General features: G+C 49.3%; 1 protein-coding gene across 5 annotated transcripts; it reads right to left on the reverse strand.

The window, feature by feature from the left end:
• Window positions 1–4,369: 4,369 nt before the first annotated feature.
• LOC120390917 lies at window positions 4,370–51,730 on the reverse strand. Of its 5 annotated transcripts, XM_039513978.1 has the most exons (24): window positions 51,646–51,730; window positions 51,387–51,462; window positions 49,447–49,512; window positions 44,611–45,840; window positions 43,078–43,154; window positions 42,457–42,546; window positions 41,739–41,922; window positions 40,647–40,766; window positions 35,991–36,190; window positions 24,714–24,909; window positions 24,292–24,368; window positions 22,259–22,348; window positions 21,564–21,750; window positions 20,515–20,631; window positions 19,426–19,625; window positions 18,041–18,211; window positions 16,767–16,961; window positions 15,857–16,092; window positions 14,005–14,071; window positions 12,459–12,550; window positions 10,247–10,415; window positions 10,032–10,136; window positions 6,393–6,453; window positions 4,370–5,904 (listed from the first exon to the last, which is right to left on the reverse strand). In XM_039513978.1, the coding sequence occupies exons 2-24, from the start codon at window positions 51,415–51,417 to the stop codon at window positions 5,870–5,872; spliced, it is 3,996 nt and encodes a 1,331-aa protein (XP_039369912.1). In that variant the 5' UTR covers window positions 51,418–51,462; window positions 51,646–51,730; the 3' UTR covers window positions 4,370–5,869. The 5 variants fall into 5 exon arrangements, with proteins under 5 accessions (XP_039369912.1, XP_039369911.1, XP_039369915.1 ...); XM_039513977.1 differs by lacking the exon at window positions 51,646–51,730 and having other exon boundaries at window positions 51,387–51,550; XM_039513981.1 differs by lacking the exons at window positions 22,259–22,348; window positions 51,646–51,730 and having other exon boundaries at window positions 51,387–51,550.
• Window positions 51,731–71,098: the final 19,368 nt, after the last annotated feature.

Raw genomic sequence — 71,098 nt, forward strand, 5'->3', positions numbered from 1 at the left:
ACATGCCGCTTCTACGAGGCACTGCATGCCATTCTAGGTGCGGCCGCCACCACTACCCCACCAGTGACCATGGACTCTGAGGATGGGATAGTGTCGACGGGCAGTTTCTCGGCGATGTTCGCGGATGGGGAAGATGAGGAAGGGTTTGTGGAGGACGAGGCAGGCGACAGCGCTTACAATACTGCTTTCCCCGACAACCAGGATCTCTTCATCACCCTCACAGAGATCCCCTACCAGCCCTCCCCGGCTGTTAACCCGGACTCTGAATCAGGGGAAGGATCAGTCGGTAAGTTCTATAAACATGTAAACATTTATTTTTTAAAAAACAGGAATAAAAACTATATGAAAAGAAGGTCAATACATATAGGGATCGAACAGAAATCCTCTTGGGACAGTTCCACGAAGCTCTCGTAGAGGTACTCGAAAAGCCTCCGCAGGAGGTTCCTGGGGAGAGGTGCCTTATTGGGTGCTCCGTGGAAGCACACTCTTCTGTGCCAGGCCATCCTGAGGTACAGTGGGAGCATCGCCTCGACCAGCATGGCAGCATAGGGCCCTGGTCTGTGCAGGGATTCACGCAGCATGCGCTCTCTGTCTCTCCTAGTGACCCGCCTCAGGGTGATCTCGCTCAGCGACTGCTGCATCTAATTAGGGGAATTACTGTAATGTTACTATTGTGAATGCTTGACTTTTCCTTTGCATAACAATGACCGTCGTTTAACAGCCACGTGTTGGAGGCTGCAGAGGAAAAGCATACAGGGATCTTTCCCGGGGACGGCCGCGAGGGGCTGGAACAGGGTCAGACTTTATGCTTTCCAGATTGCCTGCAGCAGGAGGGCACTGCTATCCATTAACTGTTAAGCAGCCTAAAGTTTACGGCTTACCAGGCCTGGCTGCTACACGGATTCTGCTGTCCTGCCCCGCTTGTCCAATCTCCAGTGCAAGATCCCAGGCAATGAAAGCGAAAGCTGAAAATTCAAACTTGTCCTGAGAGCACATGAGATTAGGTGCCCTGTATGGTCTTGTTCACAGAAACTGAGTAGACTGTGTTCACTGTTCGCAAACATATATCTTTGCAAGGAAATCACTTCCTTTTTCCCATCACACAGCTGCTGTTCTTTCCCGAACTGCCCCGGCATCCCCCTCACAGAGGCTGGCGCACATTAGGCGGCGAAAGAAAAAGACTCGGGATGAGATGTTCGCTGAACTGATGGCCTGCTCCAGAACTGAGGCGGCCCAGCAGAGCCAGTGGAGGGAGACCCTCTCTCAGCAGCAGCGCTCACATAGCGAACGGGAGGACAGGTGGCGGCAGGAAGACCAGCAGGCGACTCACGCTGCTTGGACTAATGAGGGAGCAAACGGACATGCTCTGGCACCTTGTGGATGTTCTGCAGAACCGCAGGCAGGAACAGAGAGCCCCCCTGAACTGTATCTGCAACCCCCCTCCCCCGCCACAAAGTCCTGTCCCCCCCCTCACCCAAAATCACAAGGAGGGGCGCTAGGGGCCGTGAAAACTGTCACTCCACCCCAGCAGAGCGCTCATGTAACAAACAGCTCTCATTCCCTAAAGTATGAGAATTGCTTCCCTTCCTGGCTCACCCGATCCAAAATCCCAGTTTCATCCCCCAACTGTGTAGTTGAGTATTAAAAATAGTTTGCTGTTCATTGCTGTTTCCGTCATGTTTCTTTGCAGAAGACTTTGTGTGAAGGGGAGATAGGGGTTTGTTAATTGCATAGGACGGCCACCATTACCAGGGTACAGACATGGGGGCAGGATCAACAGCAGGTCACACACACAGTGCAGTCACTAGGCACCCGGGTCACTCTGGGAGGTGTCTGGTGCCCCAAGTCAGTCTGTGAGGTGTATGCTGCCCCAGGGTCCAAGTGCCTGGCATCCACAAATGGCAAGGCAGGCTGTCCGTACCATGCCCTTCCACCCTAGCCATGAACCTCTCCGATGCCCTGAGCCCCAGCCAGAGCCATCATCCCCCTACACCTACTCACCCTTCCCACACACCCCTCACCCCTTCCTGCAAACCACCCCTTCCTGCACACCCTCCTGTAACCGTCCTCCCCCCAGAGACCGCTGTAGGAGCAGGAGCCTGTCAGTCCTCGAGTGTAGAAGCGGTCTGTACATCACTGCACACCCTACCCACCACAGTCTGTGTCCCTGTTTCAACCCTTTAACGCGAATTCGTTAGTAAAGAAAACTTTGTGAATTAAAAATGTTCCAATAAATTTATTTTTAAACATCTGTTGGAAGGGGGGAAACCTGGGGAACGGGGTATGGAACCGCTGAAAAAAGTCAATAGTAACTGAAACAGGGGCAGGTTCAGTTTCTCTGTAAAGAGACTGGACAGTCATAGGTTACCCTGCTCTCTGAGGAACCTAGCTTTCAAAGCCTCCCGGATGCACAGCGCTTCCCGCTGGGCTCTTCTAATCGCACGGGTGTCTGGCTGAGCGTAATCAGCAGCCAGGCGATTTGCCTCAACCTCCCATCCCGCCATAAAGGTCTCCCCCTTGCTCTCACAGAGATTATGGAGCACACAGCAAGCTGCAATAACAATGGGGATATTGGTTTCGCTGAGATCCGAGCGAGTCAGTAAGCTCCTCCATCTCCCCTTGAGACGTCCGAAAGCACACTCCACCACCATTCTGCACTTGCTCAGCCGGTAGTTGAAGAGCTCCTTGTCACTGTCCAGGGCGCCTGTATAGGGCTTCATGAGCCAGGGCATTAGCGGGTAGGCTGGGTTCCCGAGGATCACTGTAGGCATCTCCACATCCCCAACACGTATTTTGTGGTCCGGGAAGAAACTACCTTCCTGCAGGCGTCTAAACAGACCAGAGTTCCTGAAAACACGCGCGTCATGAACCTTGCCCGGCCACCCGACGTAGATGTTGGTAAAACGTCCCCTATGGTCCACCAGTGCTTGCAGCACCATTGAAAAGTAGCCCTTTCGGTTAATATACTGGCTGGCCTGGTGGGCAGGTGCCAGGATAGGGATGTGAGTGCCATCTATAGCCCCACCGCAGTTTGGGAATCCCATCGCGGCGAAGCCATCTATGACGACCTGGACGTTTCCCAGGGTCACTACCTTTGAGAGCAGTAGCTCAACGATTGCGTGGGCTACTTGCATCACAGCAACCCCCACGGTAGATTTGCCCACGCCAAAGTGGTTCACTACTGACCGGTAGCTGTCTGGCGTGGCAAGTTTCCAGAGGGCTATGGCCACTCGCGTCTGCACAGTCAGGGCTGCTCGCATCCGGGTGTCCTGGCGCTTCAGGGCAGGGGCCAGCAAGTCACACAGTTCAAGGAAAGTGCCCTTACGCATTCTGAAGTTTCGCAGCCACTGTGATTCATCCCAGACCTGCAGCACTATGCAGTCCCACCAGTCCGTGCTTGTTTCCCGGGCCCAGAATCGCCGTCCCATAGCATGAACGTGACCCATTGCCACCATGATCTCCGCGGCGCGGGGTCCCGTGCTTTGTGAGAGGTCTGTGCCACTCTGACACTTCATGTCCTCACCGCACTGCCGGAGCCTCCTCACCCGATTTCTCAGCAGCTGACTGTGGAAGAGGTGGATGATAAGGTGCGAGGAGTTGACAATGGCCATAAGTGCAGCGATGATCGCAGCGGGCTCCATGCTCGCAGTGCTGTGGCGTCCGCGCTGTCACTGACCAGAAAAGTGCGGTAACAGATTTCCCGCCGGAGCTTTCAGGGAGAGAGGGCGGGAGTGACGGTTGAATGACGACAGTTACCCAAAACCACCCTCAACACATTTTTCCCCCAGCAGGCATTGGGGGCTCTACCCAGCATTCCAATGGGAAGCGGGGACTGCGGGAACTGTGAGATAGCTGCCCAGAATGCACCGTTTCCAATGTCGACGCTTGCCCCGTTAGTGTGGACTCACAAAGTCGAATTAGTGTCCTTAGTGTGGATACACAAATTCGAATTCATAAGGTCGAATCCACAAATTCGACCTAAATTAAATCGAACTACTCTTGTAGTGTAGACATACCCTTACTGTGTGTATGTACAGCACCAAGCATAGTGGGACTGTACGTAGCAAGATAATATAAATAAGTACTGGTGAACAGAAGTGGGCTGACAGTCATTGCTCTCAGTTTGGAGAAATTTATTACGGAAACATGACATCAGCGAATTTCATAGTCTTGTGTGGACAGCACGGTTTGAAAACAAAAAAAGTGGAAGAGCATTTAGTGGTGCAGTGACAGCACTGGAGCTGAAAATCGATTACAGGCCATGTCCTCAGCTGGTGTAAACTAGTGCATTTTCAAGGATCCTTCTGGGCCTTTGGAAGCAGACTGTGTTATACCAATAAAGACCAACAGGATCTTGTAAGAGGGATAAGGCAAAAGCGCTGCATTTATTGTTAATACAAAACAGTAGTTCATTTATGAAAGGAAGCAAAATTCAATCATTTATAAAGACAACCCTCTATCCATACATCCATACATGCACACACGGTCTGCAAACTGAAGTTGTTATAGTTATGTTTGTGTGAAGTGATAATCAATCAGCAGATGGCACATCCCTGACGGTTGAGTGTTATCTTGTTCTTTGAGTCTTCAGCCCTCCATTGGGAGGGGGCACTTGGGTGGATTCTGGCTTGCCCTGCGGGGTCATCCGGTTATCTCTGCGCTATGCATTCTTCGGCATGGGATATCACAGTTATAACACTTAGGCTGGCACCTTTGATTTGGTAATTATTTATTCGCATCACACGCATTTATTCACATTCATTCTTTATCTTTCAGTCACATCTTGCACTTTTGTTTTACTACCTCCTCTTCCTTGACATCCTTATTTTACAATTTTATTTTTCAGAGGTGACAGAGTCCCATCAATCTATGTAACGTCTCTGATACAGAAGTAGAAAACAAGCAGGACACTAAATGAAGGAGGGGGGTTCTGCAAGACCAATTCCAGAGCACAGTTGTTTTAACACTCTTATCACCTCCTCGAACAGACTCCCTCTCTGTGGATGTGCAAGTACAATTAGCAAGTTGCCCTTGTAAACGTTTCACAGAGAGATACAGGGAGGATAGTTTTAATTAGCTCAGCGTTGGTGCTCGAGATCTTATATACCTTTCTACTGGCTTGGTTTGGGGCCTAAAAGGGGATATATATACCTATGAAATCACAAAAAAACACATAAAAATGATTAATACTCAATAACAATAGCCATGAAGCCATGTCTTCAGCCATTCCCTCAGCAGCACCTCCACCCCACCACTCACAACCCACATGCCAGGGCTGGGAGCAGGGCTAATGTAGAGATTTTATGCCAGCTCTACAGAAGCCAGGAAGGACTCCTGCACTGGAGGGCTAATCACAGGGCCATTTCTGCCCACTTTAAAGTCCCTTTACACTGCCAGATTGGCATAAAGAGGCTTTAGAATTGGGCCCTAGGTTTCCAGGATACACAGAACGTGATAGCAAACCCTCAAACCAAAGAAGCAACCAAGGTCCATAAGCAGGTTTTTTATTCTTTACACATTACAGTGAAACAGCAGAGCTAGCTCACACACATAGCACGCGACGGCTTTGCAAATTGCCCCATCCCCACCCCTTGCCCCTCGCACGGTGTGCTTTCCCTAAGAAATAACTGCTCTCTGATCTGGGATCTGGCTCTTTAAATCTGGGAGAGACACCCAGATACAACCGTAGGGTGGCCTTTGAATTCAGTAGGAGTTGTGGATTTGGATCAGAGAGAGGATTTGGTCAAATCCCGCTTCCCCTTCCAGGTTTTGTATGTAGTCGTTGAAGAATGGCAGCTGAAGCACCTGCCCAACTGGCACAGCAAAGCCGGCTGCATGATAAACATCGTTGGTTGGAGAGGTGACTGTTTCACAGGGATGAAGTGGAGGGCTCTCCGCAATTCACTGCCAGTAAAACAAATATACATTGAGTGCCAATCCCATGGGAAAATTCCAGTCAACTTTAATGGGATCAGGACTGGGTCCTCATTCAGGAATAGTGCAGAGACTGCAAAATGCAGCCAGCTTCCACTGAAGTGACATCATGTGCAGGAAAATAACTTAAGTGTAGACAAAGCCCACTCCCTTCCCCGAGCCACGCACAGGTAAGCCATAAAGTAGCAGTCAATATAGGCTGCTCTAAATAAACCAGAAATGTCCACGTCCAGGCAAAGGTTGCGGCCTCTCATGCTGGGACTGGAGCAGGGAGGTTTTTCCAGACATAAGGCTCCACTTTACCCTCCAGACAAAGCTTCTGGATCCTTTCCCAGTAGAGGTAACGGAGCCAGAGGAAATTCCATGCAGTGCTAACTCTTTGTTGGGGATGGCCCATCTGCACTGACAAGATTTCCACCCCAATTTTGGTTTGCAAGCCTCCCCAACTGGAAAATTACCTGAATTTGTGTCAAATCCAACATCTTCCCAGCCCATTCCAGAGCGAGCGGTGCATGGAGCCTACAAAGAAGCAAAGGGAAGGGAACATGGAGGTGCACAAGAAAGGAGGAGTTCTGTGCTGGGTTCTAGAAGACCTGGGATTCCCCCTTGATTTGGATGAAATTGAATCTCACTAAAACACCCAATGCCGTTCTCAGATGGATTAAAACAGGGGTCGGCAACCTTTCAGAAGTGGTGTGCCAAGTCTTCATTTATTCACTCTAATTTAAGGTTTTGTGTGCCAGTAATATTATTTTAATGTTTTTAGAAGGTCTCTTTCTCTAAGTCTATAATATATAACTAAACTGTTGTTGTATGTAAAGTAAATAAGGTTTTTAAACTGTTTAAGAAGCTTCATTTAAAATTAAATTAAAATGCAGAGCCCCCCAGGCTGGTGGTCAGGACCCGGGCAGTGTGAGTGCCACTGAAAATCAGCTCACATGCCGCCTTCGGCACACGTGCCATAGGTTGCCTACCCCTGGATTAAAACAAGCATGTGTCACTCAGGGGACAAGGCACCTCAGGAGCTACAACAGGCTAACCTAGTGAGGAGGACTTTAAACTAGGTTCACCGGGGGAAGGAGACCAAAGCCCCGAGGTAAGTGGGGAAGTGGGATATCGGGAGAAAGCACAAGTAGGTGAGTGCAAGAGGGGAGGGCTCCTGCCCCATTCTGGGACACCAGGACAATCAGTGAGTTATCTTACATGTCTATACACAAATGCAAGAAGCCTGGGGAACAAGCAGGGAGAACTAGAAGTCCTGGCACAGTCAAGGAATTATGATGTAATTGGAATAACAGAGCCTTGGTGGGATAACTCACATGATTGGAGTACTGTCATGGATGGATATAAACTGTTCAGGAAAGATAGGCAGGGCAGAAAAGGTGGGGGAGTTGTGTTGTATGTAAGAGAGCAGTATGACTGCTCAGAGATCCAGTATGAAACTGCAGAAAAACCTGAGAGTCTCTGGATTAAATTTAGAAATATGAACAACAAGGGTAATGTCGTGGTGGGAGTCTGCTACAGACCACCAGACCAGGGGGATGAGGAGGATGAGGCTTTCTTCCAGCAATTAACAGAAGTTGCTAGATCACAGACCCTGGTTCTCATGGGTAACTTTAATCACCCCGATATCTGCTGGGAGAGCAAAACAGCAGTGCACAGACAATCCAGGAAGTTTCTGGAAAGTGCAGGGGACAATTTCCTGGTGCAAGTGCTGGAGGAACCAACTAGGGGAAAAGCTCTTCTTGACCTGCTGCTCACAAACAGGGAAGAAATAGTAGAGGAAGCAATAGTGGATGGGAACCTGGGAGGCAGTGACCCTGAGATGGTCGAGTTCAGGATCCTGACACAAGGAAGAAAGGAGAGCAGTAGAACAGAGACCCTGGACTTCAGAAAAGCAGACTTCGACTCCCTCAGGGAACTGATGGGCAAGGTCCCCTGGGAGAGTAACATGATGGGGAAAGGAGTCGAGGAAAGCTGGCTGTATTTTAAAGAATCCTTATTGAGGTTGCAGGAACAAACCATCCCGATGTGTAGGAAGAAAAGTAAATATGGCAGGCGACCAGCTTGGCTTAACAGTGAAATCCTTGCTCATCTTAAACACAAAAAAACAGCTTACAAGAAGTGGAAGATTGGACAAATGACCAGGGAGGAGTATAAAAGTATTGCTCAGGCATGCAGGAGTGAAATTAGGAAGGCCAAATCACACTTGGAGTTGCAGCTAGCCGGAGATGTTAGGAGTAATAAGAAGGGTTTTTTCAGGTATGTTAGCAACAAGAAGAAAGTCAAGGCAAGTGTGGGCCCCTTTCTGAATGAGGGAGGGAACCTAGTGACAGAGGATGTGGAGAAAGCTAGTGTACTCAATGCTTTTTTTGCCTCTGTCTTCATAGACAAGGTCAGCTCCCAGACAGCTGCACTCTGCGGCACAGTATGGGGAGGAGGTGACCAGCTCTCTGTGGAGAAAGAAGTAGTTCGGGACTATTTAGAAAAACTGAACGAGCACAAGTCCATGGGGCCAGATGCACTGCATCCGAGGGTGCTAAAGGAGTTGGCTGATGAGATTGCAGAGCCATTGGCCATTATCTTTGAGAAATCATGGCGATCGGGGGAGGTCCCGGATGACTGGAAAAAAGCTAATGTAGTGCCCATCTTTAAAAAAGGGAAGAAGGAAGATCCAGGGAACTACAGGCCAGTCAGTCTCACCTCAGTCCCTGGAAAAATCATGGAACAGGTCCTCAAGGAATCAATTCTGAACCACTTAAAGAAGGGGAAAGTGATCAGGAACAGTCAGCATGGATTCACCAAGGGCAAATCATGCCTGACTAACCCAATTGCCTTCTATGATGAGATAACCGGCTCTGTGGATGAGGGGAAAGCAGTGGATGTGCTATTTCTGGACTTTAGCAAAGCTTTTGATACAGTCTCCCACAGTATTCTTGCCAGCAAGTTAAAGAAGTCTGGGCTGGATGAATGGATGGTAAGGTGGATAGAAAACTGGCTAGATGGTCGGGATCAACGGGTAGTGATCAATGGTTGCATGTCTAGTTGGCAGCCAGTATCAAGTGGAGTGCCCCAAGGGTCGGTGCTGGGGCCGGTTTTGTTCAATATCTTCATTAACGATCTGGAGGATGGTGTGGACTCCACCCTTAGCAAGTTTGCAGATGACACTAAACTGGGAGGAGTGGTTGATACGCTGGAGGGTAGGGATAGGATACAGAGGGACCTAGACAAATTAGAGGATTGGGCCAAAAGAAATATGATGAGGTTCAACAAGGACAAGTGCAGAGTCCTGCACTTAGGACGGAAGAATCCCATGCACTGCTACAGACTAGAGACCGAATGGCTGGGCAGCAGTTCTGCAGGAAAGGACCTAGGGGTTACAGTGGACGAAAAGCTGAATATGAGTCAGTGTGCCCTTGTTGCCAAGAAGGCTAATGGCATTTTGGGTTGTATAAGTAGGGGCATTTCTAGCAGATCGAGGGATGTGATCATTCCCCTCTATTCAGCACTGGTGAGGCCTCATTTCGAGTACTGTGTCCAGTTTTGGGCCCCACACTACAAGAAGGATGTGGATAAACTGGAGAGAGTCCAGCGGAGGGCAACAAAAATGATTAGGGGGCTGGAGCACATGACTTATGAGGAGAGGCTGAGGGAACTGGGATTGTTTAGTCTGCAGAAGAGAAGAATGAGGGGGGATTTGATAGCTGCTTTCAACTACCTGAAAGGGGGTTCCAAAGAGGATGGATCTAGACTGTTCTCAGTGGTAGAAGATGACAGAACAAGGAGTAATGGTCTCAAGTTGCAGAGGGGGAGGTTTAGGTTGGACATTAGGAAAACCTTTTTCACTAGTAGGGTGGTGAAGAACTGGAATGGGTTACCTAGGGAGGTGGTGGAATCTCCTTCCTTAGAGGTTTTTAAGGTCAGGCTTGAGAAAGCCCTGGCTAGGATGATTTAGTTGGGTTTGGTCCTGCTTTGAGCAGGGGGTTGGACTAGATGACCTCCTGAGGTCCCTTCCAACCCTGAGATTCTATGATTCTATGACCCAGATAGATGGGACTTTTGGAGCTGGTATTGGAACAGAATAGAGGCTCTCTTACCATCTTGGTGCTGGTAGTGACAGTGGACCCGGATGGACTAAAAGTTTGAGTTGTGGGGCTGGGTTTTCTTATGCCTTTAATCCATCTCCTGTACTCCTCTCTCACCTGGAGAATAAGAGACATGGTCACTACATCATGTAACTAACACCCTCAGGCCAGGCCATTGCTAGGCCTGTGAAGTCAGTGGGTGGCTGATGATCCGCCATGGGCATTACCTGGCGATTGAGGAGACAGTGCACCAGGAAGATGAAGGCTCCCTGCAGGCTGTTGACGATGGTGAATAAATACTTCATGACCGTGGCTGCTGGGCCGACTTGGAGGAGACCAAGGCTCCATGTGCAGCCCAGAATGAAGAGCTGGGCGATGGCTTTAAAGGTCAGTAGCCTGGATAAAGGCAGATGGAGAGATCCCGTTATAATGACCCGATGGTGAGTGACTGAGTCAGGGGGCTCTGGGCAGTGTGGGGCGAAACAGCTGGCACCCGCTTTACTGTGTCTTAGGGTTACTGTCAAGACGAACACAATGGCAATTTATGCCTATGAATCTGAAATACAATATTGTGCCCAACAATCTTCCCCCCACACACCTTCCCCTCCTACAGGTGGCTCTTCCAAAGCAAATGGTTCAACCTCTCATTACAGTTTTGTTTCTAATCCCTTCACATCAGGCCCTGGCAATGTGACAATCAAGTGGGAACAGGATATTGGGCTCTCGGGAACCCATCTATGCTGTTCCATAAATAGACAGAGGGGTTGCTACAGAGCAAAGGTGACCCACACTTGCCTTCCTCCTCAATGGATGGCACTTTACCTCGACAGTATCCACAGCCCCAGGGAAAAGAGATTAGTTTCCTCCCTACATAGCACATGGCCCCGCTCTGAATATCAGCACAGACTTGTATTTCTCCTTACATAGCTCTAGGCACATGCAGTAAGTAACACCATGGCTTTCTGAAGTCTCAACATTTTGATCTGGTTCCAAAATCTTTTTCCCTTCTCATGTCTCCATCCAGCACTCCCAGCTGGCAGCTCTGATCTTGTTCCTCCCAAACAGATTTCATAATGAGCTGCTTTAAAGACTATTTGCATTCCACAATCTGAATGTACCACAGGACTTACTGCAAGAGCCTCACTGATCAAGCAGCCTCTTCTGTCCCATTACTTCCACTGACTTCAGCGGGCTTTGGAACAGACTGCAACTGTCATCTCAATATCCATCCAGGGACCAACATGATGCACATGGCAGAAAAGTATGTCCCATGATGATCCTTTACTGCCGTAGACCTCTCCTCTCTCCTAACCTGACCCTTCAATTGCCACCCTGGCTGTGCTGTGTCTAATTTAAGATCAGATATAGCATACCCCTATTCATGCAAATTGTCCTTATTTTGGCAGATGTTCCAATGGACAACTTTAGGACTCATGAGTAAGGGACTCCTGATTGACTTAGGGTTTATCAGCTCCTTGGACAACGAGACTGTTACTCTCTCATCAAGCCAAAGGTCGCCAAGATAACCTGGAAACCCTACAGAGGCATGTGCTCAGCTGTATGGTAGCAGCAATCTGTGCAGAATCCAACAGGAATGTCCATACAGGAGGCTCACTGGACCCTTCTTGTACAGGGGTGGGCAAACTATGGCCCACGGGCCAGATCCGGCCCATCAGGGCTTTGGATCTGGCCCACAGAATTGCCGCCCCCATGGCGCCGTGGGCCCTGCACCGCTCCCAGAAGCAGCCGGCACCACGTCCCTGAGCCCCTGGGGGAAGGGGAGAGCAGAGGTCTCTGCCATGCTGCCCTCACCTGCAGGCACTGCCCTCCGCTCCCTCCTCCCCAGCTCACATTGGCCGGAACGAGGAACCACATCCAATGGGAGCTTGTGGAGAAGTACACGCAGGCGAGGACAGCTCACACTGCCCTCTGCCCCCTTCGGGGTCGCAGGGACATGGTGCCGGCCGCTTCCAGGAGCGGTGCAGGGCCAGGGCAGGCAGGCAGGCAGCCTGTCTGAGTCCCGCTGCAAGCCGCTGCTACCCCGGAGCCACTCTAGGTAAGTGGTGCTGGGCCAGTCCCTGCACCCCAAATTCCTCCTGCATCCCGTACCTCAACCTCCTTCCTTGAGCCCTCCCGCACTACGCACCCTTCCCTGCACCCCTGCCATGAGCCCGATCCCACACCCCGCACTCCCTCCTGCACCCCAACCTCCCTACCCTGAGCCCCCTCGTACATCCCGCACCCCTCCTCCACCCCAATCCCTTGCCCTGAGCCGCTTCCTGCACACCGCACCCCCTCCCACACCCCGCACTCCCTCCTGCACAACCCCATGCCCCAGCCCTACATTCATGGCCCTGCATGCAATTTCCCCACCCAGATGTGGCCCTCAAGACAAAAAGTTTGCCCACCCCTGTTCTACTAGATGTAGTGCTGTCCTACCTGGTGTCTTTGAGAGTGGACACATCTTCATTAAGGGAGGAGAGTTTGTCTCTCAGGATCCAGAGGGTTACAAGAAAAAATGTTAAATTTATCTGTGGAAACAGCATGAAATATTCCTTGTAAAACATGTTAGCCAAGGCCAGGCTCTCTGGCTGAGGCACGGAACAATCCTATGGGATCAGATGGCTGCACATCAGTGACTGCTCGTCCAGTGGGTCATACACCATTCCCTGCCAGATCCTGGTCCCAGGCCCTGCAGGGAACTGTTGGCATAGGCAGGGCTGCAATGCATCACATGTGACCATACAGCCAGAGGGCCACATTCTGCTCTTATCTGAATCTGGAGGGACTCCACTGATTCCAATGGGGTCTGCAGTAATAACAGATTTAGAGCCGTGTGATTTGTCCTGTCTCTAGAGTGTTCCCTTCAATTCTGAGGCTGAAATTAATTCTTAACCTGCTGCCTGAGATGGGCAGGAATCTGCAAGGACATTTGCTACCTTTATCTCTTGCAATGCATGTACCCTTCCATCCTCAAACTCCCCACGCTGCTGCCACCTTCCCTTCCCCCATCACTTGGGTTATTTACCAGCCAGGCTGGACCAGGTAAGGGACAAAACTCTCGTCATTCTAGCAGAGGTTCCACTTGCTTCCACGGCAGCATTGCATGAGTAATGACATATTATAATTAATCATATGATGGTAGCACCTAGAGGCTCCAGCTGAGACTGAAGTCGGTTCTGTACACACACATAGAAAGGGGCAGCCCCTGTTCTGAGCATTTGTTTACAAAGCAACTAGGCAAGACCACAGGCGCCAGCTTCCCCCAGGCCACACAACCGCCCACTCCACCCCAGATCCCGCCCCCACCCGACCCCTTCTCCCAAGCCCCCACCCCACCTCTTCCCATCCCCGCTTGGCCCCAAGCTCTGCCCCTCCCTTTCTTCAAGCCCCTGCCTCTTCCCACCCCTGCCCAACCTCTTCCCACACAGTTCTGCCCCCTTCCTCCCAGTGCCTCCTGCACACCACAGAACAGCTGACTGAGGCAAACCAGAGGTGATGGGATGGAGGGGGTGGAGTTGATTGGTGCGGCTGCCAGTGGACGAGAGGCACAGGAGCCTGAGTAGGGGAGGTGGCTGCCTGTGTGTGCTGAACATCCACTAATTTTTTTTCCATGCCTAAGGGGAACTGTTGGCATAGGCAGGGGCTTGAAGAAATGGGGGCAGAGCAACGGGTGGGAGGAGAAACAGAGGTACAGCGAGGGGAAGCTACTTCCCAAGCTAACACAGCAGGCCAGTGGAAGAGTCAGGGCTCCTGACTCACATCCCAGTGCCCGACCCATTCGCCCTGACTGACTCCATAGAATGTAGGTTGTTGTGTTGGGGGAAATCCTGCACTGGCCAAAGAGGGGTGGATGAAATGGGATCTTATAGGACTCTTTCAACTTAAATTCTCTGGGAGATATTCTTCTCTTGGCTCCACTGCAATCCACAGGGTGACAGAGGTGCAAGGAGAATGGGGCCTCGTGGTTCTGTGAGGTACCTACCAGGATTATGGCACAGACTGGTCCCAGGAAGCTCCAACGAAAGCCTCTCTCCAGGCAGAGCCAGCAGCTACAGGGGCGGAGGAAGAAGAAGGTGACTTTAATGGGATTACTGCTATGGGCTGGATGAATGGACGGTAAGGTGGATAGAAAACTGGCTAGATTGTCGGGCTCAACGGGTAGTGATCAATGGTTGCATGTCTAGTTGGCAGCCGGTATCAAGTGGAGTGCCCCAAGGGTCGGTGCTGGGGCCGGTTTTGTTCAATATCTTCATTAACGATCTGGAGGATGGTGTGGACTCCACCCTTAGCAAGTTTGCAGATGACACTAAACTGGGAGGAGTGGTTGATACGCTGGAGGGTAGGGATAGGATACAGAGGGACCTAGACAAATTAGAGGATTGGGCCAAAAGAAAGATGATGAGGTTCAACAAGGACAAGTGCAGAGTCCTGCACTTAGGACGGAAGAATCCCATGCACTGCTACAGACTAGAGACCGAATGGCTGGGCAGCAGTTCTGCAGGAAAGGACCTAGGGGTTACGGTGGACGAAAAGCTGAATATGAGTCAACAGTGTGCCCTTGTTGCCAAGAAGGCTAATGGCATTTTGGGTTGTATAAGTAAGGGCATTTCCAGCAGATCGAGGGATGTGATCATTCCCCTCTATTCAGCACTGGTGAGGCCTCATTTCGAGTACTGTGTCCAGTTTTGGGCCCCACACTACAAGAAGGATGTGGATAAATTGGAGAGAGTCCAGCGGAGGGCAACAAAAATGATTAGGGGGCTGGAGCACATGAGGAGAGGCTGAGGGAACTGGGATTGTTTAGTCTGCAGAAGAGAAGAATGAGGGGGGATTTGATAGCTGCTTTCAACTACCTGAAAGGGGGTTCCAAAGAGGATGGATCTAGACTGTTCTCAGTGGTAGAAGATGACAGAACAAGGAGTAATGGTCTCAAGTTGCAGAGGGGGAGGTTTAGGTTGGACATTAGGAAAAGCTTTTTCACTAGTAGGATGGTGAAGAACTGGAATGGGTTACCTAGGGAGGTGGTGGAATCTCCTTCCTTAGAGGTTTTTAAGGTCAGGCTTGACAACGCCCTGGCTGGGATGATTTAGTTGGGTTTGGTCCTGCTTTGAGCAGGGGGTTGGACTAGATACCTCCTGAGGTCCCTTCCAACCCTGATATTCTATGATTCTATGATACTGCCCTTTTTCAGACCCCGGGGCAGAGGGGGGGTGTCACAGGGCAGCTGGCTCTCAAAAGCGAGATGGATCTCAGCCAGCCCATATACCTCGGCATCTCCTGCTTCCAGCCATCACTTCCTCTTCCACCTCTTCCCATGACCCTTTCTGGTGGGTGGGCGCAGTATTGATGGAGGGCCAGACATGCAGCGGAGGGACATTGGCCTAGCTGCACTGAAGGAAGTGGAGCTGCCCTGATTTACACCAGCTGAGGATCTCGCCTGGGGTGTCTAGAACACGCCACACCCTGTTTTAGTGGAGTCGCTCACTTTAGAGAGGGGATCATCAGGGATTTGCACACAGGAAGAAGGTGCATTTGTTTCCTACCCACCAGCCCCACAAACCCAGCCTGGGAGCTGGGAGTCAAGCTGGGATCATTCTGGCTTGTTCTTCTGCATCATCAGTGGGGTGAGGAGTGTAGATCTCTGACAGGGGGCAACTCAACTGCAGCGCTCGGGGCAGATTAGTGTCCCTGGGAATGGGAAGGGTCCCAGGGGGACATTCAGCTCCCCGGCAGGATGAGCCGGGAAATCTAGGTTCAAGTCAGACCTGGGGTGAGCCAAACAATTGCATGGAAGCCACATCCCAGCTCCCCTTCGGGATGGGCGCTGCACGTACTGTTTGGAAGTTCCGTAGCCACCAGGATTCACCGCTGCAGAAATAGCCACCACCAGGGCTGGGAATCCATAGCCAAACGGGTACATGAATCTCTTCTTGAACCGGCTGGCGCTGGTGTAATTCACGACCTTCAGGTTCCTGACGGTGAGGAAGAGGTGCAGCCCCTCCAAGAACATCCAGCTGAAGCAGGCCAGGAAGAGGTAGTGTAGGAAGCCAGCAATGACAGCACAGACCACCTGAGGACAGGATGAGACAGAGCTCTGGGACACTGCTTCCGGGAAAGGAAATACTGAATCTGGAGGTGGGGGGACTTTTGTGAGGATCACATAGGGCTTTTTATTAACACATCTCTCTTGTTATGACGCTCTCCCAGAGACAATACATTCTTCAGTCTACAGGGGCTTGTCTAAGGGCAAGTTGGCTGGTCCTTTCAATCATTCAGAGTCCAGCCCAGTCCTGATCTCCACTCAGAAAAGAGTTGGATACTGTAGGAATCCCAGGAAAGGGATCAGGGACATAAACAAGTTCCCAGTCCTCATAACAGGGAGAGACCTGGAGGGTGTAGGTTCTCTTCTCTATATCTGCTTCAGGATATAGGTGCCTTGCATCTGCCCATTAGTCTGGGGGCAGAGAGGACAGGCAGGGGCTGTGACTCTGGAAACCAGGGTTCCTTTGTCTGAATGATGAAGGATGGGGCCCACAAGGAAAAGGGAAGGACTGGTTTCACCCATAGGGATTTCTTTTGGAGGGGAATATATAATTACTTCTGAAAGACTAAAGAACATGGAATAAATGTTACCGTCCAGCCGAGGGTAGAAAAAGGTGCTGGGGTGAGGGGAGCTTTAGAAATGCTGACAGAGGATCTGGACCCAGCTCAATTTTCAACCAAGAATAAAAGTGGATAACAGACCTGATTCTCAGTGCGCTTCACTGCGGTGAGGAAGAGCAGGTGGGCCAGGAAGAGGCAGAGGCAGAGCTGCAGGTGGAGGGAGGTGCTGACGTTGCGGATGGAGCGGCACAGGAGGAAGGTGAGGATGGCGAGGAAGAGGCACAGCAGGGAGAGGGTCAGTCCCACGTCGCTGATGATGGTCAGTGTGTAACTGTCCTGTAACAAAGCAAAGGGAGACTCACCAGTAAGCCCTGGGACACTATATAGTAAATAAAGGGAAGTAAGGACACCCTGGGGAATTACAGACCAGTCAGCTTAACTTCTGTCCCAGGAAAGATAATGGAGCAGATAATTAAGCAACCAATTTACAAACACCTAGAAGATAATAGGTGATAAATAACAGTCAGCATGGATTTGTCAAGAACAAATCGTGTCAAGCCAGCTCAATAGTTTTCTTTGACAAGATAACAAGCCTTGTGGATGGGGGGGAGCGGTAGACGTGGTATATCTTGACTTTAGTAAGGACTAGCCTACACTGCTCAGCTCTCTAAAAAACTCCACCTCCACAAGAGGCGTATAGCTACCTGGTGCACTGTTTACAATGGCGCTTTACAATGCTGAAGCTTGCCACACTCAGAGCTGTGGAAGCCTGCAGGAAGAGTCAGAACAGGGATAGGAAGAGGTGGGAGGGTCGACATTAGGACCCAGGGGTAGCCCCAAATTTTCAGATGTCCTACACTGCCGTGTATGCAGCTGCATATACCTAAGGACGGCTCTGTGTGGATCACAAGCTAAATATGAGTCAAGAGTGTAACACTGCTGCAAAAAAAGCAAACATCATTCTGGGACGTATTAGCAGCAGTATGGCAAGCAAGACACGAGAAGTAATTCTTCCACTCTACTCTGTGCTGATTAGGCCTCAACTGGAGTATTGTGTCCAGTTCTGGGTGCCACATTTCAGGAAGGACGTGGGCAAATTGGAGAAAGTCCAAAGAAGAGCAACAAAAATGATTAAAGCTCTAGAAAACATGATCACCAGGGTTTTTTTGCATCCTTTTTGCAGCCTGTTCTCCTTTTTTCAGCCTACCCTGGCCTTGACATTGTTAGTGTGGGCTACTCCAGGCACCTCAGATCACAACCCCAGCCCAGCCCCCTTGACCCTGATCCATCCTGTATGGCCACAGATTATACCCTGACGTTCCGACTCAGCGTTCATTCAGGCAAAATTCCCACTGATTTTGCCCAGTCAGGAGCTCAGAGTCCAGCCCTTTGATCTGAGTCTGACAATGAGATACCGCTGCTCCGGTGTGATCCATAAGGAGTGCGATGCTGGAGAGATGGTCACAGCTGCAGATGGTGTAAGCGCTGTTCATCTCGAGAACAGTGCAGCCATCCTCAGCCCAGGTGCCTTTCCCATCGATGAATTTCCAGTAAACGCAGCGAGTCTCTTCCTCCTCTTTCTTTGCCTGGAAAAAAAAAAACACTCTATCATCATCCTCACTGGATCCTGGGGAGAACACTGTTTCTTTTGTCACACATTTCTAATAGACCATCATAAACCTGAAATCACCAATGGCTTCATGGCTCTCACTGTGCTGCAGGTAACAGTCATTTGGGACTTCCAATTGGCAGTAGAAATATAAGCAAGATCCTCCAGCTCCAATAGCACAAACCCCTGAGAACAGAGCTAAAGTGGTAATTCCCTTAACTCTCAGCTCTGTAGGGTCTATGACACACAATTGTGCAGTTCCAATTTGTGCCAATAAAAGGCATTCACACACCCGCCCACAAATATCCACATGCACAATAGCAAGTTCATTACTTTATCAAAGAAGGCACCATCTCATGCTGTTTTCCTGAACTCTGCTATCTATATGGAGAGGTCCCCAACTCTGGGGTGCACCCCCCTAGGGGAACACAGAGGAACCTTCAGAGGGACATGACAGGTCCTGGGTCAGTCCCCATGGGGGGCAGAAAGGAAGCACCACCCAGCCCCTACCCACTCTGAGCTCTGCTCTGGTCCCACCAGTAGCCGCATCCCTGACTTCCAGCCCCAGGCCTGGCACAACCCCCAGCCTCAGCATGGCTCCACTCCCAGACCCAGACCCTTGCAGCTCCATTCCTGGCCCAGGTTGGGGGCAGGGCTGGGAGTGGAGCTGCACCTGGGCATGGACTTGGCTGCTAGCCCACACCACAGCCCGACTGATGCTCCACTCCCATCCCCAGCCCCAGCCCCAACCCAGCTGTAGCCCCAGCCTCAGTCCCCTTACCCCTGTCCATGTCCTTCCCCACCCACCCGAGCTGCGGCCCCGCTCCTAGCCCTGGCTCAGGGCAGGGGCATGAACGGGTTGGGGGAGAGACCCTCAAAAGTTTGGGGACCACTGCTATAGGGAGTTGCTTTCCAGTTGTTCCTGCTCTAAGGGGTGAGTCTGGGACAGTTGTTACTCCAGAGCATTTTACATGATGAATCATAACCCAATCAGGCCTGGTGTGAACCCTATGTAACGTCCTCCACCAAAACAGCCCCCGTGTCAGGGCTGAAGAAGCTCCCTCTGTTTCTCAGATAACTGTTTCTCAGTCCAGAAAGGCAACAGAACTCAAATGCCCTGCAGGAGACGCACTTTTTAAGTGACCAGCTGGAGCCCCGGGCACAGAGCAAAGTAAAAGGCTCGACACTCACCTGTCTATGGCGCAGGGTGAACTTCACAGGTTTGAGGAGGTCTATGGGCCTCCCATTGCCAACAGCCCCACTCACCACCCTGGAATTCAGGTGAAAATTCCTCAATTTCTCATCAGCCGTTAGATTTCCCTCGTTGAGAAATCTCTCGTTAATGATGGAGTCCAGGGTGGAGTAAGAAATAAAAGCAACAGGCCAAAAATCTGAAAACATGAAAAGATGCCTCATCATAGAGACAGGGACACTGAGAAAAAGAAATAGCAAGCCAGGTGCCAAAGGTCACAGCGAGTCTGGGGCAGAGCTGGGAACAGAACCCAGGCTAGTAGTTTGAGCTTTAGCCAGTAGGGTATGTTGCCTCCTCCCTCTTCTTCCACAGAAGCATTTCTGTGCTGGAAACATCCAGAGTGCTCTATGTGAGTGTGATTCCTAAAGTGCACTAACGTACATTAAAGCACACTAGGGAACCTTTAGTGCACACAAGTAGGGTCTATGCAGACCAATTAATGCACAATATGTTAGTGCTCTTTAGAAATCATCCCCCCACACTGCACATTATCCAGCCAGGTAGACAGTCCCAGATGAAAGCTCTGAGGTGAAGCCATAGTTTTTCTGGGTTAGGAGAGGCAGAGGGGTTGGCTAGTGAGGAGTTTTCCCTGGTGCTGAAGAATTAAGAACCAGTCCCAGTTAGGTCCTACTGGCCTGAAAATCTGAGTAAAATTGATAAATATTATCCAGGAAGTCACACACGTCAACCTGGGGCCTAGCTGGGCTCATCATCAGGACGTCATGTGTTGGGCCAACGGATCTCTGATCTTTCCATTCTCTGGACCAATTCATACGCCTGTCAAAGCTTCTCTCTTCTCCCTGCCCCTCCCCCAATTCCTTGGTTTTCACGCTGAGGGACAACCAGGAATGAAGGACTCCGCATAGCTCAACGACCTGAGAAACACTGGCTCAGCCAACAAGGTCCACACTAGTGTCAGGATAACAGAGGCGAGCGAACCAGCCTGGGGTGAGGGGAAGGGGAGAACTAGGGATGAGGTTTGGTGTCTAGCTACAGGGGTGATTGCCTATGAAGCACCAGGATGGTACCTTCTGTCGTTGCTCTGGTGACCGTATCGCAGTGAATGTCCATTGCCTGCTCCTGAGCTCTCAGCGTTAAGGCCTTATCACAGGGACCTGCAGCCGGCACAACGAGCGTCTCGATAGCTGGGGAGGGAAATGGCAAAGCCTCTTGCTGCAAGGGCAAGGCAGGTTTGGAGCTCCACTCTCTCTGAATCCCACCAGCCCCTCCCCCTTTCTCCTCACCTCCATTTCTCTGTGTTTCCCTGAGCCCCTCTGGCTGACCTCCTATGAGCCATCGTCCCTGAGTCCCCATGAAGATGTCACTGTGCCAAGAGGCAGAAGGCAGCTTCTCCCAGCTGTCTCACCTCTGCGCTTTAGCAGGGGAAGCAGCAAGAAGGGGTATTGCTGGGGCAGGGAGTGAAAGAAGGATGCAATGGCAGCTGCCTGTGGTGACAGGAGATTGGCATCGCTTTTAAAACCCTCTCAGGCAGCTGCCATTGCTGCAAAGCCCCAGGGCTGGGTTTATGGGTGGCGGGGAGCATAGGCCGGGGAAGGCTGTGCCTCCCCAAACAGCCTGGTGTGGACCTGCTCATGCTCCATCCCCAGGTCTTCTCCTGCCTGCTTCCAGTTCCCTTCCCGTTCTTCCGTGGCTGAGGGGCTGGGGCAGGCCGGCTCACAAGGCCCAGGGCTGGGGGCACTGAGGCCGGGGCCATGCCGCATCATGCTGCCTGCCCATCCACCTTGCGCTGAAGGTGGGGACGATCCGGCTGACCGGCACACCAGGGCTAGGGGTGCTCCCGCTGCGCTGCCCACCTGGTGCAATGGGGCTGGGGGAGTGGGTTGCTCTTGGCTCCAGCGGAAGAGATGGGGTGAAACAGGAGGGGCAGGGCCTTGGGCAGAGAGGGAGGGGCCAGGGGCTTGTCTCTCCCAATGGCTCATTCACCTGCCGCCCATGGCTGGGTTATAAACCCTGAGAGAGGGGCATCGAGGCTGCAGTGGTCTTCTGTATTGAGAAGAGTATAACCCCCATCCAACAGCCACCACCAGGTGATGTGGGAGCCTCCCATCCTCCTCACCCATAGACTGTGTTGTCGCATTCTGTTTCGTCATCTCCGGAGACTTCAAAGCAGCCATCAGTGCAGCTAGTTCCGCACTCTTCAGGAGGAACGTCACGGCGGAGGCCACATCCTCCTCCTTCTTCTTGTTGCCACCAGCACTGAGGGTGGAGCTACTCAGGAAGGAACCAAAGGGACGAGCAACTTCCTGGGATTGGGAAAGGAAACACCCTGAGAAGGAGGGAGGATTTCAGTGGTTCATGAGACACATTCTTCAGACTCCCAGGGGAACAATGACCCTCTTAGGGACATACGGGTTCATAGTGACCTTCCCCACTCCACAGGACTGCAGCATTCTCAAAGAGGGAGCCCTTTACGGAGCGAGTGAGGCTACTGAGGCTTGCTCAGGACTCCACAGTAACCTGAAGCCAGGGTCGGGCTAACACCCTGTGTCATTCCCTCCTTATCCCTGGTCCCTTCAGTGTAGGTGGCAGAGAACATTGCAGCAAACCAGCAGGCATCTAGGTTCTCCCTGTGTTGCCCCCGGAAGGAATTTGGATCTTCCTAGGACCATTAGAGACAGAACCCAGATCCCCTGCCACTTCAGCTAGAGAGCATGCACATGCGCACACACACACCCAAAGTGAGACTGCTATTCCAGTGCTCAGGGCATTTGCCCATAGAGCTCCCACACACGTAGGGGCAGAACCCCTGACCTGCAGCGATACTGCTCTGTCCTCTGCACACATGGTCTTCAATTTCTCTAAGGTTGAATTCACAAAGGAGCAAAATTCACTGTTGCTGCCCTGCAGAGCAAACAGAGGAAATAGGTTATTTCTGCAAGCATGGAAACGCCACCCAAAATTAAGGTCAATGGTTCCACAGAGTGATCTTGCTTTGACCTATGGCTGGCTGCCATCCCACTGGAATGCCCACAGATTAAGACATGTGAATGCTCAGTGTGGTGAAGCCCACAGACACGCTGATATTTCACATAGTATTGAAGCTTTCATGCATATTGATGAATTTCTCCTTCCCTTCCTCACGAGGATTTAGTAAGGATTATTATCCCCCTTCTACAAATGGGGAACCGATGCATAGAGTGACTGAGCAAATTGCCCAAAGTCACACAGTGAGTCTGGGGCAGGGATGAGAACCAGACTCTGACTTCCTGTATCTCAGGCTGATGCCTTAACTGCAGAACTCTGATGTACAGTGAGTAGGGATGTTACACACCTAAGCTTGATTAGGGTCAAGTTTCAAAAGCACTTGTTGTTGGACTGATTCTGCTCCTACTGAAGTCAGTGGTAAACTTTGGATACAGGGCCAGTTCTAGGTTTTTTGCACCCCAAGCAAAAAATATTTTTGGCTTCCCCCAGCCTCAGCCTTGGGCTCTCCCCTCCACCCCGCACCCTTCTGCTGCCCCAACCCTGGGCTCTCCCACTCACCCACCCACACTCCCTGCTGCCCCAGCCCTGGGTTCTCCCCCCACAACTGCACCCTCCTGTTGCCCTGGCCCTGGGTCACTGGTAACTCGTTCCCAGAGCAGGTCATTCAGCAGGAATTTTGGATGTGCACAGAACACAGACAGGATTGGTTCTCACATGGTTACAGAGCTGCAGTAAAGTGGAACAATTTTCAGCTTGTGTGATTGGAGGATATCTGGATGCATATTATAAGACTGTCTTACATAAATGAGGAAAAGTTGAGGTGCCTTTATTATTCTTTTGTTCCACTCTTTGTTTCTATGGGAATTTGCCTAATGCAATATCGCTGTCTTCCTTTTAAAGAAATAAAACTTTTTTTAAAAAAAGGCAATGGCTGTTGAAAATAGCAATTCCAGTCCTAAAAACCACTGGGAAGCATTTATTGCTCAATTTTATCCTACTTTTTCTACAGCAAATTACAGTGGATCAGTATATTTGATTTGGGAGAAATGAAGTAACAGCAGCCCAAACTGAGCTTGAGCACTCCTGAATTTTGAGGTGTTCAAATCTGGAAGGCAGGTGCTAGATTCCCTTTCTGAATATTAGCTAAATCTGGAAAGGAAAAGTCAATTTCTGCTTCCATGGCTCAGAAGTGGAAATCCTCCCACGTGCCTGGTATTGTATCTAAAGCTGCCCAGGTCCAGCAGAGCCTCCCCTCCCCTCCCTTACTTTTCATTTTAAATTCTAGTGGGATCCACATACCTCCCTAGCTAGGCTTCAGATAGAGGGGGGGCACTGTCCATTTAGTCCACCCACTTCTTTTTTGGGGGCTGCAAGGTGAGGTCACGCTAGTATTCCTAATCCAGTCTGGGGATGTCTTCTGAAGGGGATATCTGGGCCAAAGCCTTCTAGTCCTTGGGCATACTTGTTCCCCCGTTCACAGTGCCACCCCGTTCTAGCAGCAAACTATCTATTCACAGCAAGCTGAAGCATGAGGTCTCAGCTACCTCACTCCCTCCCCCTCCCTTTCTATTGATTGCTGCCAAGGGAATGCTGGGAAATGTAGTTCTTTCCCTGCTCCAGGGCTGGCTCCATAGGCAGGGAGCTAACCAAGGAACTATAGCTCCCAGGGCCCCCTGTTGGTTCTCAGCTCCCATGCTGGATCCCTGCCGCCCCTGCAAATGTGCCACCCCAAGCACATGCTTGCTTTGCTGGTACCTAGAGTCGCCCCTGCTTGAATAAGAAGAGAATCCTCAGGCTCAAAGTTTTCTGTGTACTATTTGTGAAAACTCTCAAAGCCCAAATAAACCCCTTCGACGTACCTGCAGAGGGCCATTTTTGCACGTCTCAGACTGCTCTTTTATCTGTGGAGTCTCAGTCAGGGATTTAATGGTGTCATCTAGCAACAGAAAGGGAAGCAGGACAATTAAATCAGGTCAACATCTGCAGGGCTAAGGTTTTCAAAAGTGTCTCGTGACTTGAGACATCTTAAAAGGGCCCTGACTTTCAAAAGTGCTGAGCAATCACCCTCTGAAAATCAGGCCCCTTTAAGGTCTCAGGTTAGGCAACCAAAATCACAAGGCAATTTTGAAAATCTTGGCCTAAGTGACACACCTAAGGCCACACACACAGGAACTCTATGACAGAGATGAGAATGGAAGCTTGATCACTTGAGTCCTAGTCTAGCATTTTAGCCACAAGGGACGTCCTTTCTTCCTACCAGAATACAAAGTTGATGATCTACCTAAACCCAGCAGGTGTTTTCTCCCTTTATCTCCAGTGTGACCCATAAGGAGTGCAAAGCTGGAGAGATGGTCACAGCTGCAGATGGTGTGAGTGCTGTTCGTGTGGAGAGTGATGCAGCCATCCTCCACCCAGCTGCCGTTCCCAGCGATGAATTTCCAGTCAATGCAGTGAGCCTCTTCCTCCCTTTTCTTTGCCTGGAAACAAAAACACCCCATCATCATCCTCACTGGATCATGGGGAGAACGCTGTTTCTTTTGTCACACATCGCTAATAGACACTAATAAACCTGAAGGCACCAATGGCTTCATGGCTCTCATTGTGCTGCACATAACAGCCATTTGGGACTTCCCATTGGCAGTGGAAATACAAGCGAGATGAAGAAGTTACTCACCTTGTGCAGTAACAATGGTGCTTTGAGATATGTGTCCCTGTGGGTGCCCCACTCTAGGTGTTGGTGTGTCCCTGTGCCGGAGATCGTAGATTTCTTGCAGCAGTACTTGGTCGAGGGAAGGGCGTGCACAGGAGTCATCTCGTGCAGCCGTTGGCACCTCCTGTAGCACGCACTCCCCTGACTGTCCCCTCCATTCCTTCTCTACCACAAAACTTGGCTGTGTGAACTCCTAAGTAGAGGGGGGTGGGTAGAGTAGCACCCACAGGGACACACATCTTGAAGAATCATCGTTACTGCACAAGGTGAGAAACTTCTACTTCTTTGAGTGGTGTCTCTGTGGGTGCTCCACTCCAGGTGCTTGTAGAGCTGTACCCCAACAGGGGTGGTAGGGGTTCAGAGTTATGTATCAGTCTGTGATGAGAGCTCAGTGAGGCCAACGATAGAGTCTGAGTCAAGGCCTTGGGCGATAGCATAATGCTTTGCAAAAGCGTGCTCTGATGTCCAGGTTGCAGCTCTACAAATATCTTTTAAGGGGACATGGTTCAAGAATGTGATCGATGTCACCATGGCTCGTGTTGAGTGGGATCTGATGCCCACAGCGGGCTCTTTGTGATGCAGGTGGTAGCAAGTTTGAATACAGGTGGAGACCCATTTGGAGAGTCTCTGGACTGTTCTCAGTGGTAGAAGATGACAGAACAAGGAGTAATGGTCTCAAGTTGCAGAGGGGGAGGTTTAGGTTGGACATTAGGAAAAACTTTTTCACTAGTAGGGTGGTGAAGAACTGGAATGGGTTACCTAGGGAGGTAGTGGAATCTCCTTCCTTAGAGGTTTTTAAGGTCAGGCTTGACAAAGCCCTGGCTGGGATGATTTAGTTGGGTTTGATCCTGCTTTGAGCAGGGGGTTGGACTAGATGGCCTCCTGAGGTCCCTTCCAACCCTGAGATTCTATGATTCTATGATTCTATAATTGTAGAGCCCTTGGAGCGCTCTGCTGTAGAGACGAATTGTCTTTGTGACTTGCAGAATGGTTTAGTTCTGTCCAAGTAGAAGGCTACAGCCCGTCTGACATCTAGCATGTGCAACATTGCTTCTCGAGAGTCATTATATGGCTTGGGGTAGAAAGTAGGTAAGTGTATGTTTTGGTTAATATGAAAATGTGTAGACATTTTGGGCAAGAATTTTGGGTGAGGACATTAACATAATTTTGTTTATGGTAAATACAGTGTACGGTGGTTCAGCCATCAATGCTCCTATTTCACTGACACGTCTAGCAGACGTGATTGCCACTAGGAATGCGACCTTCATAGATATATAAAGAAATGAGCACGTTGCTAGATGTTTGAAGAGTGAGACATTTGAGCACAAGATTGAGATCCCATGGTGGTGCAGGTTGGCGTACTTCTGGGTACATGTTCTGTATACCTGCTAGAAAGTGCCGTGTAATCGGGTGCGTGAATATTGAAGCCCCTTCTATCTGTTGGTGGAGGGCTGTGATGGCAGCCAGGTGTACATTAATAGAGCTTATGGCTAACCCCATTTCCTTCAGTTCTAGTAGGTAGTCTAGGATCATAGATAGAGGCGCCTTGGTCACATCCAGTGTTTTTGCTGACACCAATGGGAGAATCTTCTCCACTTGTGGTGGTAAGTATTTCTAGTGGTGAGGTGACAGCTATTTAGTAATACCTGTTTTACTTTCTCCGAACAGTTCAATTCCCCATGTTGGTACCAGAGAGAAGCCACGCTTTGAGATGGAGTTTCACTGGGTCTGGATGGAGTGTCAGGCCCTTGGTCTGGGACAGGAGCTCCATCCAGAAAGGCAGCAGTTGTGGGGCACAGACTGCTAGACATGAGAGGTACAGAAACCAAGTCTGTCTGGGCCATGTGGGGACAATGAGAATGATGTATTCTCTGTCAAGTCATATCTTGCAGATGATCACTGGTATCGGTGGGAAGGCGTACATGAGTGATGTGTTCCACGGGGTGAGGAAGGCATCCCCTAATGCTCCCAGTGTCAGGCCTGCCCTGGAGCAAAATAGTGGACATTTGTGATTTGTTGCTGAGGTAAAAAAATTGATTACTGGGTGACCCCATTTTTGGAATATTGTGTCAAGAACACTGTCATGGATTTCCCACTTGTGTTCCTGTGAGAAGTGCCTGCTGAGATTGTCGGCTGTAGTGTTTGGCACCCTTGTAGGTATGATGCTATGAAGTTTATTTTGTTGCAGATGCATAAGTTCCATAAGTTCATGGCTTCTACGCATAGTGAGTGAGACCGGGCTCCTCCTTGGCGATTGATGTAAAACATGCACGCAACATTGTCAATGAAAATAGGGATTGAGGTTTCTCGTATGAGTGGGAGGAAGTGTTGGCATGCATTGTGTACAGTGTGAAGTTTGATATGTAGTCGGGTTTCTGTCATAGACCACTTGCTTTGGACATTGTGGTGACCCAAGTAGGCATCCCAACCTATCAGGGATGCATTTGTTGTAATAGTCACTGATTGGGGGTCTTGTTGAAAGGAAATCCTGGCTGTGTCCACCATTGTAGAGAGAGGATAACTCTTGGTGGTAGTGTCACAAGTCTATTGAGAAAGTGTTTGCTGGGTGCATAGACCGTGCTCAACCATTGCAGCAGACAGCGCATATGGAGTCTGGCATACTTTACTATGAAATTCGTAGCTGCCATATGTCCCAGAATCTGAAGGCATGTCCTCACTGAAGTTTGTGGGCTGATGGTCAACGTGGAAATAAGATGGTCAATGCAGTGAATCTGTGGTTTGGCAATATTGCCTTGGCTTGTATGGAGTCTAGATCGGCTCCGATAAACTCCAATCGCTGGGTTGGTTCCAGGGTGGATTTCTTTTTGTTTATCTGTAGACCTAGCTGGTGAAAAAGGTCTATTGTTGTCTTCAGCATGCCTGCCATTTTTTGTCAGTTGGCACCCTTGAGAAGGCAATCATCCAAATGGGGGAAGATTATGACTCCTTTGCGTCATAAATGTGCTGCTACTACCACGAGTGTTTTTGAGAATACGCAAGGACCAGTGGACAGTCCGAAGGGAAGGACCCTGTATTGGTAGTGGTTGGGTCCTATTGTGAACCGTAGGAACCGTCTGTGGACAGGATGTATTGTAATATGGAAGTATACATCTTGGAGGTCAAGGGCTGCAAACCAGTCCTCCCCATCTAGCACTGGGATTATTGTGGCCGGAGTGACCATTTTGAACCTGTGATTGTGTACAAACCTGTTGAGTTTTCAGAGATCTATGATTGGTCTCCATTCCCCTCCTTTCTTCTCTGTCAGGAAATATTTGGAATAAAAACCCCTCCCTCGATATTGATGTGGTACTGGTTCTACAGCACCCAGCAGTAGGAGGTGGTCTACTTCCTGTTGCAGAAGGTGCTCATGAGAGGGGTCCCTGAAGAGGGATGGGGAAGGAGGGAGGGTAGGGGATGGCTGTGAAAGGAATGGTGTAGCCAGATTATATGATCTCCAAAACCCATTGATATGTGGTTATCGCAGCCCAGGCATGGTAAAATGGGCGTAGGCAGTGACCAAAATTATGGGATGGGGTATCTGTTGGTGCTAGAGGTGTGGAGAGGTCATGCATACCCTCGACCAAGACTTCAAAATTGTGGCTTAGATGTAGATGGACAGGTGAATGAGGCCTGGGTCTGTGGAGCTCGTCGTCTCTGGGCCTGTTGTTTGGGTCTGTTCTGAGTGAAGTATCGTGGTTGTTGATGGTTAAACAAGGTGTCTCATGACCTCTGATATGTTGTAAAGCAAGGACGTTTGTCAGGCATTGGGTGTATGCCTAGTATACGCAGTGTCGCTTGGGAGGCCTTCACGTCATCTGGTGGACGTCATCTGTTTGAGACGAGAATAGTTTATTCCTATTGAAGGGAGGTCCTCTTTTTTTAGCTGTAGTTCTTTTGGAATTCCTGAAGCCTGCAACCATGATGTTCTTCTCAGAACCACAGCTGTTGCGGTTGTTCGGGCAGCTGTGTCCACTACATCCATTGAGGCTTGCAGCACTATGTGGGCTATTAACTGACCCTCATTGATAATGGCATTGAGTTGAGGATGTTTATGCTCGGGGAGGTCTTCCATGAGCGCCTGTATTTTACTATAGTTAGAGTAGTCGTAATTTGCTAGTAGAGCAGAATAGTTGGCAACTCTAAGCAGAAGGGTAGCTGACAAGTAAACTTTCTGCCCAAAGAGGTCCAGTCTCTTGTGTATCTTTATCTTGGAGTGGAAATGAGGCAGTTTACTTTGCTGATTAGCAGCCTCTACTACCAGAGAACAGGCTTGAGGGTGTGAAAAAAAAAATCCCATGTCTTTGTCTAGAATGAAGTATTTTCTGTCAGCCCTTTTGTTGGTGGGTGGTGCCAATGCCGGTATTTGCCATATTACCTCTGCAGGCTCCATTATAGCCTCATCCATGGGGAGGACAATCTTGGTTGATGATGCCGGTTGTAATATTTTTAACAACTTATGTTGTTTCTGCTGCACCTCATGTAAGGCAATTTCTTGGCTGTTTGCTACTCTTTTGAAGAGCTCTTGGAACTGTTTCAGGTCATCTGATGTCGTAGGGGTAGACAGTGTCACCGCTTCGTCTGGTGCAGAAGATGAGTGTAGGGGAGGTGGTGAATCATCCAGGTCTGCCTGAGATAGTATCTTCTCCTCTTCTATCTCTGTCTCAGGGGGGTCAGAGGTTTCTTGGTGTGGTAACGATGGGTGAACTCTGGAACCTCTTGTTCCTGGGGAAGGGGGATCAGAATAGGGGTTCTGGTATGTGGGCCAAGGATCCCATTATGGCAATTGAACGGGGTAAGGTGGTAATGGGTAAGGCCAGTGCTGTGCATACCGGGGATGTGAATGCTCAGCAGGATGAGGCTTAGGCTTCACAGCATTCCATGTAGGTCTCACCTGTGATGGGGATGAACATTGAGAGGAGAAGCCATTGTCCTTCACCTCTCCTTCCTCGCCTCTATGCATGCAGAGTGGTGCAGGAGATGAAGGATGGTATCGTGCTATGTAGCTCAGAGAGTGTTCGGTGCTGAGCAGTGGTGACTGCAGTGCCGAAGAAACTGCTATGTCAGCAGGACACAGGAGTTGTGCTGGTCCTGCCTTGGGGTTGCGGTCGACCGTTGAAGTGCTGACTGGTGCTGGATTCAGCTTGTTAGGTGGCAGCAAGTCTTGGGTCAGTGCCGGTGGCTGCAGCATTGACCATGATGCTGCTCCCTGTGCCGTGCTCTGCACTGAGGTAATTGGTGCCATGGAGGAGACTTGATGTCTCAACTCCGGTGCTATGCTTTGGGGCTCAGCAGGAGTCCTCTGAGGGACAGTGCCAGAGGAGCCCAGTGGCTCGTAAGTGCTCACTCTGGATGAGTGGAGCACTGAGGGTAAAGACCTCGCTGGGGAAGCTCTCTTTTTCTGAGAGACCCTTGCTGGAGAGATTGAGGCTTGCTTCCTGACAGTTGTGGAAGTCAGAGCCTTATCAGAGCTCAGGGATCTCGGTTTATGAGATTCCCCGAAGGACAACTCTTTCGGAGGTAGGAGGCATTTCTTCAGCAGAAGTATTTTCAAGTGGAGATCCCTGTCACATCTTGCCCTTGTTTTTAAGCTGATGCAATGTGCGCATTTCTAGGAGATATGAGATATGAGTTTCTCCCAGACAGCAAATGCAGGATGTGTGGCCGGCATCGGTTCATGGCAGGAGTCACACTTTCTAAATCCTGATGAACCCAGCATGACTGCAGTTAAGCCTCTCCTGCCTCTCAAGAGATCGGGGTGGGTTTAATTGTAATGGTAAACTGTAGAAACTGTTCCCAAATGGGGAGTTAAGGAGAGAATAAGAGTATGTCTACACTATGAAATTAGGTCAAATTTATAGAAGTCAGTTTTTCATAAATCGTTTTTATACAGTCTATTGTGTGTGTCCCCACAAAAAGTTATCTAAGTGCATTAAGTCAGTGGATTGCATCCACAGTACCGAGGCTAGCATCGACATCCGGAGCGCTGCACTGTGGGTAGCTATCCAATAGTTCCCACAGTCTCCGCCACCCATTGGAGTTCTGGGTTGAGATCCCAATGCCTGATGGGGCAAAATCAGTGTCGCAGATGATTCTGGGTACATGTCATCAGGCCGCCACTCCCTCCCTCTCTCCCTCCCTCCCTCCATGAAAGCAACAGAAGACAATAATTTTGTGCCTTTTTTCCTGGGTTACCTGTGCAGACACCATACCACGGCAAGCATAGAGCTCAGCTCACCGCCACCGTAAGTCTCCTGGGTGCTGGCAGATATGGGACTGAATTGCTACACAGCAGCAGTTCATTGCCTTTTGGCAGCAGACAGTGTGTTACAACTGGTAGCTGTTGTCATCGTATTCCTGGGTGCTCTTTTAACTGACCTCGGTGAGGTCAGTCAGGGGCACCTGGGCAGATATGGGAGTGACTCAGCCAGGTCATTCTCATCTTCTGCCAAGCACCCAGGAGATGACGATGGCTAGCAGTCGAACTGCACCATCTGCTGCCACTCTAAAGATGTAAAAGATAGATGGAGTGGATCAAAACAAGAAAAAGGCCCAATTTATTTTGTATTCATTTGCTTCCTCCCTCCCGCCATGAAATCAGTGGCCTGCTAAACCCAGGGTTTTGAGTTCAATCTTTGAGGGGGCCATTCTGTGTGACAGTTGTTTGTGTTTCTCCTTGATTCAAAGCCACCCCTTTGTGGACTTTAACTCCCTGTAAGCCATGTCATCAAGTCGCCCCTCCCTCCATCAGAGCAGACAATCGTTTTGCACCTTTTTTCAGTCCAGACGCCATAACACTGGGATCATGGAGCCTGCTCAGATCACCATGGCAATGATGAGCACTGTAAACACCATGCGCATTATCCTGTAGTATATGCAGAACCAGAACCTGCCAAAGCAAAACCAGGCGAGGAGGCGACGGCAGCGCAGTGACGAGAGTGATGAGGACATGGACATGGACATAGACTTCTCGCAAAATAAGGCCCCCGACAATGTGGACATCATGGTGTTAATGGGGCAGGTTCATGCTGTGGAACACTGATTCTGGGCCCAAGAAACAAGCACAGACTGGTGGGACTGCAGAGTGTTGCAGGTCTGGGATGATTCCCAGTAGCTGCGAAACTTTTGCATGTATAAGGGCACCTTCATAGAACTTTGTGACTTGCTTTCCCCTGCCCTGAAGCACCAGAATACCAAGATGAGAGCAGCTCTCACAGTTGAGAAGCAAGTGGCGATAGCCCTGTGGAAGCTTGCAACGCCAGACAGCTACCAGTCAGTCGGGAATCACTTTGGAGTGGGCAAATCTACTGTGGGGGCTGCTGTGATCTAAGTAGCCAATGCAATAAAAAAGCTGCTGCTATCAAGGGTGATTCTGGGAAATGTGCAGGTCATAGTGGATGGCTTTGCTGCAATGGGATTCATTCTTGGGAGTCTGTGTGAGGAGGCAGTGGAACTTGGGGAGGAGGGCTGTTGGTTACACAGGGGCTGTAGCAGTGGTCTTTGCTACTGGTGCCTTTCCTGCAGCTCAACCATACTCTGGAGCATATGAGTTTGATCTTCCAGCAGCCTGAGCATTGACTCTTGCCTTCTGTCAGCAAGCTGATGCCACCTATCATCTTCAGCTCATCACTTACACTCTTCAGCCCGCCACCTCTCCTTGTGTTCATATTGTGCTTTCCTGCACTCCGACGTTGTCTGCCTCCATGCATTCTGCTGTGCTCTGTCAGTGTGGGAGGACAGCAGGAGCTCAGAGAACATTTCATCCCAAGTGCATTTTTTTTTGCCTTCTAATCTTCAGTAGCCTCTGCGAAGGAGAAACATTTGTAGCTGGTGGAGGAAAAGGGAGAGTGGTAGTTAAAAAGACACATTTTAGAGAAAAATGGGTAGACTCTTTCACATTAAACCTTGCTGTTCACATTACACAGCACATGTGCTTTCATTACAAGGTCACATTTTGCCTCTTGTATTGAGGGCCTGCCGGTTTGGTGTGAGAGATCACTCATGCTTCACCCATCCCCACACCGAGTGGCTAACAGCGGGGAACATTTCTGTTCAGCCACAGCCAAACAGCCGAGCAGGAACAGGCACCTCTGAATGTTCCCCTAATAAAATCACCCTATTTCAACCAGGTGATCATGAATGATATCACTCTCCTGAGGATAACACAGTGAGATAAAGAACGGATGTTGTTTGAATGCCAGCAAACACCGGGACCATAGGCTGCCATGCTTTGTTATGCAATGATTCCCGATTATGTGCTACTGGCCTAGCGTGGTAAAATGTCCTACCATGGTGGACAGAATAAAGCCACCCTCCCCAGAAACCTTTTGCAAAGGCTTTGGGAGTACATCCAGGAGGATTTCCGCTCCATCCCCATACACGTTAACAGACTTTTCTAGCAGCACTGGCCATGAATGCCAGAGCAAATCAATCATTAAACACACTTGCTTTTAAACCATGTGTAATATTTACAAAGGTACACTCACCAGAGGTCCCTTCTCTGCCTTCAGGGTCCGGGAGCACGCTTCGGATGGGTCTGGGGGTTACTGGCTCCAGGTCCAAGGTGAAAAACATATCTTGGCTGTTGGGGAAACCGGTTTCTCTGCTTCCTTGCTGTGAGCTATCTTCAATCTCTTCATCATCATCTTCCTCGTCCCCAAAACCTGCTTCCATGTTGCGTGATTCTCCATTCATGGAGTCAAAGCACAGGGTTGGGGTACTGGTGGCTGCACCCCCTAGCATGTCATGCAGCTCATCATAGAAGCGGCATGTTTGGGGCTCTGATCCGGAGCAGCCATTTGCCTCTCTGTTTTTTTGGTAGGCTTGCCTCAGCTCCTTAATTTTCATGTGGCACTGCTGTGAGTCCCTGTTATGGCTTCTGTCCTTCATGCCCTTTGAGACTTTTTCTAATGTTTTGGCATTTCGTTTACTGGAACGGAGTTCAGCTAGCACAGATTCATCTCCCCATATGCAAGCAGATCCCATACCTCCCATTCGGTCCATGCTGGAGCTTTTTTGCGATCCGGGAACTCCATCATGGTCACCTCTGTTGATGAGATCTGCATTCACCTGCACCTTGCCATGCTGGCCAAACAGGAAATGAGATTCAAAAGTTCGCCGGCCTTTACCTGTCTACCTGGCCAGTGCATCTGAGTTGAGAGCGCAGTCCAGAGCGGTCACAATGGAGCACCCTGGGATAGCTCCCGGAGGCCAATACCATCTAATTGCATCCACACTACCCCAAATTCGACCCAGCAAGGCCGATTTCAGTGCTAATCCAGTGCTTGTCGGAGGTGGAGTAAAGAAATCGATTTAAAGAGCCCTTTAAGTTGAAAAAAGGGCTTCATCGTGTGGACGGGTCCAGGCTTAAATCGAGGTAACACTGCTAAATTCGACCTAAAATCTTAGTGTAGACCAGGTCTTAGTCTTCTTCTTTCTTCTCTTTTCCGATTTTTTTTAATATAATTTTATTTTATTTTTTGAAGAAAAACCTCTAAGAGGAACTAACAACACTATGTAACTATGTATAGACTAAAAAGAAGTTCCTATGTAAGTTGTAACTTTGATACTTTCTGGGGGAAAAAAACCAAAAAAACAAAGAGAGCACTGTCGCGGAGCTCCATCTGCAGCCAAGGACGGTTGAGAAGAAACTGAGGGAACGGAAGGGGGAGCGCGCTACAGGAGGTGCTAATGGCTGCATGAGACAACTCCTGTGCATGCCCTTCCCCTGACCAAGTACTGCTGTGACAAATCTCCAATCTCCGGCACAGGGACACACCAACACCTAGAGTGGAGCACCCAAAAGGACACCACTTGAAGAAGAACCTCCAGCTCCAATACCACAAACTCCCAATCCAAGAGCTAAAGCGGTAATTCCTTAACTCTCAGCACTGTAGGGTCTATGACACACGGTTGTACACTTCCAATTTGAGCCATTAAAAGACATTCACACCCCTGCCCACAAATACCCACAGGCACCCTAGCAAATTCATTACTTTATCAAAGAAGGCACCATCTCATGCTGTTTTCCTGAACTCTGCTATCTATAGGGCAGAGGTACCCAAACTGTGGGGTGCTCCCCCCTATGGGGGCACAAAGGAACCTTTGGAGGGAAGTGACAGCACCACCCAGCCCCTCCCCACCTGACCTCTGCTCTGATCCCACTGGTAGCCACATCTCTGACTTCCAGTCCCATGTCTGGCAGTGTCTCCAGCTTTAGCATAGCTCCACTCCCAGCCCCATCCCCTTGCAGCTCCATTCCTGGCCCAGGGCCCAGACTGGGGGCAGGGGTGGGGCTGGAAGCAGAGCAGCACCTGGCCAACGGCTGTGCTACTGGCCCCCACCGCAGCCCAGCTACTGTGCTACTCCCATCCCCAGCCTCATCCCCCTGCATTGGCTCTGGCCCAGCTCCTGGCCCCAGACCCACCCCCAGCTGTGGCCCCAGCCTTAGCCCCTTACCCTGGTTCATGTCCTTCCCCATCGCCATGAGTCGCGGCCCACTCCCAGCCCCAGCTCAGAGGGAGGGATGTGGATGGAGGGGGCCGGATCCTCAAAAGTTTGGGGACCACTGCTATTGGGAGTTGCTTTCCAGTTATTCCTGCTCTAAGGAGTGAGCCAGGGACAGTTGTTACAGGATGAATCATAACCCAATTAGGCCTGGTGTGAACCCTATGTAACGTCCTCCACCAAAACAGCCCCCGTGTCAGGACTGAAGAATCTCCCTCTCTTTCTCAGATAACTGTTTCTCAGTCCAGAAAGGCAACAGAACTCAAATGCCCTGCACGAGATGCACCTTTTAACTGACCAGATGGAGCCCCGGACACAGAGCAAAGTAAAAGGATCGACACTCACCTGTCTATGGCGCAGGGTGAAGTTCACAGGTTTGGAGATGTTCATGAGCCTCCCATTGCCAACAGCCCCACTCACCACCCTGGAATTCAGGTGAAAATTCCTCAATTTCTCATCAGCCGTTAGATCTCCCTCGTCGAGAAATCTCTTGTTAATGATGGAGTCCAGGGTGGAGTAAGAAATAAAAGCAACAGCCCAGGAATCTGAAAACACAAAATGATGCCTCATCATAGAGACAGGGACACTGAGACAAAGAAAGAGCAAGCCAGGTGCCAAAGGTCACAGCGAGTCTGGGGCAGAGCTGGGAATGATACTGCCAAGAATGACCTTGAGCGTATCACTGCAGACTATGTGGCTCTGGGAAGAAGGATAAAGGAGTTTGAGGCGCAAGTGGTGTTCTCATCTATCCTCCCTGTGGCAGGAAAAGGCCAGGGTAGAGACCGTCGAATCGTGGAAATCAACGAATGGCTACGCAGATGGTGTTGGAGAGAAGGGTTTGGATTCTTTGACAATGGGATGGTCTTCCAAGAAGAAGGATTGCTAGGCAGAGACGGGCTCCACCTCACGAAGAGAGGGAAGAGCATCTTTGCAAGCAGGCTGGCTAACCTAGTGAGGAGGGCTTTAAACTAGGTTCACCGGGGGAAGGAGACCAAAGCCCCGAGGTAAGTGGGGAAGTGGGATACCGGGAGGAAGCACAAGCAGGAGACTGCAAGAGGGGAGGACTCCTGTCTCAGACCGAAAAAGCGGGACAATCAGCGGGTTATCTTAAGTGCCTATACACAAATGCAAGAAGCCTGGGGAACAAGCAGGGAGAACTAGAAGTCCTGGCACAGTCAGGGAATTATGATGTAATTGGAATAACAGAGACTTGGTGGGATAACTCACATGATTGGAGTACTGTCATGGATGGATATAAACTGTTCAGGAAGGACAGGCAGGGCAGAAAAGGTGGGGGAGTTGCATTGTATGTAAGAGAGCAGTATGACTGCTCAGAGCTCCAGTATGAAACTGCAGAAAAACCTGAGTGTCTCTGGATTAAATTTAGAAGTATGAACAACAAGGGTAATGTCGTGGTGGGAGTCTGCTACAGACCACCGGACCAGGGGGATGAGGTGGACGAGGCTTTCTTCCAGCAACTAACAGAAGTTGCTAGATCACAGGCCCTGGTTCTCATGGGTGACTTTAATCACCCCGATATCTGCTGGGAGAGCAATACCGCAGTGCACAGACAATCTAGGAAGTTTCTGGAAAGTGTAGGGGACAATTTCCTGGTGCAAGTGCTGGAGGAACCAACTAGGGGAAAAGCTCTTCTTGACCTGCTGCTCACAAACAGGGAAGAAATAGTAGAGGAAGCAATAGTGGATCCCCCTTGTCCACATGTTTGTTGACCCCTTCAAAGAACTCTAATAGATTAGTAAGACACGGGGGGAGAAATAGTAGAGGAAGCAATAGTGGATGGGAACCTGGGAGGCAGTGACCATGAGATGGTCGAGTTCAGGATCCTGATACAAGGAAGAAAGGAGAGCAGTAGAACAGAGACCCTGGACTTCAGAAAAGCAGACCGACTCCCTCAGGGAACTGATGGGCAAGGTCCCCTGGGAGAATAACATGACGGGGAAAGGAGTCGAGGAAAGCTTGCTGTATTTTAAAGAATCCTTATTGAGGTTGCAGGAACAAACCATCCCGATGTGTAGGAAGAAAAGTAAATATGGCAGGCGACCAGCTTGGCTTAACAGTGAAATCCTTGCTCGTCTTAAACACAAAAAACCAGCTTACAAGAAGTGGAAGATTGGACAAATGACCAGGGAGGAGTATAAAAGTATTGCTCAGGCATGCAGGAGTGAAATTAGGAAGGCCAAATCACACTTGGAGTTGCAGCTAGCTGGAGATGTTAGGAGTAACAAGAAGGGTTTCTTCAGGTATGTTAGCAACAAGAAGAAAGTCAAGGAAAGTGTGGGCCCCTTGCTGAATGAGGGAGGGAACCTAGTGACAGAGGATGTGGAGAAAGCTAGTGTACTCAATGCTTTTTTTGCCTCTGTCTTCACAGACAAGGTCAGCTCCCAGACAGCTGCACTCTGCAGCACGGTATGGGGAGGAGGTGACCAGCTCTCTGTGGAGAAAGAAGTAGTTCGGGACTATTTAGAAAAGCTGGACGAGCACAAGTCCATGGGGCCGGATACGCTGCATCCAAGGGTGCTAAAGGAGTTGGCTGATGAGATTGCAGAGCCATTGGCCATTATCTTTGAAAAATCATGGCGATCGGGGGAGGTCCCGGATGACTGGAAAAAAGCTAATGTAGTGCCCATCTTTAAAAAAGGGAAGAAGGAAGATCCAGGGAACTACAGGCCAGTCAGTCTCACCTCAGTCCCTGGAAAAATCATGGAACAGGTCCTCAAGGAATCAATCCTGAACCACGTAAAGGAGGGGAAAGTGATCAAGAACAGTCAGCATGGATTCACCAAGGGCAAGTCATGCCTGACTAACCTAATTGCCTTCTATGACAAGATAACTGGCTCTGTGGATGAGGGGAAAACAATGGATGTACTATTTCTGGACTTTAGCAAAGCTTTTGATACAGTCTCCCACAGTATTCTTGCCAGCAAGTTAAAGAAGTATGGGCTGAATGAATGGACGGTAAGGTGGATAGAAAACTGGCTAGATGGTCGGGCTCAACGGGTAGTGATCAATGGTTCCATGTCTAGTTGGCAGCCGGTATCAAGTGGAGTGCCCCAAGGGTCGGTGCTGGGGCCGGTATTATTCAATATCTTCATTAACGATCTGGAGGATGGTGTGGACTGCACCCTTAGCAAGTTTGCAGATGACACTAAACTGGGAGGAGTGGTTGATACGCTGGAGGGTAGGGATAGGATACAGAGGGACCTAGACAAATTAGAGGATTGGGCCAAAAGAAATATGATGAGGTTCAACAAGGACAAGTGCAGAGTCCTGCACTTAGGACGGAAGAATCCCATGCACTGCTACAGACTAGGGACTGAATGGCTGGGCAGCAGTTCTGCAGAAAAGGACCTAGGGGTTACGGTGGACGAAAAGCTGAATATGAGTCAACAGTGTGCCCTTGTTGCCAAGAAGGCTAATGGCATTTTGGGTTGTATAAGTAGGGGCACTTCCAGCAGATCGAGGGATGTGATCATTCCCCTCTATTCAGCACTGGTGAGGCCTCATTTGGAGTACTGTGTCCAGTTTTGGGCCCCACAGTACAAGAAGGATGTGGATAAATTGGAGAGAGTCCAGCGGAGGGCAACAAAAATGATTAGGGGGCTGGAGCACATGACTTATGAGGAGAGGCTGAGGGAACTGGGATTGTTTAGCCTGCAGAAGAGAAGAATGAGGGGGGATTTGATAGCTGCTTTCAACTACCTGAAAGGGGGTTCCAAAGAGGATGGATCTAGACTGTTCTCAGTGGTAGAAGATGACAGAACAAGGAGTAATGGTCTCAAGTTGCAGAGGGGGAGGTTTAGGTTGGATATTAGGAAAAACTTTTTCACTAGTAGGGTGGTGAAGAACTGGAATGGGTTACCTAGGGAGGTAGTGGAATCTCCTTCCTTAGAGGTTTTTAAGGCCAGGCTTGACAAAGCCCTGGCTGGGATGATTTAGTTGGGTTTGGTTCTGCTTTGAGCAGGGGGCTGGACTAGATGACCTCCTGAGGTCCCTTCCAACCCTGAGATTCTACGATTCTATGATTCTATGATTAACAGAACCCATGAGCCCTGGCTAGCAGTTTGAGCTTTAACCACTAGAATATGTTTCCTCCTCCCTCTTCTTCCACAGAAGTGCTTCTGTGTTGGAAACATTCGTGTGCACTATGGGAGTGTGATTCCTAAAGTGCACTAACATACATTAAAGCACACTAGGGAACCTTTAGTGCACACAAGTAGGGTCTATGCAGACCACTTAATGCACAGTATGTTAGTGCTCTTTAGAAATCATACTCCCACACTGCACATTATCCAGCCAGGTAGACAGTCCCAGGTGAAAGGCACTGAGGTGAAGCCATAGTTTTTCTTGGTTAGGAGAGGCAGAGGGGATGGTTAGTGTTTTCCCTGGTGATAAAGAATTAAGAACCAGTCCCAGTTAGGTCCTACTGGCCTGAAAATTGGAAAATATCATCCTGGTTCCATTCCAGGAAGTCACACATGTCAACCTGGGCTCATCATCAGGACATCATGTGTTGGGCCAATGGATCTCTGATCTTTTCTTTCTCTGGACCAATTCATATGCCCATCAAAGCTTCTCTCTACTCCATGTTTCCCCCCACCACTGCTTGGTTTTTATGCTGCAGGACAACCAGGAATGAAGGGCTTTGCAGACCTCAACAGCCTGAGAAACCACTGACTCAACCAACAAGGTCATAGAATATTAGGGTTGGAAGGGACTCAGAAGGTATCTAGTCCAACCCCCTACTCAAAGGGGGACTAATCCCCAGATTTTTACCCCAGTTCCCCAAATGCCCCCCTTGAGGGTTGAACTCACAACCCAGGGTTTAGCAGGCCAATGCTCAAACCACTGAGCTATTCCTCCACACTAATGTCAAGATAACAGAGGCAAGTGAACCAGCCTGGGACGAGGGGAAAGGGAGAACTAGGGATGGGGTTTGGTGTCTAGTTAAAGGGGCAAGTGCCTGGGAAGCCAGGATGGTACCTTCTGTCGCTGCTCTGGTGACCGTATCGCAGTGAATGTCCATTGTCTCCTCCTGAGCTCTCAGCGTGAAGACCTCATCACAGGGACCTGCAGCCGGGACAATGAGGAGCGTCTCGATAGCTGGGGAGGGAAATGGCAAAGCCTCTTGCTGCAAGGGCAAGGCAGGTTTGGAGCTCCACTCTCTCTGAATCCCACCAGCCCCTCCCCCTTTCTCCTCACCTCCATTTTTCTGTGTTTCCCTGAGCCCCTCTGGCTGACCTCCTATGATCCATCGTCCCTGTGTCCCCATGAAGATGTCACTGTGCCAAGAGGCAGAAGGCAACTTCTCCCTGCTGCCCCACTTCTGTGCTTTAGCAGGGGAAGCAGCAAGAGGGGTATTGCTGGGGCAGGGAGTGAAAGGAGGACGCAATGGCAGCTGCCTGTGGTGACAGGAGATTGGCATCGCTTTTAACACCCTCTCAGGCAGCTGCCATTGCTGCAAGCCCCAGGGCTGGGTTTATGGGTGGCGAGGGGCACAGGCCGGGGAAGGCTGTGCCTCCCCAAACAGCCTGGCGTGGACCTGCTAATGCTCCATCCCCAGGTCCTCTCCTGCCTGCTTCCAGTTCCCTTCCACTCTTCCGTGGCTGAGGGGCTGGGGAAGGCAGGCTGGGGCTGGTGTTCACAAGGCCCAGGGCTGGGGGTGTTGGTGCCAGGCATTGCCACGTCATGCTTCCTGCCGATCTGCCTGGCACTGGAGATGGGGACGCTCCGGCTGCCAGGCATTCCACGGCTGGGGGTGCTCCCACTGCGCTGTCCACCTGGCGCACCAGGGCTGGGCTAGCATGGGGATGGGGGTGGGTTCCTCTGGTCTCCAGTGGAAGAGAGGGAGTAGAAGGGGAGGGGCAGGGTCTTGGGCAGAGAGGGAGGGGCCGAGGGCTCGTCTCTCTCAATAGTTAGCCTCTCTCAATGGCTTGTTCACCTGCTGCCCATGGCTGGGTTATAAACCCCGAGAGAGGGGCATCGAGGCTCCAGTGGTGTTCTGTATTAAAAAGAGGATAAGCCCCTATCTCACAGCTGCCACCAGGCGATGTGGGAGCCTCCCATCCTCCTCACCCATAGACTCTGTTGTCACGGTCTTGGTTGTATTCTCTGGAGACTTCAAAGCAGCCGTCAGTGCAGCCAATTCCACACTCTGCAGGAGGAACGTCACGGCAGACGCCACCTCCCTCTTGATCTCCTTCCCACCAGCACTGAGGATGGAGCTATTCAGCAAGGGACCAAACCGGCGATCAACTTCCTGGGATTGGGAAAGGAAACACCCTGAGAAGGAGGGAGGATTTCAGTGGTTCATGAGACACATTCTTCAGACTCCCAGGGGAACAATGACCCTCTTAGGGACATACGGGTTCATAGTGACCTTCCCCACTCCACAGGACTGCAGCATTCTCAAAGAGGGAGCCCTTTACGGAGCGAGTGAGGCTACTGAGGCTTGCTCAGGACTCCCCAGTAAGCTGAAGCCAGGGTCGGGCTAATACCCTGTGTCATTCCCTCCTCATCCCCGGTCCCTTCAGTGTAGGTGGCAGAGAACATTGCAGCAAACCAGCAGGCATCTAGGTCCTCTCTGTGTTGCTCCCAGAAGCAATTTGGATCTTCCTAGGACCATTAGGGACAGAACCCAGATCCCCTGCCACTTCAGCTAGAGAGCATGCACATGCGCACACACCCCTGTTCTGAAGAGCAGCCACAATTCCCCCCAAAGTGAGACTGCTATTCCTGTGCTCAGGGCATTTGCCCATAGAGCACCCACACCCATAGGGGCAGAACCTCTGACCTGCAGCGATACTGCTCTGTCCTCTGCACACATGGTCTCCAAATTCACCAAGGTTGAATTCACAAAGGAGCAAAATTCACTGTTGCTGCCCTGCAGAGCAAACAGAGGAAATGGGTTATTTCAGCAAGCATGGAAACGCCACCAAAATTAAGGTTAATGGTTCCACAGAGTGATCTTGCTTTGACCTATGGCTGGCTGGCCGTCCCACTGGAATGTGTACAGATTAAGACTTGTTAAGACTAGGTATTGACGCTTTCATGCATACTAATGTATTTCTCCTACCCCTCCGCACAGGGATTTTGTAAGGATTATTATCCTCTTACAAATGGCTGAGCAAATTGCCCAAAGTCACACAGTGAGTCTGGGGCAGAGATGGGAACTGAACTCTGACTTCCTGTATCTCTGGCTGGTGCCTTAACTGCAGAACTCTGATGTACAGTGAGGGCATCACACACCTAAGTATAATACGGTTGAGTTTTCAAAAGCACTTTCTGTTGGACTGATTCTGCTCCCACTGAAGTCAGTGGTAAATGCTGGATAAGCTGAGAATCCTCAGGCTCAAAGTTGTCTGTGTACTCTTTGTGAAAATCATCAAAGCCCAAATAAACCCCTTCGACATACCTGCAGAAAGACACCTTTGCACATCTCCAACTGCTCTTTCATCTGTGGAGTCTCAATCTGGCATTTAAAGGTAACATCTAGCAACAGAAAGAGAGGCAGGACAATTACATCAGGTCAACATCTGCAGGGCTCAGGTTTCTTGTGATCTGAGAAATCTTTAAAGGGCCCTGACTTTCAAAAGTGCTGAGCACTCCACCTCTGAAAATCAGGCCCCTTAAAGGTCTCAGGTTAGGCAACAAAAGGGTCGTCTTTTCTTCCTACCAGAATAAAAAGTAGATGATCTACTGAAACCCTCTCACACCCCTGAGAGACATAGTTAAGGCATCCTAAGCCCAGTGTTGACACGACTAGGTTAACAGAAGAATTCTTCCGTCAACCTAGATACCACCTCTTGGTGGAGTGGATTAAGTACAGTGATAGAAAAACCCCTTCCATCGCTGTACCAAGAGTCTACATTACAGTGCTACAGAGGCACAGCTGCAGCGCCATAGTTGTGCTGCTGCAGCTTCTGTAGTATGGACATAGCCTGAGTAACTGTGGCTAGTGGTGGCCTAGAATGGCATGTTGGGCCAAATTCTCAGCTGGTGTAACTCAATGGAGCCCCATCAAAATCATAAGAACATAAGAACAGCTATACCGGGTCATACCAAAGGTCCATCTAGCCCAGTATCTGTCTACCGACAGTGGCCAATGCCAGGTGCCCCAGAGGGAGTGAACCTAACAGGCAATGATCAAGTGATCTCTCTCCTGACGTCCATCTCAAACCTCTGACAAACAAAGGCTAGGGACACCATTCCTTACCCATCCTGTCTAATAGCTATTTATGGACTTAACCACCATGAATTTATCCAGTTCTCTTTTAAACACTGTTATAGTCCTAGCCTTCATAACCTCCTCAGGTAAGGAGTTCCACAAGTTGACTGTGCGCTGTGTGAAGAATAACTTCCTTTTATTTGTTTTAAACCTGCTGCCTATTAATTTAATTTAATGACCCCTAGTTCTTGTATTATGGGAATAAGTAAATAACTTTTCCTTATCCACTTTCTCCACATCACTCATGATTTTATATACCTCTATCATATCCCCCCTTATTCTCCTCTTTTCCAAGCTGAAGTCATAGCCTCTTTTATCTTTCCTCATATGGTACCCTCTCCAAACCCCTAATCATTTTAGTTGCTCTTTTCTGAACCTTTTCTAGTGCTAGAATATCTTTTTTGAGGTGAGGAGACCACATCTGTACACAGTATTCGAGATGTGGGCGTACCATGGATTTATATAAGGGCATAATATATTCTCAGTCTTATTCTCTATCCCCTTTTTAATTATTCCTAACATCCTGTTTGCTTTTTTGACCGCCTCTGCACACTGCGTGGACATCTTCAGAGAACTATCCACGATAACTCCAAGATCTTTTTCCTGACTCGTTGTAGCTAAATTAGCCCCCATCACATTGTAAATCAACAGACTTTACACCAGGCCCATGGTTGCCTCCCTAGTTGTGATTAAAATAGATTTAAAACCCATGCTACTCACTCTTCCTGCAGAATCCCGGAATCCCATAGCTGTCCATGGCGGCAGTGCCAACACTCAGGAGCGCAAATGGAGAGCTGGGATGTTCCACAGCATGGGAGCTCATGGCAGGTTCAAGCAGACGCATGCCCCAAACGAACTCAGTGCCAGCGACTCGGTTCCACACCACATCCCTTAGAGGCTGATTGTCTAGGATGATGGCACCAGTCTCTGCTGTATTGGCCACCATCAAGGCAAAGTTTTTGAAGCCCTTCTGGGAATTTATAAAATACATCGGGCAGTAACTGGCAACATCTGGAACATTCATCAGGAAGGCGTGGGAGGAATTAGGGACAGCTGCGCCCACGCTGTAGAACACCACCTGGATGCCCACATTAGCAGAGATGAAGACTGGGATCCAGGGCTTGACAGGACGCTGGAGTACACTGCCTCTGGCTAGAGGAACAGTCTCTGGCTTTTCCCCTCGTTGATACAACACAGTTGTGCTCTGGGAAGCAGTGATGTAGACCATTTCATCTACTATCTGCCAGGGTAAGGGAGGAATGATGTATTTTGTACCCCAGCTACAAACTGGTAGGAGCTGCTCAAAGACATGGTTACATTTTGTGTTATTACAAAAACACACCTTGCCAACCAAGACGGCCACTGGCTTTTCTGAGACAATCCTGGTGCCAGACAGATCTGCTATGCCTTGAAACTGGTAGCCTTGGAAAGCGAAGAGTGTAATATTCAGTGTGTTGCCGGTGGAGTAGACCCCTGTTTCGTAACGTAACTTGCCTTTCACATGGACCTCCACGAGGTTGTGGTCTTCGTACGTCATAACAGAGAACTCTGGGTAACTATCTAAGGATTGTGTAGAGGGAGTCACTATGTAGTGTTCATTTCCCAAGCTGGAGACAGGATACAGCACAGTGGTCTCAAGACTCACATGTTTGTTGCTGACAGACACTACTGAGATATCTTTGTCAGCCTTGACTAGGACCACTTTGGAGAACTTGGTAGTGCCCTTAATTCCAACTGACTCTGGTAGCCTGACCGGCACCATCTCTCCCCGATTTACCATAACCTTCTTCTCAAACTTTGCCCCATCACCCATGTAATTGGAGATGGAAACAGACACTGAAGTGAAGGCAAAGTAGCCACTAATTTGCACTTCAAATTGACTAGAGTTCCCACAGTCCTCCATGTAGGAGGTGATGAATTCTCTTCCCAAAGTCTCAGTCTGACATGTGCCTGCAAGGAAAAATAGCAGTTAAACATTGGAGGTGGAGAGAGATACTGGCAAAAGGTGGATAGAGTAAAAGGGACTGGATCAACTTTGTTCAGGCCAAAAATTAAGGCCCAGTAAAAAAGAAACGGTACTTGAAAATCTTAACGCAGCTAGAAATTTTCCCCATTATATTTTTACTCTAAATGAAAATAATTTTATCAATGGTAAACATTATTTTAAATAATGAACAAGCACAACTTAGATATCTTAGAACCCAACAAAGGCTTTGGAACCAAACACGACTTCGGGGAATGTTCCAATCTGGATCAGAACTCCATGATTGTCCCTGATCTCTATAATAGTTTAGAACCAGAATCCTGGATCCAAACACTCATGGAAACACAGAAAAACTTCAGATCCAGATGCACATTTAATTATTTGGTTTCAGCACTAAGAATAATTGTTTGCTCTTCCCTAGCACTCCTGTCTAAGCTCAAAATAAGGCACAGAGAGGGTTAGGAGCTTGTTCAAAGTAACCCCACAAATCAGCAGAAGAACTAAGAATAGAACCCTGGTTTCCTGACTCTCAGTCTCTTGTGCAATAACCATTAAAACCTACAACCCTTCCCAGCATTGGGAATAGAACCTTAGTCTGGTGTGTTGATAAGGGTAGGCGCCTTGGGCCTATTGGGCTGAGGTGATAATAAAACCCTTTTGTACTGTTACAACATTAAACACATAAGGGTGGTTTGGGGTCTTGTGTCAAGTTATCTCTGGCATCTTCTCCTGTTGCAACCACCACCATTAAATATGTATATACAGAAAGAAAGAGAGAGAGAGAGAGAGAGAGAGAGAACCTTTTATTAGACACACACAAGAAACAGATCAATAAAATTACAATTTATAAAGTTAAATAAAACTTTCATGTAGTAAGTTTCCTTTATTTCCCTTTTAGTTATATAGGGCCAGATCCTCAGCTAGTGTAAATCAGGGTAGCACCACTGACTACAACAGACCTTTGCCGATTTACAACAGATGAGGATTCTGCCCATTACCCACAGCTGACATCCCACTTGGCTCTTTATAGAGAGATCCAGAAACATCGTATCTCCCAATAAACATTTTGTCCTCACTCCCAGAGCTGCCCTGAGTGGAAAGAAAATTAAGTCCAAATGTAATACATCTTCTCAAATTTCCACAAGCTGAGAATCTGGCTGTCTAGCTTCAGGCACTTTAATACAATCAGTGAGGGGAGATATTCTGAAATGCTGGGCCTCCTTCTCCTGTCCCTTACACCATATGGCCACCATTGATTTCACTGCATTTCTCCTGATTTACACTGATGTATGTGAGATGAGAATCAGGCCCATCATTCTTAGGCTCAATGGGAGCTGGTGGCAGGGCTGGATTTAGGTGCAGGTGACCCTGGTAACCACCTGGGGTGCCAGGCTTGGGGGGTGCCAGGCTCAGGGTGCTGTTATTGTTGTTAGCATCAAAGGGGAAACCAAAATGTTTGAAGTAAAATGTTTCAGGTATTCTGCATGTGGACTCATTTTTCACTAGCCTCCTAGAATGTTCTGGACTTTTACAGGATCTCATGGAACCTTCCAGATTTTCTGAGAACTACATTTTCCTCCAGCCTCCTAGAATGTTGTCAGCCATGCCGTCGCTAGCATATATGGTACAGGGCATCACCTAGGGTTGGCAACTTTCTAACTGCACAAAACTGAACATCCTGTCCCCGAGGGGCCCCACTCACTCAAGTCCCCCTCCCTCCATCGCTCTCTCTCCCCCACCCTCACTCACTTTCACTGGGCTGGGGCAGGGGACTATGGTGTAGGAGAGAGTGAGGTCTCCAGTTGGGGGTGCAGGCTCTGGGGTGGGACTGGGGGTGAGAGGTTTGGGATGCAGGAGCAGCCTCAGGGCTGAGCCAGGGGGTTGGGGTCCAGGAGTTAATGCAGGCTCCAGCTGGGGTTGTAGGCTCACGTTGAGGCCTGGGATGAGGGGTTTGGGATGCAGGAGTGGGTTCCAGTTTGGGGCCAAGGGGTTGGAGTGGGTGAGGAGGCTCAGGGCTAAGGCAGGGCATTGGCGTGCGGGAGGGGAATGCGGAGTTTAGGCTCCAGGAGGGAATTTGAGTGCAGGAGGGGGTTCCTACCTGAGGCAGGGGGTTGGGATGTGGGTGAGCATGCGGGATCTGGGAGGGAATTCGGATGCAAAAGGGGGTTCTGACCTGGGGCAGGGGATTGGGATGCAGGTGAGGGTGTGGGGTCTGGAAGGGAGTTAGGGTACAGGAGAGGGTTCCAACCTGGGCCAGGGGGTTCAGGGTGAGGGCTCTGGCTGGGAGGCACTTACCTCAGGCAGTTCCCGTTTGTTGGCGCGGCAGGACTAAAGCAGGCTCCCTGCCTGCCCTGGCTCCACGCTGCTCCCGGAAGTGGCTGGCATTTTCGGCCCCTAGGAAGAGTCGCAGCCAGGTGGCTCTGCACGTTGTGCGCTGACCGCGCCCACAGACACCACCCCCACAGCTCCCATTGGCCACAGTTCCCAGCCAATGGGAGCTGAAGAGCTGGTGCAGGGAGCGGCGGCAGCACTCGGAGCTTTGCTGATCGCTGCTGTGCCTAGGGGACGGACATGCCGGCTGCTTCTGGGGAGCTGCGCAGATCCAGGGCAGGCAGGGAGCCTGCCTTAGCCCCACTGTGCCACCAACCAGACATTTTATATGCCCGGTCAGTGATGCTGTCCGGAGCTGTCAGGGTCCCTTTTCGACTGGGCGTTCTGGTAAAAAAACGAACGCCTGGCAACCCTAGTATCACCAGTTAGTCTTATGAGACAGGGATAAATCATGCATCAAATTCATGAAATGGTCTACAAAATAAATAAAAAATAAATAAAAAAAATCAGGTATTTAAAATTTTAACAAATAGAGTGAGGGGGTGTGTCATTTGGTCTAGGGCCAGCCCTGGCTGCCAGTCCTCAGCGCCTCTGAGGATTTAGCTCCATTTGTAGGATTTCCCAGTGCTTCTAGTTTCTACATGAAATTGATCATAATCCCAGTATTACAGAATTGCAAATGAAAATTAACAACTTCTTAAAGGGGAAGTTGCCAAAAAGACAGACCCAGAGTTACTGCTACTTCATTCTCCCTCGCTCCTTTCTGACAGACCTCCAGGTAATGCAGTCCAGTATAGGAAGTCTCCAGCTTTTCAGTGTGGCCTAGTGACCCTATTAAAAGACCCCCTCAGTGGGACATGGCAGCAGAAAGAGGTTCTTCTCCACCATGGGACCGAGTGTGAGCAGACTAAAACTAGAACACCCTGAGGAGTGACAGAGGGAGAAAGAGGGAGTGAATGACTAAACAAACACAGAGAAGGAGGAATTATCCCTGACACCCAATCTTTCCTCTTCTCAAAATTCTGGGTTTTCCCTTCAAGGCCTGTTTAGAACCTGAGCTGCACTTTGGACATTCCACTACTCCTAGTGACCGGATGCACTGAACCCCCACAGAGTCAGATAACGCTGCTGAGAGCTGCCAAGCCAATAGCAGCTTCATTGCAGACACTCTATGGGACTCACTAATTATGGACACAGAAACTTTACACAAGGCATTATGCTTCACTAACCGGAGAACTTACCAATTCTGTTTGTCCCCTGGTCACTCGCTGGTGGTAGAAACCAGAACAGTCCAAGGAGGAAAAACACTTGAGAGAAGATGAAAAAAACTTGTTTAAAATCTAAGATATGGCAACAACAACACAGGGAGAGATTACTAAATAAAGGAGTCTAAGCACCTGTGTCTGAGTCTGACCCTAATCTCAGTTACACTGGTGTAAATTTGGAATGACTCCATTGGTTTACTTTGATTGGGGTTACCCTGGATTTATCCTGGGACTTAGGACATCGGAATTAGGATCAGGGCACTGGACCTCATTGATGTGGGGAGAATGGAAGCTAGACACTGGATTTTTCCATTCTAGTCTCATCCTCTGATGCTCTGTAGGAGGCAGCTGGGAGGCTGGAGTCTGAGTGGCTTCTCAGTGGCCTGGGGCAGGGTGTCATGGATTCACAGGGTCTGGTCTATGCGGCAGCCTGTAATCAGTCCGTTTGGAGAGATCCCTGTAGGATGCTGGGCCCCAAGGAGCTACACAGTTCCACAGGGGCAGACCCGTGGCCTCCAAAACTAGGCCTTTGGGTGCCAGCAACGCCCGTCATTTTCCATGGCTCCCTGTAGTAAGTCCAGCAGAGCCAGACTCCAGTGGGAGGTTTGTTCTTTACTCCTTCAGGGAACAACACTTTCAGTGAGAATTTGCAGTAATGTCAGGCAGCCTTTTCAAAACGAGGTAAGAATGTATTAGTCATCTGGCCTACAGAATCTCACAGTCCTAACTTTAGCATAGAGAGGCACAGGTTAGGACATGGTCCATGCTGACCAATGCCAGGGCTCGCATGAGCCAGGCTGCTGTAGGAACAAACCATCTTGGCTCTCTCTCGCCATCTCTGTTCGTTTAGTTCCAAGTGTGTCTCCTGTGTCTCTGAAAGCTCAGCTCTAAATCCAGATGCCTGTCACCTTTCCTCTTTGTTCTCCTCAGGGCGTTTGGTTTGCTGCCCTGCAAGGGGCCAGAAAATCTCCTTTCTCTCAGATGTTGGTTGCTAGGAATGAATGTCCCTGCCACTGGGTTTTCCGTTGTCTCTTCCAGACCCTCCATTCACATGTGTAGATTTTCTTTACCTAGTTTGTTAATGACTCTGGTCTCCAACCAGACTGCTGAGTCAGATACCACATCACGTCCCTTTACGCTTAATGCACAGAAATGCAAAGACCAGACGGAAACTGAAGCATGCACAGGAATCATAAACCATTAGCAAAATTCACACAATTACCACACAGGGGTTTCTCCCTTTGCCCTTGTCATTTTGGGTTCTGTCAGATAGAACCTTCTCCCATCTGTTCCTCATGGGTCAGCAAGCCCAGTGCTAGCAAGGAAGCAAACACATGCCCTAGAGAGGGGCAAGATGCACAGTAAGTTTGCAGGAGAGCCTGTATCTTGCTAATCTCTTTAGCCAACAGTTGGTGCTGCAGCTGCTCTCTGCCCACCTGTGAAGCCGAACAGGTAACAGAATGTCCATCTACACCGCGCAGCAGACTGCAGCAGCAAGGCTCAGAACCCAGCTCGACACACTCGGGCTCATGCGACTGTGCTAAAAGTAGCTGTGTACACAGAGCATCTAAGTTGTGGCTTGGACGGGAGGTCAGGGTCTATGGAGGGGGATGGGCCTCGGCTGGTCCAAACCACAACTTAAAAGTGCTGTCTACACACCTATTTTTATCATGGTATCACAAGCCCGAGTCTGTAAAGCTGAGCTGAGCTGGTTTCTGCCACAGGCTGTATAGATGCACCCTGATAGGCCAGGGAACCTCCAAAGTACCTGAGGACAGAACCCTTCTAGCTTCCCCTCCCTGGTAACTCCAATAAGTTGCCAGCTGGCTACTCCCAGCTATTCAGAGGACAGCGGCTTGCCTGCCACACTCTCCCGTACATCATCGCTCTGTCATCACTAACTCGGTTCTACTTACTTGGAGGAAATCCGAAGCCTCGGTGTCCCATGGCTGCTCAGAAGACAAGCTCTGGGATTCTGACCCTTGTAGCTTCCTTAAAAACCAGAAACAAGATCAAAAGCAGAACCGACACACACTCAGTCACAGCATCTTCCTCTTTAATACCCTTATCTCTGGTGTCTTGAAACAGAGTCTTTTGGCCAAGTTCACCACATTGGAGTCAGTAACTGATCCCATGAAGGGGACGGGCCCCTTATTATTTATGATCTTCCCTCACCTCTGCAGTGTGCTGGGTGCCCTCACAGGGCAACAGGGAATCAGTCAGTCCTTATGCTGCAGTTTACACTCTCCTGGGAGATCTGACACACCAGGTGAGAGCTGTATATAATTGGTGCTGAAATAAGCTAAGTAAACAAGGGTTACAAAACTAAAATCTTATGGTTTCTTATCTGTAACACATGTGTCCACTTCCTGCCCAGCTCTTTCAGAGTCCCCCCCACTCCAACCACTCAAGTAGCCCACACTAGGACAATGCAGCTCTCTAGTTACTTTCACATAAGAGAATAAGATTCTACTACTGCTGCACACTAGAGAAGCGTATCCTTTAGCTAAAGGGCTACAAGGCTCAGGCTTTTAGTGCAGAAGATTCTAGGTATGATCCCTGCTGATGACCCACAGTGGACAAATAGCTAAATTCGCTCCACACTGCAGCCCAACAGCCACCTCTCTCTCTCTCTCTCTCTCTCTCTCACACACACACACATACACACACACCTCAGCAGGAGTGTTATTTCACATATACAGAATGGAAAATGAGTGCCTACAAAGGATGAATGACTGCCTTTTCTACAGAAAACGATCTGGGGGTTAGAGTGGATCACAAACAAAATTTTGAATCAACAATGTACTACTGTTGGGAAAAAAAAAACATAATTCTGGGATATATTAGCAGGAGTGTTGTAAGCAAGACATGAGAAGTAATTCTTCCACTCTACTCAACACTGATAATGCCTCAACTGAAGCAGTGTGTCCAATTCTGGGCACCAATTTTCGGGAAAGATGTGAACAAACTGGAGAAAGTCCAGAAGAGGGCAACAAAAATGATGAAAGTTCTAGAAAACATGAACTGTGAGAAAAGATTGAAAAAACTGGGGATGTCTAGTGTGGAGAAGACCGGGGTGGGGGGGAAGAATGGGAAGGAGACACACATGATAACAGTCCTCAAGTACATAAAGAGGAGGGTGATAAATTGTTCTTCTTAACTACTAAGGACAGGACAAGAAGCAATAGGCTTAAATTGCAGCAAGGTAGTTTTAGGTTGAACATTAGGAAAAGCTTCCTAACTGTAAGGTTAGTTAAGCACTGGAACTAATTACCTAGGGAGCTGTGGGATCTCCATCACTGGATGTTTTTAAGAAGAGGCTAGACAAACACCTGTCAGGTTGGCCTAGATAGTATTTAGTCCTACCTTAGTTCAGGGGACTGGACTAGAAGATCTCTCGAGGTCCCTTCAAGTCCTACATTTCTATGATTCATCACTTCTGACTTCAGAGGCTTCTAGGGCTGTGAAGGCAGTGTGATGTTCTGTACCGCAGGGGAACACTCTGCACCCCCATGTTCATCCTTATAAAATGATTGTGTGGTATCCAATGCAAAGTTTGTCATGTTGGGTGTCTTCAGAAGGCTCATGATGCACTGAACATTGTTGTTATAGTGATGTTGTTACAGTAATGTTATAGGCTGTAATTTAATGTATATAGTTATGAGGCTGAAAATGTGTCCTCATGGCTTAAAACAGGCCCAGTTTGGGACTGCAGTGAGGTAATGCTCACCTGACTCCGAAGTGGGGGGCAAAGCCAAGAGGGAAGAAAGAACATGATAAAAGGGAGAGACATTTGCCAGGCTCTTCCTCTCTCTTCCACCTCCATCAACACACATCACCACCAAGCGACTGAAGCGCTGATCAAAAGGGAGAGCCTGGCTGAAGGGCAACCAGCCAGCCTGTGGTGAGAAACATCTAAGTATGTAAAGGCACTGGAAGTGCTAAGATCAGCTTAGAACGCTTTTTGCTTTTATTGCATTTGACCAAATCCAACTTGTTTTGCTTTGACTTATAATCACTTAAAATCTATCTTTGTAGTTAATAAATCTGTTTGTTTATTCTACCTGAAGCAGTGTGTTTGGTTTGAAGCGTGTCAGAGATTCTCCTTCGAATAACAAGCCTGGTACATATCAATTTCTTTGTTACACTGATAAACTTATATAAGCTTTCAGTGTCCAGCAGGCATAACAGGACACTGCAAGATGGAGGTTCCTAGGTTTGTGTCTGGGACCAGAAATATTGGCTTGTGTCATTCGGTTGCACAATCCAAGGAGCAGTTACATGCCAGAGGCTGTGTGTGAACAGCCCGGGGGGGGGGGGGGATTCTTACAGCAGAGCAAGGCTAGCTCCCAGATTCAAGGATTGGAGTGATCTAGCAGATCACCAGTCCAGATAACACCGGAGGGGAATGTCACAGTGGCGCAGTGAGCAGGGTTGTATGTGCAGCTTGTTACTCCAAGTGAAGTTCACACTTTAAGCACTGATATTTGTGATTTTAAATGAGTCTTAAGTGCAGTGGCTAAAAACAGTCAGGAGGAGGTGACAGTTTTGTTATTTTCTGTTTGTTTATTTCGGGTGAGGAAATAAGCACAAGAAAGCAGAAAAATGACTACTACTGAGGCAGCTACAAAACTAGAGCTGGCCAGACTGGAAGTGGCAGAGAAGGCAAAGGACCGCAAGTTTCAAATGTGGCAGGCAGAAATGAGGCTCAAAGAAGAAGCTGCAGCCAGGGAAACTATGGAGGCAGAGGCAGCCAGAGAGGAGGCTGCACATAAAAGGGCCATGGTAGAAAAAGAGAAAGAGTGGGAAGAAAAAGAAAGAGAGAGAGCGAGAAAGAGAGAGAGAGAGAGAGCACAGCAACGACACTACTATTGTTACTCAAGTTACTCTGTGGAAATAAGGAGCGGGGGGAGGGGGACACCCTGACATTAGCACCCCTCTTCCCCCCACCTCTGCACAGCAAGCAGGAGGCTCCCGGGAGCAGCACAGGGCAGTTGGGGAGGGACAGCTGAACTGCTCAGCAATTGATAGCCTGCTGAGTGGCTGCTGCACAGGGAACTTAGGGGAGTGAGGAGCTGATGTGGTGGCTGCCGGTCCACCCTAGTTCCAAGTCTCCACCAGCTAGTTCCAATCGGCTGCTCTTTCTTCAAGCAGTGGACAAGGCAGGCGACTGCCAAACAATGTTATACGGGAGCATTGCAAAACTTTAAACGAGTATGTTCCCTAATTGATCAGCAATGTAAAAACTAAACAACATTAACTGGGATGACTTGAAGTGAGGAGTTCCTGTATTGTTTGCTCGAGCTCAGTTTACCTGGTATTCCAGATTACTCTGTATTAGCAACCTGACCTCTGCATTATTTGTCACTCCCCCATTTTATTGTCATCTGCAAATTTTATCAGTGATGATTTTATATTTTCTTTCAGGTCATTGTTAAAAATGGTAAATCGCATAAGGACCTACAGGATCTGCTAGAAACACACCTGTTTGATGATGATTCCCCAGGTATGTTAGCAACAAGAAGAAAGTCAAGGAAAGTGTGGGCCCCTTGCTGAATGAGGGAGGGAACCTAGTGACAGAGGATGTGGAGAAAGCTAGTGTACTCAATGCTTTTTTTGACAAGGTCAGCTCCCAGACAGCTGCACTCTGCAGCACGGTATGGGGAGGAGGTGACCAGCTCTCTGTGGAGAAAGAAGTAGTTCGGGACTACTTAGAAAAGCTGGATGAGCACAAGTCCATGGGGCCGGATGCGCTGCATCCGAGGGTGCTAAAGGAGTTGGCCGATGAGATTGCAGAGCCATTGGCCATTATCTTTGAAAAATCATGGCGATCGGGGGAGGTCCCGGATGACTGGAAAAAAGCTAATGTAGTGCCCATCTTTAAAAAAGGGAAGAAGGAAGATCCAGGGAACTACAGGTCAGTCAGTCTCACCTCAGTCCCTGGAAAAATCATGGAACAGGTCCTCAAGGAATCAATTCTGAACCACTTAAAGGAGGGGAAAGTGATCAGGAACAGTCAGCATGGATTCACCAAGGGCAAGTCATGCCTGACTAACCTAATTGCCTTCTATGATGAGATAACCGGCTCTGTGGATGAGGGGAAAGCAGTGGATGTGCTATTTCTGGACTTTAGCAAAGCTTTTGATACAGTCTCCCACAGTATTCTTGCCAGCAAGTTAAAGAAGTCTGGGCTGGATGAATGGACAGTAAGGTGGATAGAAAACTGGCTAGATGGTTGGGCTCAATGGGTAGTGATCAATGGTTCCATGTCTAGTTGGCAGCCGGTATCAAGTGGAGTGCCCCAAGGGTCGGTGCTGGGGCCGGTTTTGTTCAATATCTTCATTAACGATCTGGAGGATTGTGTGGACTGCACCCTTAGCAAGTTTGCAGATGACACTAAACTGGGAGGAGTGGTTGATATGCTGGAGGGTAGGGATAGGATACAGAGGGACCTAGACAAATTAGAGGATTGGGCCAAAAGAAATATGATGAGGTTCAACAAGGACAAGTGCAGAGTCCTGCATTTAGGACGGAAGAATCCCATGCACTGCTATAGACTAGGGACCAAATGGCTGGGCAGCAGTTCTGCAGAAAAGGACCTAGGGGTTACGGTGGACGAAAAGTTGAATATGAGTCAACAGTATGCCCTTGTTGCCAGGAAGGCTAATGGCATTTTGGGTTGTATAAGTAGGGGCATTTCCAGCAGATCGAGGGAAGTGATCATTCCCCTCTATTCAGCACCGGTGAGGCCTCATTTGGAGTACTGTGTCCAGTTTTGGGCCCCACACTACAAGAAGGATGTGGATAAATTGGAGAGAGTCCAGCGGAGGGCAACAAAAATGATTAGGGGGCTGGAACATATGACTTACGAGGAGAGGCTGAGGGAACTGAGATTGTTTAGCCTGCAGAAGAGAAGAATGAGGGGGGATTTTTCTGGACTTTAGCAAAGCTTTTGATACAGTCTCCCACAGTATTCTTGCCAGCAAGTTAAAGAAGTCTGGGCTGGATGAATGGACAGTAAGGTGGATAGAAAACTGGCTAAATGGTTGGGCTCAACGGGTAATGATCAATGGTTCCATGTCTAGTTGGCAGCCGGTATCAAGTGGAGTGCCCCAAGGGTCGGTGCTGGGGCCGGTTTTGTTCAATATCTTCATTAACGATCTGGAGGATTGTGTGGACTGCACCCTTAGCAAGTTTGCAGATGACACTAAACTGGGAGGAGTGGTTGATATGCTGGAGGGTAGGGATAGGATACAGAGGGACCTAGACAAATTAGAGGATTGGGCCAAAAGAAATATGATGAGGTTCAACAAGGACAAGTGCAGAGTCCTGCATTTAGGACGGAAGAATCCCATGCACTGCTATAGACTAGGGACCGAATGGCTGGGCAGCAGTTCTGCAGAAAGGGACCTAGGGGTTACAGTGGACGAAAAGTTGAATATGAGTCAACAGTATGCCCTTGTTGCCAAGAAGGCTAATGGCATTTTGGGTTGTATAAGTAGGGGCATTTCCAGCAGATCGAGGGAAGTGATCATTCCCCTCTATTCAGCACCGGTGAGGCCTCATTTGGAGTACTGTGTCCAGTTTTGGGCCCCACACTACAAGGATGTGGATAAATTGGAGAGAGTCCAGCGGAGGGCAACAAAAATGATTAGGGGGCTGGAACATATGACTTACGAGGAGAGGCTGAGGGAACTGGGATTGTTTAGTCTGCAGAAGAGAAGAATGAGGGGGGATTTGATAGCTGCTTTCAACTACCTGAAAGGGGGTTCCAAAGAGGATGGATCTAGACTGTTCTCAGTGGTAGAAGATGACAGAACAAGGAGTAATGGTCTCAAGTTGCAGAGGGGGAGGTTTAGGTTGGACATTAGGAAAAACGTTATCACTAGTAGGGTGGTGAAGCACTGGAATGGGTTACCTAGGGAGGTAGTGGAATCTCCTTCCTTAGAGGTTTTTAAGGTCAGGCTTGACAAAGCCCTGGCTGGGATGATTTAGTTGGGTTTGATCCTGCTTTGAGCAGGGGGTTGGACTAGATTACCTCTGTCGGAGAAAAACTTAAATCTTACCACTGCACCTCCTGAGGTCCCTTCCAACCCTGAGATTCTATGATTCTATGATTTATAATTACATTTTAAGACCTATCTGATATCTAGCTTTTAATTTATGCCAGGTTAATTTTATTTATTTCATTCTATTTTTTTAACCAAAATGTTCTGCAGTGCTAGATAAAACACCTTTATCACCCAAACTTGTAATCTCATAAAAAAAAGATATCAAGTTAGTTTGACAAGATCTGTTTCCCATAAACCTATCTTGATTGGCATTAATTATATCACACACCTTTAATTCTTTATTAATTGAGTCCTGAATCACCCACTCCATTATTTTTCCCAGGATCAATGTCACACATCTTATTTGCCCTTTTTAAATATTGGCACAATATTAGCTTTCTTCCAATCTTTTGGAACTTCCCCAGTATTCCAGACCTTACTGAAAATCAACATTAATGGTCCAGCAAGATCCTCAGCCAGCTCTTCTAAAAATCTTAGATGAAAGTAATCTGGATGTACTGATTTTAAAATGCCTAATTTGAGGAGTCACTGCTTTACATCTCAAAAGGTACTAGTGGAATGGAAAGAGTGCTATCATCATATGATGACACTACGTCATCTCCTTTTTTCTCTAACACAAAACAGAAATATTTATTTAAAACTTCTGCCATTTCTGCATTACTACCAATAATTCTAGCATTTCCATCTAGTAATGGACCCGTGCAATTTGCTACAAGCCAAATGCCTGTTATATCCACTGAGGGAACTTTAATCACAGTAGCCCCACAATCAGCTCGCCCTCACGCCACTTCGTATACCTCTTCTATGGAGGTGTAAATCTGTTGGCTTCTATGGAGTCACACCAGATTTACACCAGCATAACCAAGACAGTGATTCCATGACCACCACTTCCAAGAGGAGGAGATGGGTGGTAGTGGTCAGGGACACCCTCCTTGGGGGACCGAGTCATCCATCTGCTGACTAGACCGGGAGACTCGAGAAGTGTGCTTGGAAGTCCTGGCAAAGTCAAGGAACTGTGATGTGATTGGAATGACGGAAACTTAGTGGGGCAGTTCACATGACTGGAGCAGTGTCATGGATGGGTATAAACAGTTCAGGAAAGACAGGTATGGGAGGAAAGGTGGAGGAGTTGCATTGTACGTAAGAATGAGGTATGATTGCTTAGAGCTCCAGTCTGAAACTGGAGAAAAGCCTGTTGAGAGTCTTTAGGTTAAGTTTAGAGGCGAGAGCAACAAGGGTGATGTCGTGGTGGCATGTGCTATAGACCACTGGATCAGAAGGATGAGGTAGACGAGGCTTTCTTCAGACAACTAACAGAAGTTTCCAGATCACAGGCCCTGGTTCTAATGGGGAACTTCAATCACCCTGACATCTGCTGGGAGAGCAACACAGCATTGCACTGACAATCCAGGAAGTTTTTGGAGAGTGTTGGGGACAACTTCCTGGTACAAGTGCTGGAGGAACCAGCTAGGGACCGTGCTCCTCTTGACCTGCTGCTTACAAACTGGGAAGAATTGGTAGGGGAAGTAGAAGTGGGTGGCAGGCTAGGCAGCAGTGACCATGAGATGGTTGAGTTCAGGATCCTGACAAAAGGAAGAAAGGAGAATAGTAAAATACAGACCCTGGACTTCAGAAAAGCAGACTTAGACTCCCCTAGGGAAATGATGGGCAAGATCCCCTGGGAGGCTAACATGAGGGGGAAAGGAGTCCAGGAGAGCTGGCTGTGTTTTAAATAAGCCTTATTGAGGGCACAGGAACAAACCACCCGAAAGTGCAGAAAGAATAGCAAATATGGCAGGCTACCAGCTTGGCTTAACAGTGAAATCTTCAGTGAGCTTAAACTCAAAAAGGAAGCTTACAAGAAGTGGAAATTTGGACAGATGACTAGGGAGGAGTATAACAATATTGCTCGAGCATGCAGGGGTGTAATCAGGAAGGCCAAGGCACAATCAGAGTTACAGCTAGAAAGGGATGTGAAGGGTAACAAGATAGGTTTCTTCTGGTATGTTAGCAATAACCAAAAGGTCAGGGAAAGTGTGAGACCCTTACTGAATGGGGGAGGCAACCTAGTGACAGAAGATGTGGAAAAAGCTGAAGTACTCAATGCTTTTTTTGCTTCGGTCTTCACAGACAAGGTCAGCTCCCACACTGCTGCCCTGAGCAACACAGTATGGGGAGGAGGTGAGCAGCCCTCAGTGGTGAAAGAAAGGTTAAGGACTATTTAGAAAAGCTGGACATGCACAAGTCTATGGGTCCAGATCTAATGCATCCAAAGGTGCTGAGGGAATTGGCTGATGTGATTGCAGAGCCATTAGCCATTTTCTTTGAAAATTCGTGGTGATTGGGGGAGGTCCTGGACAATTGGAAAAAGGCAACTATAGTGCCCATATTTTAAAAAGAAAAGAAAGAGAACCTGGGGAACTACAGACCAGTCAGCCTCACTTCAGTCCCTAGCAAAATCATGGGGCAGGTCCTCAAGGAATCCATTTTGAAGCACTTGGAGGAGAAAAAGGAGATCAGGAACAGTCACAGCGACCAGCAGGCCACCCCCTGCGGCTTGCCGCCCCAGGCACACGCTTGGTGCGCTGGTGCCTGGAGCCGCCCCTGGAGCCAGGGGAGTGTCAATGGAGGGAAAGAAAGGCAGGGTGAGAGGGGGAGGAAGGGAGAGGAGTTTTGAAGCAGGCACTTACTAGGCTATTGGCAGCACAGGACTGGCATGCAGACAGAGGGCAGCCTTCACGGTTGGGAAGATGAGGGGATTTTCCCCCCAGTGTGATCTGATGTAAAACCTCTAATGTCTGTGCCGCTCTTTCCATTGCTCCAAGTGCCCATCTTTAACTGCAGCCCTAAATTTGCGGGACTCAGAGAGAGGTGCAGGAACTTCTCTCTGCAGGTACCTTTGAACCGATCATTCATTTGTTGGGTGTTTTGCTCCGTGTTTCTACCAACACTATGGAAACATCTAGACTAAAAGCTTTGGTATTTGTATTATGGCAGTGCCTAGAAGCACCAGCTAAGATCAGCTCCCCATTGTGCTAGGCCCTCCCAAAGACTGAGTCACAAACACTTCTTGTCCTCAAGCATTTGCAAACCAAATAGAGGAAGGATGATTACACATGGTTTGGTCAAGAGGAAACTGAGGTGCCGAGAGATTATATGATCTAGTGGAGTGACCCAGGGGTCAATCCTGGGGCTGGTTTTGTTCAACATCTTTATTAATGATCTGGAGGATGGGATAAATTGCACCCTCAGCAAGTTCACAGATGACACTAAGCTGAGGGGAGAGGTAGATACGCTGGAGGATAGGGATAGGGTCCAGAGTGACCGAGACAAATTGGAGGATTGGGCCAAGAAATTCTGGTGAGGTTCAATAGGGACAAGTGCAGAGTCCTGCACTTAGGATGAAAGAATCCCATGCACTGCTACCGGCTGGTGGACAACTAGATAAGCAACAGTTCTGTAGGAATGGACTTGGGGATTACAGTGGACAAGAAGCTGGATACAAGTCAGAAATGTGCCCTTGTTGCCAAGAAGGCCAATGGCATATTGGGCTGCATTAGTAGGAGCATTGCCAGCCGATTGAGGGACGTGATTATTCCCTTCTATTCGGCTCTGGTGAGGCCACACCTGGAGTATTGTGTCCAGTTTTGGTTCCCCCACTACAGAAGGGATGTGGACAAATTGGAGAGAGTTCAGCGGAGGGCAATGAAAATGATTAGGGGACTGGGGCACATGACTTACGAGAAGAGGTTGAGAGAACTGGGGTTATTTAGTCTGCAGAAAAGAGGAGTGATGGGGGATTTGATAGCAGCCTTCAACTACCTGAAGGGGCGTTCCAAAGAGCATGGACCTTGGCTGTTGTCAGTGTTGGCAAATGACAGAACAAGGAGCAATAGTCTCAAGTTGCAGTGGGGGAGATCTAGGTTGGATACTAAGAAACACTATTTCACTAGGTGGGTGGGGAAGCAGTGGAATGGGTTCCCCAGGGAGGTGGTTGAATCTCCATCCTTAGATGTTTTTAGGGCCTGGCTTGACAAAGCCCTGGCTGGGATGATTTAGCTGACGTTGGTCCTGCTTTGAGCAGGGGATTGGACTAGATGACCTCCTGAGGTCTCTTTCAACCCTAATATTCTATTATTCTATTAGTGTAATATCCAAATCTAATTCATGAAAGCACTTCAAAACTCCATCCTCAGGTCATGGGAGCTGTGAGCTCTCCACACCTCTGAGAGAACTGGACCCCCTGGGTTGTAGCACTGAGACCACAACCCAGAAAAGACCTTGAGCAGGTGCTTAACTCTAAGCACATGTTGACTCACACAGTAATTGGGAGCTTAAAGTTGTTGGACAGCTGCTAACTTGGAGTGGGTTTTAGCCCACGAAAGCTTATCCCCAAATAAATTTGTTCTGGTTACATGTTGTCATTCCCACCCCCTCCCCCCGCCCGTGAAATCATTTCTTGCCTTTTTTCACTGTCACCATATGTCTACTGGATGCTGCTTACAGACACGGTACTGAAGTGCTACACAGCAGCATCTCCTTGCCTTTGCAAGTTGGCAAAGATGGTTACCAGTCATACTGTACCATCTGCTGCTGCCATGGGTGCTCCTGGCCGGCCTCAGTGAGGTAGGTCGGGGGCACCTGGACAAAAATGGGAATGACTCCCCAGGTCAATCTCTTCTTTAAATTTTGTCTAATGGAGATTTGGTCCTGACTAGAATAACAGGCAAGCCTACTAAAGAACCACAGATACAAATGGCCACTCCGGGTCAGAGCCTCAGACATCCCACAGAAATGATGAGCTGCATGCCATTCCAGGGGGTGCCCCTACAACAACGCCACCCGTTGCTTCCCTCCTCCCCCACCCCTCCCAGGCTACCTTGGCAGTTATCCCCCCATTTGTGTGATGAAGTAATAAAGAATGCATGAATTTTAAACAACACTGACTTTATTGCCTCTGCAAGCAGAGATCAAAGGTGGGAGGGGAGGGTGGTTGGCTTACAGGGAAGTAGAGTGAACCATCATTCTTCACTTGCTCAACCTATAGTTGGACTGCTCCTTACTACTGTCTAGGCTTCATGAGCCATGGGAGCAAGGGGTAGGCTGGGGTAGGTGCGACCGCACGGTGTTGCCAACTGGGAGAACAGCCTGAGGCAGAAGCCTTCAGCTGGCATGATATTCCAGACAGAACAGTATCTCCATTACACAAAACTTGAAGAGAAAATGATCTGAAGTCATTCCCATTTTTGTCCAGGCGCCCCCGACCGACCTCACCGAGGCCAGCCAGGAGCACCCATGGGATGACAATGACGGATACCAGTCACCATCTGCCGTCCGCAAGGCAAGGCATGGGGATGTTGCTGTGTAGCGCTGTAGTGCTGCATCTGTCAGCAGCATCCCGGAGACATACGGTGACAGTGAAAAAAGGCGAGAAACAATTTTTTTCCCATTGCTTTCACAGAGGGAGGTGGGGGGGGGGGCTGTCGACATGTACCCAGAACCACCCGCGATAATGTTTTTGACCCTTCAGGCATTGGGAGCTCAACCCAGAAGTCAAATGGTTTTCAGAGAGTGCAGGAACTGCGGGATAGCTATAGTCGTCAGTTGCCACTCCCTACATGAGCGTCCATTTGATTCTTTGGCTCTCTGGTACGCTTGTCTCAGCTCCTTCACGCAGCACTGTGATGAGTCAAAAGTTTGCGGGGCTTTTCCTGTCTACCTGGCCAGTGCATCTGAGTTCAGATTGCTATCCAGAGCGGTCACAATGGTGCACTGTGGGATAGCTCCCGGAGGCCAATACCGTCGAATTGCCTCCACACTAACCCTAATGCAAACCGGCATCAGGGACGAGTGCAGAAATCGATTTTAAAAGCCCTTTATGGTGACAAAAATGGCTTTGTTGTGTGGATTGGTGCAGGGTTAATTCGATTTAACGCTGCTAAACTTGTAGTGTAGACCAGGCCTAAGGTGCCACAAGTACTTCTCATTCTTTTTCCTGATATAGACTAAAATGGCTACCACTCTGAAAGCTGCTATAGACTGATCTAAAGGACCCAGGGGGTTACACATACATAAGAGTCTTTTCTGGATGGGATCTAAGAACCAAATTTCTGCTACAGCATGACTGAGCTCAGAGTAAAACCTGGGAAGGATGCATTTGATCACAAAATAAAACAGGATTATCTATCTCTGGCTCCCTGCTCCTATCCTCCCATATCTCCCTCCCATCCTCCTTCTCTCCCTGAATTTCAGCTTGGCCTCACCATAGGAAGGCCATATCCAGGATTCCCTCTGTGAGGAAGTAGCAGTGATCAGGCGTTGGAAGGGTAAGGCATTTCTCACCTATGGAGTCCTGGAGATCTGATGGGTCTTTCATGGAATCAGCCTGGATCTTCTTGATCCCCAGCCTCGCCCCAGCCAGCTTCTTGGACACTGAAAACATCAGGGGGAGGAAACTGCTGCTTTACGTGGGTACATCAAGAGGAGAGGCCCCACCCTCAATACGCAGGGCCATGCAGTATTGCCAGCTCCCGCAATTTCATTGCAGGTCTCACATCATTGGATGTGTCTCTCCAAGTCCCAGCTCCTGGGTTGAAGTAAGAAAGTTCCTCGCCCTCGTGATTGTAGAGAAAAGCTTAAAATCATGGCCGAGCACAATCCTAAAGGCTCAGAAGCCAGGAGGCAAATAAAACCAGTCCAACATTTAAAAAAAAAAAACCTCATGATTTTTAAGCCCATCTCATGGGCCTGCCTCATGATTTTTGAAAAGTGGGGTTGGCAGCAAAGTGAGGCCTGCTTACGCCCAAGTGCGGAGAAACATGAGCAGAAGAATACGTAGGCACCAATTCTGTGGGTGCTCCAGGGCATCACCCTCGTTGCTCTTGTCTCTAAACTTAATCCAAACACTCTCCTGTGGATTCTCCCCACTTGCAGGAGCATGTGCCAGGGAGTACGGGACATGGGAGCTGGCGAAACCAGCTGTAACCCTGCTGAGGCTCCCGCACAGTGGCAAGGAACTTAGGGTCAGTTTGTGCTCCCTAAGCGCTGCTTGCCCAGCCCAAAGAGGGGCAGAGACTCTGTCTGTGATGGGTTGAGTCACAGAAACTCCCTCAAGACTGTCACTAGATGTGCTGGGATACCGAGAACAACCCTCCCTGGCAGAAAAGGCTTCCCTCCACTCCCGTCTTGCTGAGCTAGACACACCAGTTGGCTCCCGCACAGACCAAGAGGTTGTGCCACGCCCCTCTGCAGTTCACAGAAACTAAGATTCACTTAGCCCAGGGGCTTCTCAGTTAACAGGGACTTTCCCAGCACCCGGTATTCAGTCATTCTGGGAGCCTAAACCCCGAATAAATCTGTTTTACTCTGTATAAATACAGGGTAAATTCATAAATTATCTGTCCTCTATCACACTGATAGAGAGAGATGCACAGCTGTTTGCTCCCCCAGGAATTAATCACTTACTCTGGGTTAATTAAGAAACAAAAGTGATTTTATTAAGTATAAAAGGTAGGATTTAAGAGGTTGCAAGTAATAACAGACAAAACAAAGTAAATTACCAAACAAAATAAAACAAAACACGCAAGTCTAAGACTAATACATCAAGAAACTGATTACAGATGAAATTTCACCCTCAGAGATGTTCCAATAAACTTTTTTCACAGACTGGACTCCTTCCTAGTCTGGGCCCGATCCTTTTCAGACCAACATTGTAGTTTATGGCCTGGGTCCAGCAATCACTCACACCCCGGTAGTTACAGTCCTTTGTTCCAGTTTCTTTCACGCATCTCTTTGGGTTGGAGAGGCCATCTCTTGAGCTAGGCCAAGACAAAATAGAGAGGCTTCCAGGGCCTTTTATATTCTCTCTCTTGTGGGTGGAAACCCCTTTGTTCTTCTGTGCAAAATCACAGCAACAAGATGGAATTTGTAGCCACCTGGACAAGTCAGATGTCCATGAATGATTCAGCTTTTTCCAGGCCGACGCCATTGTTTCCTTGTTAGTTTGAATGTTCCCAGGAAAGCTCAGATGTGGACTGGCATCTCCCAAAGTCCATTGTTAATTAAGTACTCCCAATTACTTGAATAATCCCTCCACAACATGTTGGCCAAACCTTCCTTATGTGTTCCTACAGCAAGCACTTTAAATACAAGCATAGAGCCAATGCTCATAACTTCAGACATAAGAATGATACATGCAGACAGTGAGGTCTGGGGGCAGTGGGGTTGGACAGGGGGCCAGGAGCTCTAGGTTCCAGTCCTGACTCTGCGGCAGGATCCTCCCCCTCTCTGGGCCTCTTTACCCTCCTGCTCTTTGTCTATTTAGCATAGAAGCTCTTGGGGGCAGGGACTCTCTCTCTCTCTCTCTCTCTCTCTCTCTGTGTCTGCACAGTGCCTGGCGCAGCGGGGCCCTGATTTCAGCTGGGCCTTTGTTACCACTGTAATGTCACTTACCATGAGAGTGCAGCCTCTTAATCCTAGGGCTGACCTGATAGCCCAGAATGCCTGGTTACGGATCAGTGCTTCTCCCAGCAAGCTCAACCCACCCATGTGCTCTACAACTTCCAGTGGCTCCCGGGCTGTTGGCTGGTGCAATGGACTGGCACTCAGGAAACCTGGCTTCTAGTGACAGCTCTGGGTGACTCTGTGCCTTGGTTTAGCTGTTGGCAGAACAGGGATAATAATATTCACACACACACTCAGCGCAGCATTTTGAGACTTACAGATGAAGAGTTGAGCCCTTCTAGCCTCAGAACCACCCCATGCATGAAGGAAATCCCAGATGGGGAAATGACACCCACAGAAACTTGGCCTGGGTCCCACAGCCCCTGTCTCCCTAGTCGCAGCAAAGAGGCATAACCACCATACAATCCTTCCTCAGTCTGCCTAAGTACAAGCCTGTGTTGGCTTTGATCTACCAGCACATTCACTGATTCTCAGAAGGGATCAGCTAATCTCTAACACAGGCCACAGGACTTCCCTGGATTAATTCCTGTTTGAGCTAGAGCAGAGTTTTTTGAAAACATCCCATCTTGATTTAAAAATTGCCAGTGAATCTACCACAATGGTTAATTACCATCCCTTATTTCTAATCTAAATTTGTCTAGCTTCAATTTCCAGCCACTGGATCTTGTTAAAGCTTTGTCTGTGACACTGAAGAGACCATTATCCCGTATTTGTTCCCTATGTAGACTGTGATCAAATCACCCTTTAACCTTCTCTTTGTTAAGCTAAATAGATCGAGCTCCTTAGCAAGGGTCCTGGTGGATTCTCCATCACTTGCATTTTGTAAATCAAGATTGGATGTTGATTTCAAATCTCTGCTCTGGGAATTATTTAGGGGAAGTTCTGTGGCATGTGGTATACAGGAGGTCAGACAAGCTTTTCTCTGCAATCACATGGGCTAGAAACTTTATTTTTTAATGCAAACTGAGATTCTCACCTAATCATGGGACTCCTAGAGCTGGGGCTTGAATAACAAGAACAAATATTTCACAGCTTGTAATAATACAATGACAGTTTGCAACATTGTGTCTGATAGAAAACTGTAGCCATGGGTTGTCTTTGGTGTTAATAATAACCAGGTGAGACCCTTGATCAGTGCAGAACTGCAAAACTTCTTTCGATGATTAAGTTGATGTTGAAATGTAGTTAACAACGTTTCTCAAATGACCACCAGATGGGTGGGCATTTTCATGCAGATGGACTCTGTAGAGACAAATGATCATGGAACGAGCCAGCCTAAGGGCTTGTCTTGCACTTGAAACTCTACAGTGGCTTCTCCTGTCTGCGTAGGTAGTCAACCTCCCAAAGAAGCAAAAGTTAGGTGGAAGGCAGAATTCTTCCATCAACCTTACGCTGGTGACATGGAGACTTAGCTTGGCGTAACTGCATCACTCAGGGATGTGAATTTTTCCAGACCCTGAGTGAAGTTGCTGGGTATAGTATAGACCAGCCTAGTATAGACCAGCTGTGTAAAAGTGTAAAAATTCATTTGTGCTTCCCATACATCACAGCTCCTTACACACGGCTTAGATTCTTGTGAGCACCAAGCGACTATTTTCTAATGAACAGTTTATATGTTGAATTTCATCACTTTTCCCACCTTCACTTGCTCAGGTGCCAACCGCAATGTTTGTCCGAGGTTTGAAATTATTGGTGCCTGTAGTGAGTCCTCAGGGGTGGCCTCCCGAGGACCTGGAATGGGAGGGCCCCCAGACTGAGCCCTGGTGGGCTGCCCCAGGGCCTAGTTGCCCCTCCCTCAGGAAGTGCATTGGAGAGCTCAGTAGTGAGGCAGCCACCGGAGAGACCAGATGCCTCCTGGGGCCTCCTGTGGCCTCAGCTGGGAAGCGGCGGAGGGTGCCGAGGAACCAGAGGACTGGCCTGGGACACCAGGGCCACTAGCTGATTCAGATCTGGAGGAAGCAGACGACTGGCCCGGATGACCCATACTGCTGTCAGACCTGACCCCGGAGGGAGAGGATGACTGGCCCGGACCACCGATGGACCAGATCCCCAAGGACTTGCTCGTTGACCTGGAAGCTGCCGCCATCCTCGACCCATCCTCACTGCAACAGGTACACCAAGAAGGGGAGAGTTCAAGTGGCCCAGGGGTAGCAGACCCCTGTTTGGCCACAACTCTGACAGAGGGTGAGTCAGTGTGTTGCAGCATGGATCCCCACTGACCCAGTGACAAAGCTCTGGGCCGGGGTGCAGTGGTGTGGGTGGGCCGGCATCCCCCCTGCTGCCCCAACCCGGGGGTGGCAGTCTCCCCTTCCTCAGGCCGGAAGCCTTAGCCTCAGACTCTTTGCTGTCCTGCCTTGATCCAGGGCCTGGGCTAATTGACTGCGTATTTGCCGCTCAGCCTGCACACTGGCCCGAGCCTCAGCTGCGAGTGGAGACTGCTTTGTTCCCCATAGTGGTCGGCGTATCAGTGACGTAGTGAGGCAGGGTGGCCTCCTGAAGATCCAAAGTGGGAACCAGCCCCTCCCCCACCCCGCACTGAGCAACTACGCTTGGTGGAGAATGCAGGCACGACCCAACCCCTGTGATAAGGGGTCTCATGGCCGCCCCTGATGAGTTCTTTGGGGGAAAAAAGAGAGAGAGTGAAAGATGGAGCTGGACAAGCTCCTCAACTGGCTGGCTGAAAGCCAACAGCCGCAACTGATGCAGCAGCTGGGGGCCCAACAACAGCAAGTCCTCCGGGAGTTGGGGGCGCAGCTTCGGGAGCTGCGGCAGGAGTGCCTCCAACAGCTACCCCAACCCAGTGTGCCCCATCAGCCCCCACCACGGCTCTGGTGCCAATCAGGCTCTCCAAGGTGGAACCCGAGGATGATCTGGAAGCATCCTTGGAGGCCTTTGAGCAGGTCACTGTGGTAGCATGGTGGCCCCAGGAGCAGTGAGTAACCCTCTTCACCCCATAATTGAATGGAATTGAGTGGGGGCTGCCAGTTGAGAATGCGCTAGAGTACAGGTGGGTGAAGATGACCATCCTGGATGCCCTGGATATTACACCCAAGACCTTTCATTGGCAGCTCCGAAAGGCAACCTACCTTCCAGGGGCCTGACCTCGCACCGTCACTCATGAGATAAAGGACCTCTGATGGCAATGGTTGCTCCCGGAGTGGCATTCGGTGAGAGAAGTCACCGAGCAAGTGGCCCTGGAGCAATTCACCCAGATTCTCCCACTCCAGGGTAGGGCATGGGTACTCCGACATCACCCAAAAACTTTAAGCACGGCTGTTATCTTGATGGAGGACTTCTTGGCTCCTGAAGATCCCATCGGGCAGAGGGCCCAAGCTCTGGGCACCACAACTAGGGTGATGTCCCCAGCATTGACCCAGAGACCCAAACCCAGACCTGAGCAGCACCCAGGTGCCCGCAACTCAGAGAACTGCGCCTGTAAACCCTCCTCCCCACCCCCATCCACAGGGCATGCTTCTAGAGGAGCCTTGAGCCTGGCGGGCCTGGACTATCATCAGAGCCAACCTCTAGAAGTGGTGCCCCAGCCAGCGCATTTGGACGTGGGGCCCTGCTTCACGGGTGGCCATTTTGGACACTTACAGCATGTATGTCCTGAGATGGATTGTAGCTTTGGCCAGGTCTGCACCAGGGAATCCCGGGCCTGCAAGCCATCCTCCCCGAAGCTGACAACGCTGGTTGAAGTAGGCCCCAAGCCAGTCATGGCCCTCCTGGATTCAGGATGTGGGCAGAGCCTCATACGGCAGGGAGTCATCCTGAACCCAAAAAGGACCAAGGGAGAGATTCGACTCCAGTGTGTTCACGGAGACATAAAAATGTACCCCCGGGTCTGGGTACTTTTAACAATAAATGGGGTGACCGAGGAGATAATGGTAGAGTTGGTCCCCCACCCTTGCCTATCCCATCATTCTAGGCCGGGACTGGCCGGGCTTTAATGACCTTCTCCGGGAGGCCAGCCTTTGGGGGGCTCTTCCCCTGAGAGCTCTAGGGAAAGACAGGGTGGCAGACCAGGGCCCTGAGGCCAACAAAGAGGGACACCATGAACCAGAGGAAGAGGAACAGGGAGAAGAAAACCCGATGAGACCCGGACACAAACCAGGGGATCCTGCCCATCAGTTCTCCCAGGGAGTCAAAGTCTGTGACCTAAGGCAAAGTGACCTAAGCATTATATTTGTACTATTTTAGGATGAATAGTTACCAGATTAATTGAAGACACCAAGACACTGAAATCTCAGTCCATTCTGATAGTAAGCAATGCTCAGTATGGGCATTACGTACTTTCCATTGGGGCCAGGACTGAATTAGTGCTGGGCCCTCTGCACTGTGGTAAATTTCACCCATGAGGAATACGTTACTGGGGAAGCAAATGATTATGAGGCACCAAGGCTGGAAGGTGTGGTGGGGCAGCAGGAAGTGTCAGCAAGGCATGGTGGGAAGATAGCTCTTTCCTGTCTGCAAAACTTTTGGCTGATATGATGTTATGTAACAAGATATGCATCAGGTTGGCTTCCTGTGTTATTTTTCTGAGATAAGGGATCTGCAAAAGCTCAGAATCCTCAGAGCTCGTCTTTTCCTGACAGCCTCTGAGTCCCCATGGGAAGCTGAGGTGATGGGAATCTGTCCAGTGAGTGGAATGAAGTCAGTGGGATGAATTCAGGGGTGGATTATAAAAGTCCAGAAGAGTCTAAGTTGATGTAACTTGCAATTACTTCTGGTTCCATCAACTGAGTTGCTGTCCTGACAGTGAAACACCCGTAGATTCATAGAATCATAGAATCTCAGGGTTGGAAGGGACCTCAGGAGGTCATCTAGTCCAACCCCCTGCTCAAAGCAGGACCAAACCCAAATAAATCATCCCAGCCAGGGCTTTATCAAGCCTGACCTTAAAAACCTCTAAGGAAGGAGATTCCACCACCTCCCTAGGGAACCCATTCCAGTTCTTCACCACCCTACTAGTGAAAAAGTTTTTCCTAATGTCCAACCTAAACCTCCCCCTCTGCAACTTGAGACCATTACGCCTTGTTCTGTCGTCTTCTACCACTGAGAACAGTCTAGATCCGACCTCTTTGGAACCCCCT

Source organism: Mauremys reevesii, linkage group 25, assembly GCF_016161935.1.
Source record: "Mauremys reevesii isolate NIE-2019 linkage group 25, ASM1616193v1, whole genome shotgun sequence".
NCBI lineage: Eukaryota > Metazoa > Chordata > Testudines > Geoemydidae > Mauremys > Mauremys reevesii.

What these genes read in the sequence shown, in the direction of transcription:
- LOC120390917 (XM_039513978.1), bottom strand. Translation starts at nt 51,417, where the DNA reads ATGGGACACCGAGGCTTCGGATTTCCTCCAA. An exon ending in CCAGGGGACAAACAGAATTG is followed by an intron (nt 45,841 to 49,446) that starts GTAAGTTCTCCG and finishes TTTTCCTTGCAG; the next exon opens with GCACATGTCAGACTGAGACT. An exon ending in TCACTACCAGCACCAAGATG is followed by an intron (nt 6,454 to 10,031) that starts GTAAGAGAGCCT and finishes GCTTCTTTGTAG; the next exon opens with GCTCCATGCACCGCTCGCTC.